The sequence below is a fragment of the Panicum virgatum genome, chromosome 3N, assembly GCF_016808335.1.
Source record: "Panicum virgatum strain AP13 chromosome 3N, P.virgatum_v5, whole genome shotgun sequence".
Taxonomy (NCBI): domain Eukaryota; kingdom Viridiplantae; phylum Streptophyta; class Magnoliopsida; order Poales; family Poaceae; genus Panicum; species Panicum virgatum.
Genome location: NC_053147.1, coordinates 2910813 through 2980461, shown reverse-complemented (window position 1 = coordinate 2980461; position 69649 = coordinate 2910813). Strand labels below are relative to the sequence as shown.

Genomic DNA, 69649 nt, shown 5'->3' with positions numbered 1-69649 from the left:
ATTTCTTGGGCAGCATCCCTGAACTCTCTCAGCTCTACAAGTTCTTGTTGCATCGAGCCTCGGGACTCTGACAAGGTCTTGAGCTGTTGAAGAACCGTCAAGGCCTCCTGGTCAGAGTCCTCCTTGATCTTCTTGAGCTTTTCTATTTCATTTGCGTTTCGGTACATAAGTATCTTTAGATCCAGTACCAAGCTTTCTTGAATTTTTAAAGATTTTGCACAAGCTGTGTACCCGATTGAAAGAAAATCTTATAAACACCAAGTAGACCAACTAGTCGAACGCATAATATATGCTAAAGACTAACCTTTTTTGAATTGGGAGAGCTTCTTAAGCTTTCCCTCGAGAGCAGTCTTCTCGGACGAGAACGTTTTCACACTCTCTCAGAGCATTCAGCTATGTATCATCTCGAGCTTGGCCAGCCTCCCGCCCAGTGCCTCCTACAAAAATAAAAAGATCAGTATACTACTCGATCTATACTAAAGTATTCGAAGTATTCGACTACTTACCTCCAGTAGCTTGAAAGCAAGCTCCACCTTCTCTCGCAGTAAGACACTTCCCGATGAGATCTGGGAAGCACTCACCTGCACCTCGGAGATGGCCTTCTCCGGCACATCTTGAACCATTTCCACAATATTCCCTGGATTTTGGGAATTTGATGGAAAAATATGCTACTTAATTAAGTTAAGAGCAAGGAAAGGTACTTCCTCAGTACAAAGTGATACAAGTTCACCTGCAAGAGCCCCTCAGACAGTTTTTTGTCGCGTCCCTCAGGAAGCTTCTCGCTATCGTCCTCCTCCGGTGTAACACCCCAGGTGTTAATTTCATGCATTTGTCGCTAATCGTCACTTAAGCATGGTCATTAGTGTTAATCGAGGTGCTAATCATGTGTTTAATTCGCTAATCATAGGCGTAAGCTTGTCTTTAGCGCTAATCAAGTTGCATAGTAAACATTGACCTAGCTGTGTTCGATCGCGTTTTTCTTCATGATCTAAGTCTCAAATCAATTTTCGCCCAAAATCAAAGTTGTAGACCTTATCTTCCTCTACAACTTCTATTTTGGTCAAATTTCAAGTTTCCATATGAAATTTTGAGTTTTGGCTGGTCAAATCGAGTCCAAAAATCGGTCAAAATCGATCACTGTTACTCCACGTGAGATCCCTGTGTTGCCTGCTCCTCACCCTTACCCTCTCCCAGCATTCAAGCCGTTCGGCCTTATCTGCTCTACTCCTTTCACTCTTCTCTCTATGCTCTTTCTTCATCGAGAAGCGAATCAGCACTTTCTCTTCTATTTTTTTCATCGCAAGCCAACAGCAGCCCGAGCTCCATCTCCTACACGACACCTCCTTTCTGATCTCTCTGCTCCAAATCCAAACAAGCCAGTGTTGGGTATTTTAGCATCACGAATAAATCCGCAAGCGCACGGATACCGTTGTAGCTTTCACATCAGAGTATTCCAAGGGTTATCGAATCCACAGGGAACGTGTGTGCACTCTCTTCTATTCTAATCGGTCCAAGGACACACCAAGATAGGCAGAAGGGTAGAGAGGATTCCTAAGATAGTGATACTGCTGAGTTAAGGGTCGATCTCTCGGGCACAATACTCGCTTCGGGCACCGTCGTACAACTCGTCTGCCAGTCAACTCCGGCCAACAGCTCTACGCTATATCCGAACGTGGATGATTACGAAGGACCAATAGGGCTATCACCACCTACGGCCTACCTCTACTAAACCGTGGGATATAAGGCAAACGAAGGATAATCCTTAGCCTAGACACCACGTCTACGCTATTGATTACTACTGCAGTCTAACTACGTATCTCGAGCCGTAGCAAACTACAGCACTCTGTACGAATACAGAGCGACGAACCCGCGAGTAAGAGAACTGATCTCACTCAACTACAAGCACTACTATCATCTACTATACCAAGTAAAATACTAGAGATAGGAACCACGAGTACTTACTAAATACCGAAGAATGTAGCAGCATCCGTAGAGGTACAAGCTGGGAGCAGAGAGCCGACACCCGGCACTTCTCCCGAACTACTCCCCCACTCTCGTAGAGGTACAACAATGGAGAAGAGCGCCGAAGACCAGCGCCCCTCCTAAGTACCTCTACCCTCTCCCTACTCTAAGACAACTCTAAACCAAAGAGAAAGCTTGAAATGGATGTGAACTCCAACTTGGTGGTGTGTCCTATTCTCACCCCTCCCCTTGTATTTATAGGAGGGAGCCACGGCCAGCAAGGTCGGTTTTAGCAGGTGATCCTCCCAGAACCAACTTCTAGGACCAATGAGGAGTTGCCATGTCGAAGCCTGAGGTCGGTTGGCGCCGGGGGCCGGTCGGCCGACCGGGCTGGTCGGCCAACCATCGGCCGGCCCCGAATCGGCCCATCTTTGGCTTGGTGACTGGTAGCTAGGCCCTCTTGCCTAATCCATGTGGAATGGCTCTTGCCTAAGTCGGTTGTGTCCGAAAGTGGGCCCTTTGATCCATGTGAGGCTGAATGACCTGCACTGATTGGTCGACGCCTTTTGCCTTGGATTGAGGAGTGTGTTTCCTTGCTCTTGAAGTGTGTTTTCTGCCTCATTTCACCTGCATACAAATAATTACCAACACTCGTGGAAATGGTCAGTAATAAACCCCTACCACTATGTTGATGTTTACATTTTATGTATTTATGCAGGAGTTGACGGCCTAAATTTGGTACTTAAGAGCCGTCAACAGCAAGCAAGCCAAGCGTCCCCTCCACTGATTTCCCTTCCACCGAAGCAGCACCTGCAGCTCTCTCTTTCTCTGCTCTCATTTTCTCCTCCTTCTGTGCAAGAACGAGCAGAGCCCGCCATGGCCATCGATGGAAGCTCACAGCCGCGCCCCCTTCTTCGGACCACCTCCGCTCGAGCCGAGCCTCGGAACGGGTCCCTCTCGGGCCACTGAAGGTTTCCAACCCGGCCCCGTTCGCCCAGCCCCACCAGAGCGCCGCTGCCATGGCCACCGGGCCATGTTAAATGTTTGTTTTTGTTTAGTTGCTAGTTATAACTCTCCCTTTGTTGTTGTTGCTTTTTTTTGGAAAGGGGAAGCTTTATTGATCTTAGACAATTACATCAAGATGATACAATCATACTAAGATCCAACACGGCCTCTGCATAGCTAGGATGCAAACAGCCTAAAGAGTAAAAGAAACAAAAGAGCAACATGACAAAAAATCACGCCGTAGCAAACTACAACATACAACTTCATCTTCAGCTCCTTGCCTCATTCATTACTATAGCAACACCTGGACTTCGAATAAGACTCACAAGACAACGCCCCCAATGAGGAAACGGTACGCGCACGCACCGCCATTGTAGTGACCCAACCAATTAAGGCCAGATCATAGGTTTTCACCCAAGAGAGCAATTCTTCGGAATCCAAACAATGCCTTCAGCAAGGCTATTGCCAGGTACAACCAGTTAATGTCAGACCTTGGAATTTCTTCCTGGCACTGAAGAATCAGTACCGAACAAGTACCACATAAACAAAGTCACCTGGTGCTGCCCCTCCCCTTCTTACCAAGCCAATGCTACCAAACAGACCAAACTTGGCCCACTTCAAACAGCCACGAACTCCAAGTCTAGCAAACCATCTGTAGACTCGTCTGCCGCGAATACCATGCTACCAAGTGGCCAATATATATACGTGCATAGTCCACCGGAACAAAGTACAGATGGAACCCGTCTTCGGAGTAAGAGAATCCGCAGATTGAAGCTAACATGATGCGAGCCTTTGGAACTGCATGGAAGACACAGGAGAAAATAGAATGAAGATGGCATCGCCAGAAGTAGTCGCGAAACTCGGAGCTAGCCTCTCCGTCGTCGAAGCCGGAGGCCCTCACGACGAGGAACTGCGGGAGCCCGACTGGGTCGAGATCCCGGCAACCCTGAGAGGCGGCGGCTAGACTGTGCAACTGCAGCCTGAAGGTCAGCGACGCCCAAGTCGCCACCGCGGCCACGCCGGATCGTCCCGGATTGGGCGCTCGAGGAGCCCTGCCGCCGCCGGACAAAGATATGTCGCGTCGTCATGGCCGCCGCCTAGCTCTCGATGCCCCCTGTACGTGCGGCCTGTCGCAGCTCAGCGCGGATCCAGCCGACGGCAAGCTAGCCGCCGCCGGAGAAGCGCCGCCGCCATCGTCGCCTCTCCCGACCACCAACCCGAGGCGCGGCGCTGCGTCAATAGAGATCCTTTCTGCATGTGTATGTTTCCAGCGGGGTGCTTATTTCAATTGTTTTTCATGCTCTAACACTAGAACTAGGACGTGGATGGTTTTTGCTAAGCTTGGTTCTAGTTGCTTATTAGTTAACTAATTCATTAGTTACTTAGTTTGCTTATTGCATCTGCTTGGTCTTTTCTAAACAACTTTAGTAATATTTTGTATAGGAAATACTTTAGGCTAAAATAAATTGAATGAACTCTCATATTGCAACACCAACTCATTTTGCCTTTTGAGCTTGTTTGCGGTGCTTACTCGATAAATGATTGCCCAGTCATGTCTTTCTTGTTAATCGTATCGCATTGCATTGCATCATGTTCGGGCCCATGCAATCGTGACATTGTGCCTACCTTGCTTATTCTTTTTGCTGTATCGTCTACTGCACTTTCATGCATTCAGACATCTGCATTGGTGCATCTCATTTAGGTATGCTAGAAGTACAACGCATGGACATGAAGCACATGATTTTGGAGCCGAGCTAGAAGACGGTGAATGGTGGATACATCTAGAAGATGGATGGATGGACCCCGATATGCATGACAAAAGGAAGATTGCTCGCCAAGCGAGTACCATCTAACTAACACTGATTTAGTGTTACACCAGGCAAGCCCCGGAGCATAACCCTTAATTTTAATATTCAATGTTTACTATATAATTATTGTGCATTTACGTTTCTAGGAGTTGATTGGAACCTTAGATGCATAATCCCTAGGTTTCCTCAGTTACTCTACTAGTGTGCAGGTCGTTAGTACCACAATGCTTAAATAGGTTTCGGTAGAAGTCGAGTGATTCCTATCACACGCGAGTTATAGGATCTTGTTACTTATGGAAAAGTTGTTTGAGAAGGAATCAATGAGGAAAAAAATGGAGACCGGACGGGGAATGATGTTGAGATGTAAGTGATGGCAACAGGACAGGGTCCTGGTGTCTTAGATGGCCCCGTCTGTGTCGATTGAGGACCGTACCGTTGTTGGCAGTGTTGATCGAGGATTGAACAGTACTAACCACATACCGGAAGTAGGAGGTAGTCGAAACCGGTAAGCTCGGTACCATATGCGCACCAGTAGGCGGACTTGATACTGTCTTCACCAGTGGAGCTAGTATAGAAACTCATGGCTGACCCTTCGTTGGTATCGGTGGGGCTAGCAGTCCCGGGTCGCAGGGCAGTTCAGCTATTCGGTGTGCATATGTGAAGGGTTGGTGTGTATAGCCCGACGGGGCATATACATGCCATGTTGGTTAGGTCCACCTTGCAAGGTTAAATTGGATCGATTCGCCATGACTTGCGGTTGTGAGAGCCTTGATCTCTTTGTCACATCATAGTAAAGAATTGGAATGAGAATGGAATGATGATGATATGATGATGATACTCTGAAAAGATTAATGTGATATATCATGCTTGCTCTAGATATGTATGCAAACCTAGTTGATACTGGTTATGTTAATCTTGAGCTAAAATATTGAAAGTAAGGATCCACTATTAGTCGCTTTCCAGCAAAATAAACCCCAGAGCCAAAAGCCTTGCATACTAGGAGTCGGCTAAGTATATACCATAGTCGGATAAGTCTTGCTGAGTATTAGTATACTCAGGGTTTGTTGTCACCCTATTTTCATGTAACTGCTGGTGGTGGGAGCTAACCAGAAATCACATCGGTGGGCTCGATGTGACGTCCTCATGTCATCGTAGTTGTCGTTGTTTTTATAAAATAAACTTCTATTTAAATTCTGCTGCATGTTGAACTCTGATAATTTGTTTAAAATTTATTTTGTAAAGCTCTATTTGTAAGTTAAACTCGAGAATTGTTGTCTGCTTGTAATCATCTGTGCTCGTCTTCGTGCGAGACTTCCAGTGTTTTTTATCTTTAACCCAACAGACGACCGGATTACACCGTTTTAAGTGCATGGTAATTTGATTAACCATTAAAATGATAGTTAGCGCACTTAAGCCGATTTAATTTGGGCAGTTCTATTACAGCTGGTATCAGAGCCGAAACGCACTGGGGATGATTACTTGCATGCTTAATTAAGTTTAAAACTAACTTTTAGTTTGCAAAATTGTCTGTTTTGAAAATTTGACGCTAGTTGCGCTAAGGAATAAGATATATAGCTCGTATGCCCTATCTAGATTTTATTAGTTATGGTGGCATCTAAGTATCTATTTTATTCCAGCACTTCCAGCACTTTATTTTCTGTTAAAACTTACTTTCTGGCACGACTGATATCTAATATTCCGTAACGACGCACCTACGCTAAGATAAGCAAGGTAAGCATTCTTGGTAGTCCTTTAGAATAGCCCACGTGTTTCATACGTGCGCGGGTCCCGTATGTTGAGCATACGAGGAGGTGATAAGGCTCCATTCAAACGAGCATGTCGCTATCTGCCGCCTGATATGGAGCGCGGATTTCCTACCGTGTGATTGTAACCACGGCCATCTCGTAAGGCAATGTTACGAGATGTAGACCTGTCATGCGGTTGGCCATGACCGTGACCCTTGGGACACGTCTACCCTTGGATGTCCCATAAGGCGAGTGTACGGGAAGTGAATACGTTATTATGACGTATGAAACGCTGCCCATTCAGCGTCGAACGTTTGGGTGCCATCTCTATAGCGGATGGTAATGTATGTGTGAATATGTGGGAAACTGCATATGCGTTACCCGTGTGGCGTAGGACACATGGGGGCCGTTCGTGAGTGCTAGCACGAAGGGTCCAGAAGTGGTTATATATATCTTGTGTTCTTCTGTAGGTACCCTAACCACGTTACATAAGTTATGAACGTAAGAACGACTAGTATATATAGGGAGAGTACGTATTGTGCTACCAATTGTCCCCGTATGCCTAGTTATTGGCAATTATTTGGGTGAGGAAAGATAGAACGTGCATGCATCATGTTGTCTTGGTTTGGTTGATCGCTTTGCTTGTTACATCATTTTACTAAAATGTGTTGCTTTTATCTGAATATCCGTCTAGTTTTGTGTTGTAGTAGTGGAGCCAATATAATCTGCTAGCCTAATCGTGGGTTAACAAGATCTTTCGAAAGTCAGAGCCTTTAGATCATGTGCGAACCTTACAGTTAATCTTATCTTGTCATTCGAATCAAACCCTCGCTGAATGCCTTGAACCTGTTCTGGCAAAAGCTTGATACTTTTTCCTTTAATGATTAAACCTTGATATTGTCAGCAAACCCTTCAATCCATCATTCAGGGATGTTGTACCTTATATTGCTGGCTATTCTGATTCCAACACCTGAAGCTTGTACCTTCATTCTTGCTCAGTTAATATTTGGTTAACTTAAAAGGTTCATGACAGTCATAATTTTTTTAATACATTCATTGCTACAATAGTTATGCACCACATCATTTCATGTCATTGATCAATGCATGTTGTCGCATCATCATCTGTAAAATGTGGGCTGACTAACGGTGTGCTCCGAGTAGAACTTCGGGTTGTCTTCGGTTTCCTAAATCTATCTTGTTGCTGCTAGCACTACTGGGTTGCTATTCCTCTTTTTCTTGTGGTGGTGTTTAATCACATGACCCTGATGCCATGTCGAAACCTAGGGCCTCATGTGCGCTGCAGCCACATGATTGAGCCACTAGGAGCGCGCTGGTGCCTAGGTATGTGTGACGTAAACTCACTGCAATCTCCTTTTATGCAACCTTACTAGTGTCCTAACTTCTAATCCCTCTCAAGGGCATAGGGTTAACAAGAGGGTAGTCTTGAGCGAGAAGAACGGTCATAAGACGCGTGTTGCATTGTGTGTATCGCAAACTCATATGTGTATGCATCACTTTATGCATCGTATACATGTGTAAAACATGAGCATCATCATCCTTGCATCATGCTGTATGCATCATTGGACCAGTATTTTGGCAAATGCATCGTGTCATATGTACCATTTCATTTGCGCCTGGAACATTCCATCCTCGTGTTGCACCATCATTGCAATCATATATCTCAACTGTGCATCATTGTCATGGTTATATATCGAGCATTTGCACTTTGAGTGGGAGCATTTTGTCATTATCCCTTGATTGCATTGGCATAAATAAATATGTTTTGCAACTAGCATCATGCAGCTCATTCTAATAATAAATCCTGAGCAAGGATGTTCCGAAATTTCCTTTCTAAATCCCTCTTCCATATTATCTTTATTTGCCATCCATAAGCCTTGTGATGAATCTCACCGACATCTTTTTTCTCCTGTTGTGATCTCAGCTCAGCGAGAACATGATCACTTCATCTCATCACCATACCTTGTTTGGTTAACCTTTTCCCTACTGGATCAAAAAGGCTTTACGGGATTTTCCCTGACCGTTCTAGTCGAAGAGCCGTGTAAGAATCGAGTTCGGGTGTTCACTTAAAAGCAATCGTCGTCATCGGGAGGCATCCCCATCTGCATGCAAAGAGGAAGTTCCTTTCGCCTTAGTAGTAAAATCCTAGTTCTGGAATGAGTTCGTAATCTTTTGAGTTCCATAAATGACCCTGATCAAGGTATGGAGCTAGCAAATCTTATATGCGGTGCTAGTTACGGTTGTTGTGCTGCAAAAATCCAGGATCTATGCATCCGGTAGACCTTTTCGTTGACCCGCTTACCCTAGCCAAGTTTCACCAAGTGCTTGTCTATGTCTGTGGTATGTTCATGTGCCTGTTGGTCAAAACCATACCTGGCATTCATTGTTGAACCTCTCTATTGCTTATCCTAAAGATGATCTGGTACAATGTTAATCTTTTTTCTGTCTTGGCCTCAGAATCTTTCCCTTGCAAATCATGTCATTGCTTTATCAGCCAGGTCTCTGGATGGTATATCGGTTTTGTTTCACATGTTCTGCCTATTTCATCTCTACTTTCCTCAGGCATCTGAATGGTTATTGGGCTTGATCTCGTATTGCTGGCCAACCGGACCGAATCTCATATTGATTGTCAATCTGGCGGTCTCTTGGTGGACACAGCTGTATGTGAAGCTAATGCAAGAGTTTTATGTCATGTAGCCTTTGGCATTTAAAATCTCTATTGCTATTATGTCATAATTGGATCACCTCCTTGATATCCCTGTTTTTCGTAATGCCGTCCATGCATGATCTATCGATGCTACATAGGAATTCTCATCGGTGGTATCTCTGTAATGGTGTTATGATGGACAAATGACGGTGTCATGACGAAACCAAGGGCCCCTATGGGTGATCGACATATGGTTGTGTTACTCGACACACACTAGTATCGAGGTTGCTAGTCATGATCCATTAGGCCACTACTCCGGTGTGTTAGCTCCTCGTGAGCCTTGTCCAAGTCTATCTCTTATTGCTCTGTCTGGAGCTTTCTATACCGGACCTAAATCTAGTGAGTCTTCCTTTCGAAGTTACCAAAGGGATGATCTTGAAAGAACTGCTAATTGACGAAAATGTTAGAAGACTGCAAGAGGTGGTAGACAAGGAACCTTACCACGATGATCAAGCAACCTATGCCATTATTGTTGGCATGCGAGGGCATAAAACATGTAAAGTTGGACAAGCTACCCGTTGGACAAAATCGTGGGAGATATCTTGTATCTTACACTTTGCTTCTTAAACTTTCTCTAAGCTCTTAATCTTTATCTGCAACGACTCCTGCAATCAACATTGGTCTTCTCTGACGTGACTGTTTCCTGCCGCTTTTGGCGGTTGATCTGCTCCTCACTCCTTAGAAGTTTTCCGTTCTGAATCTCGGGACGAGATTCTTTTAAGGGGGTATGATTGTAACACCCCAGGTGTTAATTTCATGCATTTGTCGCTAATCATCACTTAAGCATGATCATTAGTGTTAATCAAGATGCTAATCACATGTTTAACTCGCTAATCATAGGCGTAAGCTTGTCTTTAGCGCTAATCAAGTTGCATAGTAAACATCGATCTAGCTGTGTTCGACCGCATTTTTCTTCATGATCTGAGTCTCAAATCAATTTTCGCCCAAAATCAAAGTTGTAGACCTTATCTTCCTCTACAACTTCTATTTTGGCCAAATTTCAAGTTTCCATATGAAATTTTGAGTTTTGGCTGGTCAAATTGAGTCCAAAAATCGGTCAAAATCGGTCACTGTTACTCCACGTGAGATCCCTGTGCTGCCTGCTCCTCACCCTTACCCTCTCCCAGCATTCAAGCCGCTCGGCCTTATCTGCTCTGTTCCTTTCGCTCTTCTCTCTATGCTCTTTCTTAATCGAGAAGCAAATCAGCACTTGCTCTTCTATTTTTTTCATCGCAAGCCAACAACAGCCTGAGCTCCATCTCCTACACGACACCTCCTTTCTGATCTCTCTGCTCCAAATCCAAACAAGCCAGCAAGCCAAGCGTCCCCTCCTCTGATTTCCCTTCCACCGAAGCAGCACCTGCAGCTCTCTCTCTGCTCTCATTTTCTCCTCCTTCTATGCAAGAACGAGCAGAGCCCGCCATGGCCACCGACAGAAGCTCACAGCCGCGCCCCCTTCTCCGGACCACCTCCGCTCGAGCCGAGCCTCGGAACGGGTCCCTCTCGGGCCATTGAAGGTCTCCAACCCGGCCCCGTTCGCCCAGCCCCACCAGAGCGCTGCCGCCATGGCCGCCGGGCCATTGCCGCTGCGGACAACACGCCTCCGGCCGCTTTCCGCCGCGCCAAGACCATCCCACAGGTAGCTCTCGACCTCCTCGTGCTCATCCACCCCTCCATCGCCGCTGGTGAGCACCCCCGTCGCCGGAATCGCCGTTTCCCTAAGCCGTTCCCTGCTCTGTATGCGACCAAGGGCCTCGTGCTCGAATAGAAACAATTCTAGGGGGTTTTCTGTGAAGTCTGTGACTCAGATGAATAGTGTCGCGCTGGACCTTTTTGAAATTTTAGCTGCAAAATTTGGAAAATCGTAGTAAATCATAGAAAAATCAGAAAAATGCAAACTAAAATTTGTTGGATTCCTTGTTCTAAGATCTACAACTTTCCTTACAGGTTGATCTTCAGTTTATAAACAGTTTTTGCTCTAGTTTAAATATTATTTTAAGTGGTTGCAAGCTTTGAAATGCATAGTAAATAGTAGAAAATGGTAAAAATATAAAACCAGTTGGGTTAGTTTTGTTTTGGCATGTAGAACTTCAAAAAATATTTAACCTGCTGTTTGTTTAACGTTTCTATGTTGTATTGATTTAATCATGAGTAATGCTTGTTTTAGCTTGTTTATTTAATATCTGCAGTTCTGGAAGTCTAAAAACTATAAAATTTGTGCAGTAGCTTACTCTTGGAATGCTTAGTTCACTGTAAAAGTTTCATATCCAGAATCTATGTAAATGTTTGTATATCTTTAATGGTTCAAATTGTCTTGTTGAGGCCAATTTAAATGCTTTCTGTTATAAACAAGGGTTGGTAAGTTTTTGTTACACCCTTTACCAATCTCTTGTCATGCCAGTTAATTGGTGTGCTAAATTACAGTTGCAAGTTAAATGTTTATTTTTGTTTAGTTGCTAGTTATAGCTCTCCCTTTGTTGTTGTTGCTAAAGGAATTCCTTTCTGCATGTGTATGATTCCAGCGGGGTGCTTATTTCAATTGTTTTTCATGCTCTGACACTAGAACTAGGACGTGGATGGTTTTTGTTAAGCTTGGTTCTGGTTGCTTATTAGTTAGCTAATTCATTAGTTACTTAGTTTGCTTATTGCATCTGCTTGGTCTTTTCTAAACAAATTTAATAATATTTTGTATAGGAAATACTTCAGGCTAAAATAAATTGAATGAACTCTTGTATTGCAGCACCAACTCATTTTGCCTTTTGAGCTTGTTTGCGGTGCTTACTCGATAAATGATTGCCCAGTCATGTCTTTCTTGTTAATCGTATCGCATTGCATTGCATCATGTTCGGGCCCATGCAATCGTGACATTGTGCCTACCTTGCTTATTCTTTTTGCTGTATCGTCTACTGCACTTTCATGCATTCAGACATCTGCATTGGTGCATCTCATTTAGGTATGCTAGAAGTACAACGCATGGACGTGAAGCACATGATTTTGGAGCCGAGCTAGAAGACGGTGAATGGTGGATACATCTAGAAGATGGATGGATGGACCCCGATATGCATGACCAAAGGAAGATTGCTCGCCAAGTGAGTACCATCTAACTAACACTGATTTAGTGTTACACCAGGCAAGCCCCAGAGCATAACCCTTAATTTTAGTATTCAATGTTTACTATATAATTATTGTGCATTTACGTTTCTAGGAGTTGATTGGAACCTTAGATGCATAATCCCTAGGTTTCCTTAGTTACTCTACTAGTGTGCAGGTCGTTATTACTGCAATGCTTAAATAGGTTTCGGTAGAAGTCGAGTGATTCCTGTCACACGTGAGTTATAGGATCTTGTTACTTATGGCAAAGTTGTTTGAGATGGAATCAATGAGGAAAAAAAATGGAGACCGGACGGGGAATGATGTTGAGATGTAAGTGATGGCAACAGGACAGGGTCCTGGTGTCTTAGATGGCCCCGTCTGTGTCGATTGAGGACTGTACCATTGTTGGCAGTGTTGATCGAGGATTGAACAGTACTAACCACATGCCGGAAGTAGGAGGTAGTCGAAACCGATAAGCTCAGTACCATATGCGCACCGGTAGGCGGACTTGATACTGTCTTTACCTGTGGAGCTAGTATAGAAACTCATGGCTGACCCTTCGTTGGTATCGGTGGGGTTAGCAGTCCCGGGTCGCAGGGCAGTTCGGCTATTCGGTGTGCATATGTGAAGGGTTGGTGTGTATAGCCCGACGGGGCATATATGTGCCGTGTTGGTTTGGTCCACCTTGCAAGGTTAAATCGGATCGATTCGCCGTGACTCGCGGTTATGAGAGCCTTGATCTCTTTGTCACATCGTAGTAAAGAATTGGAATGAGAATGAAATGATGATGATATGATGATGATACTCTAGAAAGATTAATGTGATATATCATGCTTGCTCTAGATATGTATGCAAACCTAGTTGGTACTGGTTACGTTAAACTTGAGCTAAAATATTGAAAGTAAGGATCTACTATTAGTCGCTTTCCAGCAAAATAAACCCCAGAGCCAAAAGCCTTGCATACTAGGAGTCAGCTAAGTATATACCATAGTCGGGTAAGTCTTGCTGAGTATAAGTATACTCAGGGTTTGTTGTCACCCTGTTTTCAGGTAACTGCTGCTGGTTGGAGCTAACCAGGAATCACATCGGTGGGCTCGATGTGACGTCCTCACGTCATCGTAGTTGTCGTTGTTTTTCTAAACTAAACTTTTATTTAAATTCTGTTGCATGTTGAACTCTGATAATTTGTTTAAAATTTATTTTGAAAAGCTCTATTTGTAAGTTAAACTTGAGAATTGTTGTCTGCTTGTAATCATCTGTGCTCGTCTTCGTGCGAGACTTCCAGTGTTTTTCTATCCTTAACCCAACAGACGACCGGATTACACCGTTTTAAGTGCGTGGTAATTTGATTAACCATTAAGATAGTAGTTAGCGTACTTAAGCCGGTTTAATTTGGGCGGTTATGTTACATCCGGAAGCTTGTGGCTTCCACCATCCTCCGGGAGCTTTTCATCGCTCCTTTCAGTATCTGGCAATGGAGAATCCCGGAGCATGGAATCCACCATGGCTTCAGTCTCACGAGCGCTCATCTCAGGAATACTCGGGGGCTTCTCCAGCGCCGATTTGGGGACTGAGTCATCTTCAGTTTCCCCACTCACCCCCAGGAGCGTATCACCAAAAACACGGGTTAACTACTCGATATAAAGGCAAATTCTACCATTACAAGTTTAAAAAAACTTACGAAGGAGCTCTTTTCAAAGCAAGCGCCTTGACGCCAAATTTGCGGGCAGGCTTCACGATTACAGCCTGTTTACCTGCATCACCGGCTTTATCTACACTGGAACTACTTGCCGGATGAGTAGTTCCAGTCCCCTTTGACGAGTCCATTGTGATGGAAGGGACGGTTTGTCCCACCACAGCATCATCCCCAAATGCTGAGATCCGTATCATCTTAGCTGCCAGACTTAAAAAGAAAAATTCAAATAAAAACTAGCAAATCGAAGACGAAAGTACTCGGTTGCAATTAACTAGCCACTTACCTGTCGCTAGCAGTTTGGGAGGAGCTGCGACGCTTCCTCGCCACCGACCGAGCACCCTTTGAGTGCCCGATTGGGGTATCTGTACTTGGAGTAGGACTTAGTTCCCTGTCACTCCTCTCCTTAGACGCCTCCTCATCTGCACAACCAAGGATAGACATCAGCACTGTTCATATGCAACTCCATATAAGCATACTAGAACTTGGTTGACAGATTGAAAAGCGCATGAAAGGATAAAAGGGCGAACAAATGCCTGGCGGTGAAGGACTACTCTTAAAGCGCTCCACATCCTCCTACAGAAAGTAAATTCTATCAGAATCACACTAAGGTAAAGTACTCGATTACTATACATCGACTACTCTTATCTGGTACCTGCTTCGGAGGAGCAACTGAAAATGTTTCAGGAATAAAGGGACCTTTCTTTACATCCCTTAGCAATCGCTGAACTCGACTAAATACCTCCTCATCCGAGATCTCTTCCTCCGAGTATCTTGATGAGTCAGATGTTCCCTGATACTGGAAACCAAGCATTTCCCGAGCATGCAACGGCTGGATTCTTCTCTTCAACCAGTCGAACATGACTGCTTCTCCAGTCACATTCTTTTGTCTAAGGTTGGCAATGCGCGCGAGTAGCTCAGGAATTTGGCTCTCATCGACTGGTTTCTTATTCCATTCAGGCCACTGAATCGGAGGGCCCGGAGTAATCGATGGGACACTTTCCCACTGGTTTTGGACATAGAACCACTTGGGCTTCCATTCGATTACTTTATTGCTAAGACTATACAGAATATACATTCTATCCTTCCTATGCCTAAGTTTGAGACCTGCATCTCCTACTACATCTAAAATGAAGGAGTCTGGCTACGGTTAGAAGTGGAAAAGGAATCGGAAGAGTTCAAAATGGGGCTCGATGCCCAGAAAAGCTTCGCACAAATGCACGAAGATGGAAATGTGAACAAAAAAATTGGGGGTCAAATGATGAAGCTGGATCCTGTAGTATCGCAGGAGCCCAGAGAAGAAAGACGAACAAGGAAACCCCAATCCCTGTTCCACATAAGATGTGAAAGCAATAATTTCCCTCGTATTTTCATACGGAATCCTTACCCAAGGTAGGACGACATTGGATAACGAATCTGGGAATCAAAAGACCAGCTGAAACTAATGTTTCTAGGTCAGATTCGGAGCACTTACTCATGTTCTAGCCTTCTTCCTGGGTTAGTTCTGCGGTTGCACCCTTCCCCTTGCTTGATTTCTTGGGAGCCATCCGGAAATCTACAGAGCGCTTCACGTGCATACACTGATGGAAACCCTAAGGCGAAGTTGAGAAGCAAGGAGAAGCAAGAAATGTAGATCTTAGGGCTGGAAGGCAAGAACAGATCTAACAACGAAAGTGAATGGCGGCCAGTGGGGTAAAACCTAAGTTACCGCTTCATTTTATAATGACGGTGGCAATATGGTAAAACACCCTAAAAGGCCAACAGTCCGTTGCAAATCGCGAAAAACATGGGATTTTCTGAGATATTTCCTTTTTCTAAGATTACATTCTGGAAAAAGAAAACACTCACATCCCTAGTCAACTACTCGACTCTTCTTTCCTCGACTGGGATTACATTCTAGAACAAGGAAAAGTACTCGACACAGTACAACTACTCGATATTACAACTCGAGTACTTCTTCCTAAGTACCTTTACAGCGACTCGGGTCTGCACGCACACTTTTTGGCTTCCTGAGAAGCCTGCTACAGCTAGATCGACCCGAGGCCGTGCAAAGTACAAACTTGTTATTCCCATCAAGGGAATAATGATCTTCGTATTCTGGGAGAAAAGTTTCAAGAGTATGGAGGCAGATTACAGTAATCGCCTCGCAAGCCCTCTTGTAGCATATTGCGGAGAAATTTCTCCTTCTCCCTGAATACGTTGTGACAAGATTAAGCTTTCCTGCCAGAGATGTCAGTTCTTGGGCACCCAGAAATAGGCAACCCCAAAAGAACAACATACATACCTGCAACCAGTCCACAGAGAACTTGCCTCATTGAAAGATGCAAGGACATGATGTCCAGAATGGATCCAATGAGAGCATGGGAGTGGCAAGATGAGGTAGCAGGGACTTCTCTTGTCACTCGCAAGTTCTCTTCTAGCATCTTTTGCTGGAAAGGACTCCACAAACTTCAGGAGGGCGAGAGCAAGAACACCAAGGATAAGCCATGGCTTCTATACGTTGGTGCTTCTGGCAAAGGCTTCTCTCCCCGTTTATAGCCACAAGGGACATTACTGGAGGACAACCCGTGACGCTACAGTTGTAGCATTCACCAACGCATTAAAGTATGCAATAATGCAGATTCTTCACGCAGTAACGTCCCACGTGAGCACACAGTAAATAGCCGAACATCCCGGGTTTTATTTCCAAAGTTATTTCGGGTGCAATCAGTGTGGCGTATTCAATTGTATCATTTTTTTGGGATTTTACCCGAAAAAGAGGTCTTTTCGAATATCAGATCTGATGAATCCTGCAAATAGTCTGAAGAATAAAATCTGATGCAACGTCTTAAATCTTTAAGTCCAAATCTTAGCTCGGGGGCTACTCGCAGCGTAAGGGATTTTGATTTAAGGCTCGGGGGCTGCGGGATATACGCATCAGAGATTTATTTTTCAAATTTTTTGAAAAATAATGAAGGAAAAGGACTGAAGTGACCCTCAGCCTGATTCTGCGATTCAACCTAAGGCTCGGGGGCTACTCCATATGGAGCGCGAGTACTTCGCGCACCATATATGATCAAGATTTCGGAGCTTGAGCACCTCACAGCCTCGAAGCAAACCGGAAGTACTTGAAGGACTACTCGACGTATCTGAAGGAAGGCCCAGAAGCAACCAGAAGGACGTTCTGACTACTTGAAGTACTCGAAGACGCCCACCAAGTACTCGACGCCTGCAGGACTCGGCTACGAAGAGCTCGGGGGCTTGTCAGACCCGAGGCAGCGGGATTGCTTATAGGCATAGAATGTTCTAGAATAAGGGGTAGCTTATGGATGTACCTTATCTCTTTTGTAACTACCCGAATAGGCGTAGAACTAGCTGCAGTACAAAGGAAACTACCCGATTGTGTTGTAGTAGGACTCCAACTGTACTCGGTTAGGACTCTCCATGTAACTCTGTCCCCCCGGATATATAAGGGCGGGCAGGGACCCCCTCCAAACAATCATCAACACCTAAGGCAATACAAACAACCACACAGGACGTAGGGTATTACGCAACTCGCGGCCCGAACCTGTCTAAATCTTTGTGTTCCTTGTACCATCGAGTTCCAGAGCAGTCGATCCCTACCTACAAAACTTTACTGCTAAGGGTATCCCTGAGCAGGCTTGGCGGAAAACACCGACACCCTAGTAGGGGGCTAAATCACCTTCAAAACGCGAAACACGTGTTAAGCGATCGGGCCCACGAAGGCCTACAGTCTCCTTTCGATCCAAAAGAAAGGAAAGGACTCAAAAAGGCACTCTTCGCACTCGACCCACGGCCTGGCCCTACAGTGCAGCCCATCCGAACCCCCTCGAACCTGCGGAGCCACCTCCGCTTTGCTCGAGGCCTCCCCGCCGAGACCCTCGACAGCGCACCGCAGCTCCGCTTTGCTCGAGGGTAGCGGACCTACCCTCGGGAGAGCAGACTAACTCCGCCTCGCTCGAGGCTACCCCTCGGCAGATGGAGTTAGCGATCCGCTGGCCCACCGTCCGCCTGACAGTAGCAATAAATGCCAACCACTCCACCTCGGCAGAGCGGCTATGACCGGAATCCCATCCGCCAACTCCGGTTACTGCTCAGCCATCCCCGTCACTGTGGCGCCACTGTGGGAACCTGCGGCGCCCTGTGCGAGACGTGCTCGGCACTGCTCCCGCCGCTGTGCTTCCTACTCCGTGTCCTTTCCCCACTGCGGAACCCTCGATCGGCATGGGCGCGACCCTCGAACGCGGCCCGGGCCTTGACCGGGGCAAGACTCCCGACTGCAAGACCCTCGAGACGCCGCCACGTCAAGCACAGAGGACGGTACCCACAACAGGAGACGCCACGACGCCCACAGGAGCCACAGAGACACCGGCGCGATCTCCGCAAGCCCAGGACATCGCCAGGACGACCGCCACGCCCGGCGCCTCACTCTCCAGTACGGCACAATGTACTTTCTACAGTAGGGATCCACTATGCGCCTCTGATTCGGGGGGAAGACGATGACTTCTACCCCCTCCCGTACATGTACTCCGCCCCCTTTGCGTCTATAAAAGGGGGTGGCGGGCTCTATCTTCTCCATTCTGACTCTCTCATCCACGCTCACACACGACCAGCTCCTTAGCTTCGCTCGCTCGTTTTCCTGATATTGGCACTTGCCTCAATCATCTAGCAGAGACTTGGGAGCTTCTCTCCCTCTCTCGCCTCGCTTGTATCTCCTACTACAGGCACCCCGATGTAAGATAGTACAGTGCACTCGCTCACCTTTGCTGGACGTACGGCCCCGCGGCCAGAACCAGGGTAAAATCGTGTGTTCCTGTGTTGCCTCTTGCATCAACCATCCAGGGTGAGGGATCACGCAGCATCGTTGCTAGTTGGTGCCGGACCGCCGGGTCAGGACACCAACAGATTTCTACTGGAACATCCTAGAATACGTCTTCTAGGCTCCACATGAAGTACTAAATGAAGTCTATTTGCAAAATTTCTTTAGAGATGGGTGTAAATTTTCGCGACGAATCTAATGACGATAATTAATTGATGATTGGCCACAGTGATGCTACAGTAACCATCCTCTAATCACGTGATCAAAGGTCTCGTTAGATTCTTCATGGTTCCTAGCGCATGGGTTGTGGAGTTAGTTTTGTAAATTACATTTATTTTACACTCTTAATTAAGAGTCAAAGTATATTCTAGGCTCTTTTAGAAACAAACCAAACGGGATCTATTTTCTAGCAGTCCAACAAATCCCAGCGCCCTATAAACAAACAAATTGCTACTGATCGAAGCTGCACATCCTCAAATCCCTAAACCCATCGAGAATCTCTCTCGTTTCTGCACCGGCGTCCACCCAACGACACTACCTTGCCTGCGGGCACGCCGCCTCGCCGTACGTGAGGGACGACGGCGGCGGCGACAGGAGTCCGTCGCCGGCAGCCTACCTCCCGGATGAGCTCGTACTCGAGATCGTCGCCGGCTGCCGGCCAGGTCCCTCTGCCGCTTCAAGTCCGTCTCCCGGTCCTGGCGCGGCCTCATCTAAAATAGGCATAGGCATGATTTGCAGTATCCATTACCAGCCTCAGATTTGCAACTTCGCAGCGTATGCTAAGAGCACCCGCAATGTAGTCGAGGCTTGAAACATCATTTCACTGACGAGGCTTCAATACATATTCTCCTCCAACGTGCAGATATCGGTGCCTAAAAGATCGTGGGCCCAGTGATGAAATAAAAAAAGAACTCTGCACAGCCACCTCTACAGCCGCCGCTTCATTCGTGCTTGAAGCTGGCCAGTGTAATATTATTTTATTGATTGCATAGAGTAAGCATCGGTGACAGTACTATCCTCCGTGCTTGCATTTTGCAACTGAGCATCGGGTGCCGCGATGAGGAAAACGATGCTCCGAGCAAGAGAGAGGAAAACTAAGCATCATTTTGGCACCACACTGCGGATGCCCTAATAAGACCAATCCTAATGATGATTTTATTCTAGTGTTTTCAAAAGTGCCACATTAAGAAAATACAAATAAAACTAGAGATAAAACTCACTCCACAATAGTATATTGTTTCATATTCTTTATTTCACAGGTTTTCATCACATTTAATTCTAAATTTCATCCAGAGTTAGTAAATGTGCATATATAGCTTTGATCTCTTCTCATTAATTCTCAGTATCACTATCACACCATCTAAAACAATAATATGACTGACATCCTATTTAACGTGCGTGAAATTTTCATAAAACCTCCAACGGAAATGGTCTAATTTCTGGTTTGATTACAGCGCTGGCTGACGAAGTAAGCTTATTCCAACTGCGCATCGAAGGCGCTGCCTCGTTGCAATCGCCCATGTATTTTCCAAGAAAATGTCTTCAGCGTTAGGATTCAAGCTAGCTAAGCTTAGATATGGCAAGCAGCAGCAGCTCCACAGCAGCAGTGTCCAATGCAACCATTACGACAGATCACTGCAGTGTCCAAACATCAATTTACTGATGTACTGTACTACTCCCTCTTGTTTAAAAGAAACATGTCCATACTAAAAAACTTGCCGGTTAATATTTTTTTTACTATGGGCGTATACCCTAAATCCTATACCCTAAACTCTAAAACACTAAAGATGAAGTGAACTCACCCGTGTGTCCCATAGCAGACTTAAAAAAATAAGGATTTAGTATAGGAAATAAGTATAATATATAAACAAGAAAAAAAGAGAGGAATATATATAGAGTACACTTAAAAAATAAGGATTTAGTATAGGAAATAAGTACATAATATATAAACAAGAAAAAAAAGAGGAATATATATAGAGTACATAGGAAAGGTCACACGATTGTGTCAGGCTAGAACGGTGGTGTGGCCGTGTTCTAGGTGTCGTAGTAGGTTCAGTCAGTTGGCGCGTGTATGTGCTCGCATCTTGCGTCCGGAGTCGAAGTCCAGTATCATGGCGTGCGGCGCGTGCTGTTCGTTTGGTAGGAGATGCAGTTGCAGGGAGGGCCGAGTCTTTCGGGAGTATGGCGTCCGCGGAGAAATGCAGCATGCACAACGAGACGCAGTCAAGCTGGAGACCGATTCCCGTGGAGAGCAACAGCTCGGCAAGGAGTTCGTGTTCGTGCGCATGGCGATCAGCTTCATGGCTGCGTGGGTTGTGTGCTGCCATGGCTATAAAGCCGGATGTAACCCGTGTGCTCGGTTTGAGCCCGTTCGAGTCCTTTGTTCAGTAAAGCAGCTAACATACAGGCCGTGTGCGGCTGTGCGCGGCCGGGGCATTCGTCGCCATTTTTCTTGTGTGTACTGTTTATCTTAGCTTGTACTGTACATCTTCTACCTCGCGTTCGTGTGCATGAGTGAGTGATCCTAGGACTAGGTTCCAACATTTGGTATCAAAGCTTAGATATGGCAAGCAGCAGCTGCTCCACAGCAGCAGTGTCCAATGCAACCATTACGACAGGTCACTGCAGTGTCGAAACATCAATTTACTGATGTACTGTACTACTCCCTCTTGTTTAAAAGAAACATGTCCATACTAAAAAACTTGCCGGTTAATATTTTTAATTTTTTTACTATGGGCGTATCAAAGCTTAGATATGGCAAGCAGCAGGTGCTCCACAGCAGCAGTGTCCAATGCAACCATTACGAGCAGCAGTGTCCAATGCAACCATTACGACAGGTCACTGCAGTGTCCAAACATCAATTTACTGATGTATTGTACTACTCCGTCTTGTTTAAAAGAAACATGTCCATACTAAAAACTTGCCGGTTAATATTTTTAATTTTTTTTACTATGAGCGTATACCCTAAATCATAAACCATATACCCTAAACTCTAAACACTAAAGATGAAGTGAACTCACCCGTGTGTCCCATAGCAGACTTAAAAAAAATAAGAATTTAGTATAGGAAATAAGTATAATATATAAACAAGAGAAAAAGAGAGGAATACATATAGAGTACACTTAAAAAATAAGGATTTAGTATAGGAAATAAGTATATAATATATAAACAAGAAAAAAAAGATAGGAATATATATAGAGTACATAGGAAAAGGTCACACGATTGTGAAGGGCAAAAAAAATTAAAATTCACGCCTGGTGGGACTCGAACCCACAATCGTCTGATTAGAAGTCAGACGCCTTATCCATTAGGCCACAGGCGCCTTTTGTGTCTTGCGTCACCTTTTCGCCTAGATATCGGTGGACCGACTCAAGGCTCGTCGATCGTCGTCGTGCAACTCCAACGCACCAGAGATCCAGAGATCCAGCACGCACCCCCAACATGGAGGAACGTCTGACTTCTAATCAGCCGTCCCAACCCCAGCATCATCAGGAACGCGGGCCGAAGCAAGGCGAGCCACCGCGCCAGGTCGCCGGAGCCGAAGGAGATTGGTGTGGGCAGAGCACGATGGAAGCGGCCAAGAAGCTCAGCGCCGGAGCGGCGGGGAAGAGGAGGCACGGGTCCACGGCGCTGTTCGTGGCGGTGGACTACGCCTTCCTGCTCGCCTTCGCCGGCTTCCTCGCCTACCTCGTCGGGTCCCGGATCCTCCCCTCCGTCGCCTCCTCCTCCTAGATCGGCTCCCGCCCTCCGCGGATCTCTTCTTTCTCTGCCGCCCCCTGTATTTCGTTTGGATCCGATGTGAGACCGATCCCCGGATCTTCCCCCCGGGAGGTGGATCTTGTCTCGTTGTGATGCATGACGCTCCTGCGGTGTAATCGAATCTCCCATTTTGATTAGAAGAGAACTAGAGATGTTTCTTGGCAACTGGGATGGTAATGTGAGAAATCTTTGCTTGTTCAATTGCTGTATCTGTTCGTGTGCTGAGATTGCTTAGGATTGGATCCGGCTTCTGTGTTCCGATCTGTGTTGACGGCCATCTGTGTGTAATCTACCAGTGCTCATCGCCGATCTTGCCGCATATAGTTGAATAAAGACTGTATTGTTAAACTGGATGGAAAATGAGCGTTGAGATCAACGTCCTTTCAGCATTTCGGTTATGGCCGATTTCCCGTCACATCGAATTTTTGGAAACATGCATGGAACATTAAATATAATTTAAAAAATAATTAATTGCACAGTTTAGCTGTAAATGATGAGATGAATCTTTTGAGCCTAATTAGTCAAAAATTAGACGCTAATTATTAAATAAAAACGAAAATACTATAGTAGCCAGACCCAAAAATTTTCACCAGCTAAACACACCCTATCTTCAGTTATTCAGAACTTCATATTTTGCTTCAACCTACCTAGGAAATTTTTTCCGGAGGAATGGTGCGACGCCAGCTATCCTTATCTCTGTGTTCAGCCTAACTTTTCTATTCATGATGTCAAACTAGACTCTGATTTAGCCTCTTATATAACTCATAAACCAGTTATGCAATTTCGTCAACATTGCCCAACATCAGTGCGATTTTCAATCCTGAGCTGTTCGCTGAGAGAAACCTTTCGCACACAAGAGCTCTGCTGCCTGAGAAAAAGGGTTGAGACAACAATTGGTTCAATTCCACCAAAATACAGCAGTTCAATTCCGTTGCAAGAGGAAGAGATCAAGTCTTTTTAGCATCTCCACTATATGAAAACCCGTACCATACATACAGCATGTTGCATCAAAAGTGGCATTTATCTGCCTGACATGACTGCCAATATGAGGAACACTTGAGGAGGCTACTGACATCGATGATCAGTCAGCAAATTTACATCCTATTCCTTGATAGCTGCTGTAGTTGTGCTCGGTTAGGAGCTGTGGTATACAGATGTTCACAAGTTTACGACACTACACGGATGCCTGCGACTGATGGGATGTTCTCTCGGAGCTTCTGACTTAGCGCCACTCTAACAGTCTTCACACCTGCAGCGCGGCCTGTGAGCCGGACTTTCACAATGGGGCCAATGATATTGACGAGCTCGAGCTCGCCACCTCCTGTGCCAGAAAGGTATGGTCTGATTTCGGCTAGTACCTGAAATGTAGTTTTTAATGGAGACACCAATACTTTTAGCTATCCCTCTTTAACATTTTTTGTATCTGTATAAGAAGGTGAAAAAGGTAAATCATTTAATGGTGTGTATAGTCTAGAGTGTGGTACCAGAAGGAGACGTGGTATAAATTATAATGTTGCAAACTATTATTGGCACGGTGATAATAGAGAAATATCACTTAATCATAACGACAGGATGTTTCATCAATTCAGAGTTTCAGGCACACTCCTCTTTCCTACTCTACATAGTAGAACAGACAAATTTCAGTATTTCATATCTCATATTAATATAAACTGGGTCTGGAGTATTATTAGAGCAGGAAAAGTATTGCCCCATGTTATAAGACATTTTTCTCATAAGATAAAAAAAATCAACAAAAACAACATTGTTTCAGTGTAGAAGGAATGCAAATCCAAAACAATGCCAATACTTGAACGATGTTGCGATAATTGTTCCTAAACTGTTACTTCACACTACCTTGCACAAACTGATGGTTGCTCCGGTAACAATCATATATATTTATTCATACGAGTTTCTAGCTTCAGAACATATTTATATTTCAGTTTTTTCATGTGCGAGGTTGCTAGTGCTGCAATATTACCAACTATAGACTAAATTTGTAAGATGGATCCATATATTCATATTGTTTAGAAATAGTCTGAGTATAAAATTACAGTACAAACATCCCTTTGAGAAAAATATTCAGTGCCAAGCAGTTCTAGACCTATCGACCATATACAAATGCATCACCTGCAGGTTTAAGCGATCACTGCTGTCGCCCTAACTATGCCTATTCCTGCAAATCATCTAACTAGTGTACATCATTCAGGAATAAGAAACAATAAACAATAGAAGCCTACAAGTGGACAAATACCTTCTGCACATTTGCTTCGTTTAGCTTAAGCCCCATCTCCCTGTCCGAAACACGTTCAACTGCACTGATATCTGGTATGTTCTCCATCAAGCGTCGCTGAATGCCCATCTTCATTGTCGTCACTGAGCTTGGACACGATCCACATGCTCCCTGAAGCTTTAACCTCACCACATTCCCATCAATCTCATGCAAGGCGACGTCGCCTCTCCATCTGCTATTAGATAAGGGCGCACTTTATCCAGGACTGACTCGACATTTCCAACGGTTAATGGTAATTGAACCACTGTATGCAGGTCGGCGACAGCTCGAACAGCTGCTACAAACAAAACAGCAGTTGGTAAAGGTTGACCTCTTAACAGGCTGAGTTTCGAATTGTTCAGATCATTCAGGGGAACTGGCTCAATTAGATTCGGGCGCACTTTTTCAGCGAAATCGCTTGCTCGATATATATATATATATATATATATATATATATATATATATATATATATATATATATATATATATATATATATATATAGCACCCCGGGTGTTGAATATTATTCAACACTCATGGCGGAGCACTACCAGCACTCCGGCGAGAGAATTTTACGGTGCAACAATGTGGGGGGGGCAGTAAAAACCTTAGACTGTATGCTTTCAATGCATAATTGGGCGTGAGGATCCTGATTTGGCGTGGTTATTGATTGTATTAATGCACGACTGACTTTCTCGCACATCAATAAAGCATTGAATTAACAGTAAAAAGGGCGCCATGCAGGGGTCGTTCAGCTACGGTCATGTCAGCAATTTCAGGCATGCACGGTAATGGGCGGGTGGTGTATAAAGTGGCATGTGTGGAAGTAAAAATAAATGGTTCGTCCGTTTTATTATTCAACACCCACGGCGGAGCGCCGCCCCTCCTCCGGCGAGAGTTATTTACAGTGCTTTGTTAAGACGGGAGTAAAATGTTGTATTGAGTTTGCATTTAATGTAGATCGCGGTGGGTATGGTCAAATTCACATGGTTTGACGTGGGACTGGAGTATTTATTACAGTTTCAATTTTCTGCATGTTTTTTGAGCATTGGATGCCACTACTACTTTTTTTTATTATGTTAAGACGGCTAAAGAAGTATTTCGAATGTCAGGATGTTTTTTGAAATGTTAGGAGTATTTTCACTTGACTAGAGTAGTATTTTCAAATTATAGGAGTATTAGTTATTTTGAGTGTTTTTCAATCCATAAGAGTAATTTTTTCATGAAAGTAATTTACAGAACTTAGAGAAGTAATTTTGATTATCATTTTGAGATTGGCTAATTTTGAGTATTTATTATTGAAATTCCGAAGTAATTTTCCAAAAATTGAGAAGTATTTGTCTAATGGAAATTAAGCTCACAGTGGTATAGGTCAATGAAATAGAAAAAAATAGACTTGGACATATAATCTACTAGAGTAATTTTCAAGAATTGGAGGAGTAAAATTAACTCATGATATTAGCCCAATGATAGAAATGTTATTTCTCTATTACTCCTCTAATTCTATGACAATACGCTTTGAGATTGGCAATATTACTGCTCCTATCATTACTCAGTTACACTGCACAAACTTAAAAAGGCTCCCCTGCGACATGCACAAACTTCCAACCATTAACTAAAACCCAAGAATTACTCTTGTATATATAACCTTTATAGAAACAGAAAGTATTGGACTCAGATCCAGCTATTGATCTTGTTGTGAAACATCAGACCACGAGAATAATAATTCTTATCTTGGGGGACTCACAAACAAAGACAAGGTTACTACTATATCATTCTAACAATTACTACTAGGTTGATTTAACCAACGCTTTGACCGATGTCTAATAAGAAGTAATCGCACACTCTTTCGATGGGTGACTGCTTTACATCAATTTACAAAATATCTCCAAATATCCGCAAGTTCTTTGCTCTCTGCACATATTCAGAAAAAGTCATGTTCATGGAGATAATTGAGATTCCCCGAAGAAACAATGTCTCCTGTGAACAAGGAAGAAGATTTAGAACATAGAAGCATGAAACAACTCAAAAATTGGTGCACAATAAACAAGCAAGAACCATGTTGCTTTGTTTCTCAAGAATTACTACTCTGTATCATAAAGCATAAAAAATACTACTATATATCATAAAAATTACTACTCAAAATTATAAAAATACTTCTCTAAATTATAAAAATACTACTTGAATATGAACATAATACTACTATAAATTATAAAAAATACTACTATAGATGCGTCTGCCTTGCGATGTGGAAGCGCAAATAATAATTTTTCCTAACTTTTATGCTCTGAAAGACTGAAAATTACTACTACAATATTGTTTGTACTAAAATAATTGATATTGGCTCAATTGACGTAGCCATTAGAAAATGCAACTTTTTATCTTTATGAAGGCATCGCTTGTGCCCTCTTCCAAATCCCACAGGAAAGCTACTAGTAGTACTAGTTAATTACCTAAAAGTGGATAAATCAGAATGGAAAACATGGTCTAGTTAGTGCGTGATTTAATGGTGAATGGTGAATGCAGGAGGTCCTAGATCTCGGAGGTGGTGAGTACGAGGAGAGAGAAAGAGAGGATAAACATGAGAGTGTGTATCTTATTTTATGGTTTTATTCCAAATTTTTTGTGTAACGGAGGGGAGACGGGATTTTTGGCTAACCCAGTGCATTGAACGATATTAAATGCGTGTGACTTGATTTTGCTATTGGATTGGGAGGAAGAAAATTGAAAATTCAATAGCAATCAATGACGTGATTCTAGTATTTGTATTGATTACGCTTCTGCGGGTGGGGGAGTAATTTGGTCGATTTAATTTCTGCTCGCCGGAGTTGTAATAGGCGCCGCCGGTGTGTTAGAATAGTGTGTGTGTGTGTGTATATATATACACACACACACACACACACAACGGAAGCATCAAGCATGTAACTATGGATCTTATCGTTTTGAGTCTCCAAAACCACATTATGAGCCATCGGAAACAATGTAATTATATTCACCAAAAATCAAGCAAAAATTCATTTGTCCCCATTCCAGCTATGCGCCTATGCGAGCATGTTCAGGGAACATCTGCAAGAAAGCTTTACAAGTGGCAAATACAGCGCCATTGAGAGGGAGGTCCTCACCTTGGCGACGCCGGGCAGTGGACATGGTGGCAACCAATCTAGGCGGAGAGCTCCCACGCGACCACGACGCGATCCCCACCTTCAGAACGGAGGATCTCAGTTAGCGTCGTCACATTCCCAAAGAAATTATGGGAAATGAAAATACAAGGAAGAAGATGCGTTGGCCAACCATGAACGAGGAGGTGGATGACGAGGAGGAGGAGGTGGACGGCCCAAACTGCGCCGCGCCCGCAGCCGCCGCCGACGTCGCCATCTCCGGCGGCCCGACTGGAACCTGCCCCTCACGCCTGAGGGCGAGTATTCCAATCGGTCGGCGTGGAGGGTCGAGAGTCGAGACGCTCTCGCCCACCGGACGCCACCGATGTTCCTTGGTGGTGGCTGGCGGGGTGATTTGTATCATGCTGCATTTGTGTGCTCGCCGGCTTTCTCTCTCGGGCGCGGCCCGGCTCGCCCGGGCGTTCGTTTCGCTGGCTTCCTGCCAAATTTCGCGCGGTCCAACTGGTGTCGCCACGGGGCGTGGCTGTGATAATCCCACCGACCATCATGCGCAGAGATTATTCAGAGTGAATTAGATAGGCCGCTCCTGAACCCGTGTGCATGCATGTTAGCAGCTAAAGAGAAAAGAAATTCTGCGCGTGCATGCAGAAAATACAACGATAATCCACGTACATGCAAATTTAAAGCTAAAAACTATAACGATTAAACCGAGTATTTAGGTTAATTTTAGATTGCACTATTATCTCTTTTATAACAATATCTTCAAAATAAGACTACACTTATCTATGTTAGCGCAACATTTTTTTAAAAATTCTTTAGTGCTAAATAATTAATTTGGCTACCGGAACAAAAAATTGAACAACACGAACAAAAATTACTTTTTACAAACAAAAAGATAAACTTAACACATAAATAAGATGTACTACAAATAAAATATTAAATATGATAATTTGAATTTGATTGTATAGACATAAATTCATACCTGTAGTTCTGTCCGGTATGGAGCTAGCATCATCGTAGGTATAGCACATGGAAACAAATAGAGGGTTAGTCGCAACAAGCAGCCCGCTAGAACATGGCCTTTTTCGAGCCATTTAACTGAAATAATAAAAAATACATATCACAAACAAATGAGTCAACATCACTGATCAACTAGTGAACAAATAATTTAAATTGCAAATAAATTAGTTACAAACAGACAAATAAGTTTACATAAAAAACAAATGCATCTATATTATAGAAAAATATTCCTATAAGTATATATGCATGTGTTAAATAAATAAGGATATAAAGAAAATAAATAATTTCACACATCAACTAATGAAAACCTACAATACAAATAAACCAGTAAACATTGAATATGACTCGCTTTTCCTTGAACCTATAGTTTTATACTATAGTGATAGATAGGGTTGTGAACCTTCAATTTTATAAAAAAAACAAACATGGTTGATATGAATTATAAAAAGATAAATTACAAACTCAAATAAAGAAAGTTGGTGTGTAATTAATAAAAATAAAATTACCATATAGATAAGGGGAAACAGAAATATTAAAAAAAAGAGAGAAAAATAAACATAAACTATTAGTACCTTTCTAGAAAATATATTAAAGAAAGATATATGAATTAAAATTCAAAATATATGAATGCTATGTAGTAGAAAATTTCTAAAATGATTAAAAGGGAAAATATGAATTTGTGAGTTTTCTAGATATAAAAAAATATGAATTTTCCAAATATGAAAAATATAAATATTACATTAATCTAAATATAATTTCAAACTTTAATACAATTCTTTTCATCAGACCCATACTTTCATGCTTGGAATTGTTGAGTTTCATGAATTTTTGCTATGAAATGATTGGCACAATCTCATAACCAATAAGATCTTATAAAGGTATTGAGGTATTTTGTTGTGCAAAGAAAAGAAGAGACTTTGTACGAGCAAAGTGACAAACTATATATTATAGCGAAACACGAGACGCCAAGTATTTAGCACAAACAAAGTCATCAGAACTCAAAAGTGTGATGTTATTCAGAAACAAATGTGGCACATGTATTGATGGTCTACTGCTGATATGTCCGTGTCAACTAGGGCGTGTTTAGTTCGCGAATTTTTTTGGGTTCGACTACTGTAACACTTTCATTTTTATTTGGTAATTAGTGTCCAATCACAAATTGATTAGGCTCAAAAGATTCATCTCATCATTTACCGCTAAACTGTGCAATTGATTATTTTTTAAACTATACTTAATGCTTCATGCATGTGTCAAAAAATTCGATGTGACAGAGAATCTTGGAAATTTTTAGGAACTAAACATGGCCTAACTAAGGGGTGTTTAGTTGGTAAAAAAGTTTGGGTTTGGATACTGAAGCACATTTCTTTGTTATTTGGTAATTAATATCTAATTATGAATTAATTAGGTTTAAAAGATTGGTCTCGTCCTAATCAGTTAAACTGTGTAATTAGTTATTTTTTCAATTGCATTTAATATTCCATACATGTGTTCGAATATTCGATGTGACGGATAAACACCCCTAATACGAATAAGGGGGTGATTAGTTGGTGAAAAAGTTTGGGTTTGGATACCGTAGCACGTTTCGTTGTTACTTGACAATTAATGTCCAATCATAGATTAATTAACATTATTAGATTCATCTCGTAGGAATCAGTTAGACTGTATAATTAGTTATTTTTTCCAACTACATTTAATGCTTCATGCATGAATTCGAAAACTTGATATGATGGGTACTGTAGAGAAAAATTTGGGAACTAAACTAAACTCCCCCTAAGTTTGGCAGGCAAAGAAAGAAATTTACCAGCCACAGGACAGTATCTGAAAGTCAACGGTCCACGGATCCCATGGCAGGATCAGAGACCGTCGAAACCGCCGAGGCAAACAAAGCAACGATCTCCAGGAACCCACCGGCAGCAGCTGGGCTGGGCGAGTCTTGCCGTCTCGGGCCAACCCGAACCCCAAGGCTCGCGACCGCGACACTTTCCTGTCTCCTCCGCCTCCCTCCTCAGATCTCGCCGCCGGCGGACATGCTCCCCTCCTCCAGCGGCGCCCGCGCCCGCGGTCTCCTGCTCGGCCTCGCCCTCGCCCTCGCGTCCCTGCTCGCCCCCGCCTCCGCCTCCGAGTCCGACCACAAGGTACGCGCCCGTCTTCCACATGTTGCACCGGATCCAAGTCTCCGCCCCGCGCTTGGGTAGTTGGGTTGGATCGCCCGAGTTCCCCCGGATCTAGGCCGCCTCTCCGGTCGGATCTCTGCGCTGCTGGGTTGGCGGCGGTTCTCACCCGGGGTGGTTTTAGTGCGCGGTTTGGTTGTTCAGACTCTTCAGAGGGAGCGGATGCGGGGAGAGAGTTGTCAGTGTTCGACGCATGCGGCCCGTTTGGCACGGCACGGATTTCCGACTTAGGATTTAGGAGCTTTGCTTGAGAAAGTAAGGATCGATGTGGGAGTGCAGGCAAATGGGCGTGCTAGGACTTCGGCACGATAGCTTAGTGGCTCATGGGTTTTGGATTTTCAGTAGATGGTTGCTATGGTCACTTTTGGTCTGATTTCTGATGCTTAGAAACGTATATAACTTAGTCAGTACTCAGTAAGTAGTAATCTTTTACATTATGGTTTACTACAGCTGGTCTTTGATTACATATAGCAGCGTCGTTATGACTTGTGTGCCCTGTCACCGATAATTCACCAATATCGCGTTATGTGCTGTCCTGAAGCTATGAATTTGTTTGGCCAGAATTCCAGACTATTATTGTTCACTCTGCTTTTATCTATGTTCTACCAGAACGTCACAGACTACTATGTTCATCCAGGTTTAATTTTTGTTCGAATTAAGCTAATATTGAGGTATCTTGTACCTCATATCGCACACTGAAAAAAACCCTGGTAACCGTCCGTTTGGACTCAGTTTATAAAATTTATAAAATTTATGCTATATATCACACTGGTGGCATTGTGGCAACATCCAGCACATTTTTTTTATGTTTCAATGCAAATATTGCCAACATTAGTGCGTTTTATGCAGAAGGTGGAAAGAAACATTATCTATGTGCCACCAGCAAATTACTAAGTCTCTGAAACACGATAATGCTGTACCGCAGCACCGGTGTAACAGTTAATACTATGGCATTGTCGCTGATAGCTCAATACTGTCAGCAGTACGGTCCTTTTCCAACAGTGTCATTGAAAAATGATATACAATTTTATTTAATTATTTATCCCGCAAAAGTTGATACTTCCGGGTGTTTCTGTATGCATAACTGCATATGATAGGACATCATAAATTCACAATACTGTTTGTATCATCTAGCTTTTAATTTTGGTTTTTGAATGAATGCTATCTTTGTTTCTTTTGGGTTTCATCTCTAGCCTACCCCAACTTGCTCAGGGAAAAAAAGGCTATGTTGTTGTTGTTGCGTTTTGAATGAATGCTAGAATCAACTAACTTCGATGCAATATGAAGTTTGGACAATTTTATGCTTGCCCTTGATTTCTTTTATTTAAAAGAACTATCTAGTTGCATGCAATCTAGAATTTGGACATTTTAAACAGCTCAAAAGACCAAAATTTGTAAATACTAAAGATAATCTTCATTAGTGCTTCAAATGTTGCAGTTACTGCTGTCATGTTGAGTCCTTAGGATATGTGAAGAACTTTTTTCTGAAACCTAGCAAGTCTCAATGACAGCTATTATTAGGAACAGTTACTTAGGATCCCATGGCTTTTCTGTATAAATCTGGATAGAATTACATCGGACGATCCCTGAGAAATAAGTCACTACAGAAACTCAAAGTGGAAATCATCCATGGCATCTGACGGATTTGCATTATGTGGCTGCTGTACTGTATATAAGCTTGAATGTTGTTTTCCTTGAATAAATTATGCTTCCTGCATGCTGTACAAATATGGTCTAAACTCAAAAGTTCTCATCATTTTGTTATGTTTCTTTGATGCAGTACAAAGCGGAGGAGCCAGTTAAGCTCTGGGTGAATAAAGTTGGTCCTTATAATAATCCTCAAGAAACTTACAACTATTACAGCCTTCCATTTTGTCAACCATCTGAGAACCCCATACATAAATGGGGTGGTCTTGGAGAGGTCCTGGGTGGAAATGAGCTGATTGATAGCCAGCTTGAGATGAAGTTCTTAAGTATGCTGTTATTGTTCTCATTTCATCCTTGTCTTTGTTTACTATTTAGTACAACATCTATTATGTCCTTTAGGTATACCCTTTCTGTGTGTCTAATTGTATAAATGCTACTTTTGGTGTAGGAAATGAGGAGAAGGGCTTCATTTGTACACTTGAGCTGGATTCTAAAAAGGTTCAGCAGTTTGCTGATGCCATTGAGAACTCATATTGGTTTGAATTTTTCATAGGTATGTGGATCCACTTTTGATTGATTATGTTCTGTACTGTTGTGATGATTTGGGATTTGCTTCTTATTTCTGACACTGATGTTTCCATCTTTGTTGGTATCAATTATTTTTTGTTGCTTGCTGCCACTCTCTCCTAAGACGATCTGCCTCTTTGGGGTAGGTTCTTCTCATCTAGTATTTTTTTTGTGCATTTTTTTGTCTACTTCTTTTGTCTGACATGATAGTTGTCATCTGTTTTGAACAGGTTTTGTTGGGGAGACTGACAAGAACAGTGAAAACAAGCATTATCTATACACACACAAGAACATCCTTGTTAAGTACAATGAGAACAGGGTATGCTATATTCTTTGATCCAGAACATTAACACATTAATTTCATAATTTGAACAAAACTAAATAATTTGATCTGATCTGATCTGATTTTTATTTTAGATAATTCATGTAAATCTCACCCAAGAGTCTCCTAAACTTCTTGAAGTTGGTAAGAAATTGGATATGACATATTCAGTGAAGTGGGTAGCAACAGATGTGTCATTTGCACGTCGTTTTGAAGTGTACCTGGACTATCCTTTCTTTGAACACCAGGTAATACTTTATCTGTACACAACCAGCAATTTTCTATTCAATTTATCAATTCCAACCATAGGGAGCTTTATCTTCCCTCTTAACTAACTATAATGTTCTAAGTTCTGTTCACATTACTCTTTCAGATTCACTGGTTCTCCATTTTCAACTCTTTTATGATGGTTATTTTCCTAACTGGTTTGGTTTCGATGATATTGATGCGGACTTTGAGAAACGATTATGCCAAATATGCTCGTGAAGATGATGATCTGGAGTCCCTGGTGAGCATCTGAATTCTGGTGCACATGCTGTTTAACTGTATAGTTATCAGCTAGAGAAATTTCTTTCACTAGCTTTTGCCCTCTTCCCAACTCAAATTATTGCTTAAGTCATGACATTACCTTGGTAGGAGAGAGATGTTAACGAGGAATCAGGATGGAAGCTTGTCCATGGTGACGTATTTCGGCCTCCCCGAAGTTTGATGTTTCTTTCTGCACTTGTTGGAATTGGCACCCAGCTGGCAGCTCTTATCCTACTTGTGATTGTGTTGGCCATCGTTGGCATGTTATACATTGGGTATGCTCAACATACACCGCCCTTAACCTTCTCCTTGCATGCAGAACATATAACTTGAAATATCTGAGAGTAGCCACAATCCATCTCCATTGGAAGAACATGTCTCTCTAACTTCAATTGTATGGTGTTTGTCAGGCGAGGTGCTATCATCACAACATTTATTGTGTGCTATGCTCTTACATCGTTCATTTCTGGATATGTTAGTGGGGGTCTTTACTCGAGGAATGGTGGTATGGTTCTACCAATTTTCTACCAATTTTCTATTCGTTGTACTGTTTCTTTGCACACTTCTTTTCTTTGCAGTATCTGTTCACATCCTATTCCTTCATGTTGTTCTTCTCTCTATTAAAAATACTTTACTCACCTCAATCATGGCTTATCAAATGCACTTCTTGAATCCATGACAGGCAAAAACTGGATTAAAGCTATGGTCCTTACAGCATCCCTCTTTCCGTTGCTGTGTTTTTCAATTGGCTTCGCACTGAACACAATTGCTATCTTCTACCGCTCATTAGCAGCAATACCATTTGGGACGATGGTTGTCATGTTTGTACTTTGGGCTTTCATCTCCTTTCCCTTGGTGCTTTTGGGGACTGTTGTTGGTAGGAACTGGAGTGGTGCTCCTAACAACCCCTGCCGTGTAAAGACTATTCCACGGCCTATTCCTGAGAAGAAGTGGTACCTTACACCTTCTGTCATCTCGTTGATGGGTGGGCTGCTTCCCTTTGGCAGCATCTTCATTGAGATGTACTTTGTGTTCACATCATTCTGGAACTACAAGGTAAACAATGAAATGCTGATTAATATTTTTGTACTCGTTGATATTCTCCTTTACCATTATGATCTTAATACTGTAAGGGTGTGCATGGTTGTTTTTTTAAATGTTCGCTGCTGATTATAAATGATGTCCTTGCTTCGTACTGCATTTTGTGTATGATCTTGTCTGAATCCATATTTGCAAATTTTATTGGGCCGAGTGTGAAGCTGATGCAATTTTTGACAGGTGTATTATGTCTATGGTTTCATGTTGCTGGTCTTCATCATCCTTCTAATAGTCACCATCTGCGTCACTATCGTGGGTACCTATTTCTTGCTGAATGCTGAGAACTATCATTGGCAGTGGACTTCGTTTTTCTCTGCAGCATCAACTGCTTTGTACGTGTACCTATACTCCATCTACTACTACCATGTGAAGACAAAGATGTCAGGCTTCTTCCAGACAAGTTTCTACTTTGGCTACACATTGATGTTCTGCCTTGGTCTAGGCATTCTTTGCGGTAAGTTGCCTTGTTAACTGAAGATTGTGCCTCTGCAATATGTGGGACCGTTTTCAGTTTTTTGACATCTCTTGCTTTTTTTTTCTTTTGTGATTCAGGTGCTATTGGGTATTTAGGGTCAACCCTGTTTGTAAGGAGAATCTACAGAAATATCAAATGTGATTAAATTCCTGCTACTCACTAGCAGCAGAGAGATCATATGTATTCAGTGCGGAAGCAAGGCCTCAAGATAGATTGATGGTAGATCCTGAATAGGTTTTTGAAACTACAGAGGACATGCTCCCTTTGTTCACTATCATACGCATTTTTGCTTGCCTGCTTATTCCTGTGGAATCGTCATCATATTGTATACCTATGTAGTTGAGGATTAGTCTAAAGCAACGGTTTTTATTCTTTTCTCTTTTTTTTAGTATTTTTGTTTGGTAGGATGTAATCAGTGAATGTTCATGCGGCGCGAGCACAATTGTTGGGAATTTTCCCTCCTATGCATCATATCATCCCGTTCAAAGTTTCCAAGTTCAAGTTGAGGAGTGTTTAATTCCTGAGCACAGCGCCTTGAAGATTTATTCCAGTCGTTAGGTTTTGGGAAATGCCTTTGCAACCATCATCATACTCAAGTGGTTTGGTGTATGGCACCCATCTGGTCTTATTTTATTAACATTGTGAACGTTGTGATTATTTGCGGCCTGTTTGATTCAGTGTTGTCTGGCGGCAATCCAGGGAGAGGTCCTAAGCCTATTTACATGGTACATCCCAAGTTCGACTAGTTTGACTAGCTAGAAAGCTTTGCTTTATTACCACCTTTCTTTTTGTGGAGTGATTTGAAGAATCTGTGAGAAATGACATATGGCCTGCCTGGTTGGAGTTGGAGGTAGGCGGGCTGGGCGAATAGGCTTTGCGCTTGGTGGTATCAGGGTTGGGCTGGACAAGGTCGAGGAAGGCTTCACATAGGCCTGACTCTCCCCCAACGTTTGGAACCGCATGCAGCTAACTGATGTGAACGCAGAGATGCCTGTGAAAAAGAAACGATGAAACGTCGGTCCAAGCATCCACAATGCGTCTCGGCGTGTCATCCGGAACAGTACCAAGAAATTCGATCAGCCTTAGGCAAAATGTCTGGCTGTCAATTTATGCATGACAACAGTACGTTGACGTATCTATAGAAGCATCTTACAGATAAAAAATAGTGTCTCGACCAGATAAACAACACCATGACGCACACAAAGGCCGTGTTTAGATGTTTTGCAAAAAAAACTGCGATGGAATCTTGCTAATTTGAAGTATTAAATGAAGTCTATTTACAATTTTTTTTGCACAGATGGGTTGTAAATTGCGAGACGAATCTAATGATGCTAATTAATCTATGATTAATCAATAATTAGCGGATGGTTACTGGAGCATCACTGTTGCAAATCATGGATTAAGTAGGCTCATTAGATTCGTCTCGCGATTTACGGTCCATCAATGTAAAAAATTTTGTAAATAGACTTCATTTAGTACTCCATGCATGTGTCGAAACATTCGATGTGACTTTTTTTTTTGCGTTTACGGGTTTATGGGGTGGGAACTAAACAGGGCCAGAGGCTTTTTCATTACAGGTGCACGCCAGGGCCGTCTCCAGAAATTTGAGGTCCATGTTCAAAATATAAATGGGGATCCAATTTTTTTTAAATTTTTTTGAAATGCCAATAAAATTGATATATATTTTCACTCATTAATATATCAAATATATAAGTTAAATATGTCTTGTTTCATACAATATATAGAAATATGTCAAACATAAACTCAAAAATAGGAAAAGTATTACTGACCTCAGGTTCTACTGAAAACATCATTTGTCTAGATTTTTTTTAATAAATTCTTCAATAATATCTTCATAATTAATTTTCTCCAAGACATCATTTATTGATGTCGGGAGTCTCAACATCTTCTACGCCATCCCTAGGACTATCATGAGTATCATAAACATTGGCATCACGAGCAGCAGTCTCAACCTGTACTGCATCATCACTATTATTGTCATCAACATTAGCACCTGGAGCTTTTCTCAGAACAAATCTATCAAGAGCTCCCTTTTGAGATTGAGCTTCTGCTTCTAATTTCTATTTCTTTCTACGCTTCTCGGCACCAGAATCATATTTTCTACTCCCTCCGTTCTAAATTATAAGTCATTCCAAGAATTTTGGAGAGTCAATTTTTTTTTAAGTTTGATCAAATTTATATAATAACATAATAATGTTTATGATACCAATTAAGTATCATTAGATTCTTTATTTGTTATATTTTTATAGTATATACCTATTTTATGTCATAATTTTTTGTGTTTCTCTCTATAATTTTGGTCAAACTTTGAGATAGTTTGACTCTCTAAGATTCTTGGAATGACTTATAATTTGGAACGGAGGGAGTATTTCTTGAAGACATGATGTAGAAGAACTTCCTGTTGTATAAACGCATCAGCGGATAAGCTAATCTGAAAAATAAGAAACAGGGACAAAACACGGCCGGCCTGAACTCACCCTCGGCTCGTCGCCTCGTTGAATTGCCGTCGATGGCAAACTGGCAACGGCCGCCGATCCGCTGGCGGCGTCATGTGACTCGGGTCATCCTAGCTAATTACTCTTGCGCCGTCGCGCGATGCCACCATAACATTTTGCGTCACGGCGCAGGTGCAGGTTCGTTTTTCTCACGGCTGATGGCTTCCGTGTGATGGCCTCGTTAATCCTTAATCGTTGAGTACGGCATTAGGTGGGACCCATCAGAATTGGGGGCCCTTCGCACACCCCTATCGACGGCCCTGGTGCACATATCTTTGTCGATCTTGACGTGCCAATAATAATCTGTGCACGTAATGTGAACACAGCGATTCTGATAGGGGAAGCATTTTTCCTTTGAGTTTTTTAGAAGGAAAATGTATTGATCTTAGCGCATTACACCGGTTCTTTTACAAATAGGATCCAAAAAAAAGAAAATTATAAAGAAGTCCAAAGCTCATGTTCATCTTCCTCGAAGCCTTCAGAGATCCGTTCGTCACCGCCGCCGAAGCCGCTTCCCAATCGTCGTCGGGCACCAGAGCCAATCTCCACAAGGCGGAGGCCGCAGAGGAGGGTTTACTTCTAGGCGAATCAACCGAGTACACTGCCTCCCAGGCGCATCGGCCAACTCCCGTACCCACGACACATCTAGCTCGCTATAGCTCGAATGACGATGCATAGGATTGGTGAAAAAGGAACAAAAACAAGACAAGAGCCAAGGACGGATCATGGACGACTTGTATATATGGGCTATATATATGACCTTTTCTCCGTGAATTTCTCACATTTCTCAGTAAATATATCTTTTGCATGCACGATTTGGTCCCAAACAGGTATGACAACTGTCAATTTAATTTGTTCTTTATTATTACTTCAATTCTCGATAGATTTCAAACTTATTGGTCACTCTCAGTGCACAGTTTCATGACATAGTTACCTAGATTGAAAACTAGGTAAATGTGCCGGTTTAATTTTATGAGAATGAAACTCCTCTCTCTCGTCCCATGAAACTCTCTTTTTTTCTCTCCTCGCCATATCAACAAAATTGATGATGTGGCATAGAATTTAATGCCATAAAACTCTCCATGAGGCCAGTCTCAATGCGTAGTTTCATCACTCCCGAGCAGCCTGGTCGTAATGTCGGCCAAGGACTCGGTGCTCTTCATCGGCGCTCGCTCCTCCCCAAGACAGGGAAAATTGCCACGTAGGTGGCAATGCGTTTGTACTTCTCGACGGCTTCGAGCCGGTAACCCTTTGTAATCTTCATTTGCAGAGAGCAATGAAGTCTCCTTCTTCCTCGCGGAGAGGATGACTGAGGGTGTAAAGGTGAGCGTCGGCCCTGCAGAGGCTTAGCCCTTCTAGGGTGTGACTCGGGTACCTACCGTGGTAGCCTTGGCTTGCCCGGCGGGGGCACAACGGTGCTCCGGGGAGCATTATTGGAGGAGTCCGATCCAAGATCGGGGTTTGTTGCTGGAGAAGCAGTGAGGTGACCACTCCGAGTTGCCTATGCAGATCATGGTCGCTTCGTGCACTATGGCACCGCCGTTGGGTATGTCGCCATCGTGCTGCTGAGGGCGTTCGAGCTGGCCTACAGAGGGTTCTGATCCTCGAATGTGTGAAGTTTCCTCCATGGGGGCGCGTCAGCGCACCCGCGGGTGTAGCCCCCCGAGGCCTTGAAGGAGTGTTTGCACTCGTTCAAGGGCTATAAATGTCGCCCCGCTTGGTTGTTTTACTGGGGAGGCTGCTAAGCTTCCTTTTCAGCCGGCTTCGGCGTTCCTTTCAGCCGGCCTCGGCGTCTTTCGTGCTGGCACAACGACTTGGGGTCCTGTTGAACCATCTAGCGGGCGCGTGTTGAGAGTGAGGGTTTTGGCCAAACACATGAAGCTTCACAATCGACGGTTGTCGATCCATTCGAGGGTGCGGCCTGAGCCACAATGTGCGAGGAGCCCCCGAGCCCTGGCCCGTGTGAAGGCGTTCAGGGGACCCTCGACTTTTATTACGACCCTCGTCGCCCTTACGCAGGGAGGAGGGGTGAAGCGCACCATGCTATCATGCCCGGGCCGCGAGCTATGACTGCTTCAGTGAGCTGTTATCGGGTGGTTCAAGTGGACATCCGTGCCCCATTTGATAAAGGTCGGCTCGTGGTCCGTGGACACGTCACATAAAGCACTCGCAAAGGTTCGCTAGGCGGGGCTCGGACCCGTTCAATAGGGTTCGAGGGCTCGATGCTCTCCCTCGATGGGATCCCCCTACTAGGCACCCTCGATCGGCCTTGAACACTGCGTAGGATGTCTCAAACTCCGCGTTCGAGGGCAGCTTGTACGCCACATCCATGCAGTCCCTGACTCTGGTGATCTGGGGCGCCTGTCGAACCCTCGACGTGCCAGGTTTCGAACCCCTGATCAGTAAGGCCTCGGAATAAGGTTCCTTCGAGGGTGAAGAGCCCCCGAAGAGAATATTCCATCACGATTTGCAAACGGCGCAGAGTCGCATGTCGTGCGCGCGGGTCTTCCGTCGGTCGTGGGCGACGTGGCCCGGTACGTGCGGTGCTGTGCGGGCGCGCCTTTTCATATGTCTGCCTCGGGTAGGCGAAGAGACGTGGGTGGTGGCTGACCGATGGAACAGTGCTACAGTCGCGCCGCGCCCGTCGGTTACCGCGCCGTAATTATTGCCAAGTGTGCGCGTGGGGGACTCCGCGGTCGTGGGGCCCAGCCATCGGCGACAGCGGAATCTACCGCATTTAATGCGGGGGATTCGGGCCACAGCGGCGAATCCGCCCGTTTTGATGAATAAAAGCGAGGAAGGGGGATTGTTTGGGCTCACCTAGCCACTTTGCCTTCGCCTCCCCTGCTTTCTCCGCCTCCCCTGCATCCTGAGCCCAGAGCCGAGAGCGAGAGGAGGAAGAAGGAGAAAGCGAGAGTGCACCTTAGCCACCATAGAGCTTGCTTCCCCGCATTCCCCGGCGGTTCGAAGCGATGTCGGATGTCCAAGAGCCGTTGTCGTGGGGGAAGTCCACCGCCACCGCGGCGGTCTTGGAGCAGCCGGTCGGCGACAGGCTATTGTCAGTGAACATTAACTCGGAGCGGCCGGCATGGATTCCCCCGCGGCCGGAGGAGACCGAGCCGAATCCCCCCGAGGGCTACGTCGTAAGCCTCGTGCGGCTCCACGAGCGGGGATTCGGCGTCCCCGTCGGCAGATTCATGCGGGCGCTGTGCGAATAGTACGGAGTGGAGCTGCACAACTTCAGCCCGAACTCCATCTCGCAGGCGGTGGTCTTCGTCACCGTCTTCGAGGGGTATTTGGGGATCGAGGCGCACTGGGATCTATGGATCCATTTGTTCCGCGGCAAGCTCTACATCGAGAATTTGCGGGGCCAGCCGAAGAGGTTCGCCCGCGCCAGCGGTCTGATGCTCCACTTGCGCCCATCCCGGAAGAGTTTGTACATCCCCAACAGGATGACGACGAACAACACCTGGTGGACCCGAGGGTGGTTTTACCTGAGCAACTTCGGCAACCGGCTCCCGGTGTTCACCAACAAGGTGCTCCGGGAGAGGCCGGAGAAGTGAGACTGGGGGGTATCGCCTCCACCGCATCAGGCTAGGCTCGAGGTGCTCACCGACGTGTTATGGCATCTGGCGAGGAAGGGGTTGAAGGCGGCGGCCGTCATCGCAAACTTTCATCGGCAGAGGGTGATTCCTCTCACGGAGAGGAGCCTGCCAATTTTTGAGCTCGCTTCCGAGGCCCCGAGCTCGGGCTCGAGGACGTCGTATGTGCTGCTCCCCCGTGACGTTGCTGCCCAGAGGGCGAAGAACGCTGTGGCGGAGTGTCCCGACAACCCCGAGGATCTTTGGAAGATCAAGATGCACCCCAAGGCGGGGTACCTTTCTGTGGTGAGTCTAGGTTTCAATTCGTTGTCGACTTGTGCTACTCCTTTTCCCACTCCTCAATCCTGACTTGGTTGCATTTGCAGGGGGTGAGCCGCAAGGGTTACACCTCGAAGCCCCCGGTCCTGGAGGAACGCGAAGTCAACCGCCTACACGCAGAGGCGGTGAAGAAGCAGAAGGACGCGGCGGAGGCGGCCATCACCAGGAAGGGGAAGAGGAAGGAAAAGCACGAGAAGACATGCAAGATTGCACACGCGGAGGGAAAGCCGCGGCCCGCCACGCCCGAGTTTACCGAGGAGGAGGAGGAGGAATCCTCGGACGCCGAGCTCAACTTGTCGGACGACGACGAGGGGGCGACAGGCGTGGGTTCCCCACCGGTCTATCGAGGGGCTGGCGACGAGGATATGCCAGTGATGCTGGGTGAGGCGAGGCTCACATCAGTTTCATTGGTGGATCCGCCCCCCGTGGGGACAGAGCGGAGGTCGCCCGCGCCAGCGGTGGGACGAAGGTCGCCCCCGCCGGAAGCAGGCAGGAGATCGTCCACACCCGTGACGGGGCAGAGGTCACCCCCGCCGACGACGGGTAGGAGGACACCTGCGCCCACAGTGTCGACAGGTGGCGGCGGAGGGTCCGCGGCGAGTGCGGAGACACCCGCGCAGACGGCCTCGAGGCGCCAGGCCGACCCGAGGGTGGCGCCCCCGGGCCAGTCATCGGGAGGCGTCAGCGTGCCGCGGTCCCTGAGGAGCGGCTTGGGCAAGGGCAGCATGAGCGCCCGGTCGGGGTAAGTGATCTTAATTTTATCCTTCGCATTCATTTACTCGACCCCCTCAATCCTGCTGACTCCAGCATTTCTTCTCCAAATACCCAGCTCCGGGGCTATCGCCAGGGATGCGGCCCAGCTTGCGCCAACCAAGGCCCTCAAGACCGAGGCGCGCGCAACGCCGCACTCGGCACCACAGCCCCTGCCCGTGGTGGACATAATGGCGGAGGCCGCGAAGCTCCAAGAGGCGATGGCCCGAGGGGCTCAGAAGGCCCAACAGGCTCGAGCGCCGAAGAGTGGGGGCGACGCCGGCCAGAGTGGCATTGTAATAGCTGCTCAGGCTGACGCCCAGGGAGAGGTCGGCCGGGGCGGCGCAAATGACGCCACCCGGCCGGACATCGAAATCGAGGCCGGCCGGGGCGACGCGGATAGCGCCGCCCAGCCAGTCGCAGGAGGAGAAACTTGTGGGGGCGCGCAGGAGCGCCCCGCCAGCCAAAGAGAGGTGGAGACCCTCGTCCTCGAGCCCCCGAGGGCTGGGGTTGAGAGTATCACGGAGGAGGGGTCGGCGCCAAGGGCGCCGGTAGTGGATGAAACCCGCGCCCCGGGGCCTGCAAGGGCCGGGGGCGAGGGTGTTGTTGCAATGGCGACGGCTTAAACGGCGCCGAAGAACATGGTGCCGGTGGTGTGGCTGCCGGAGAGCAGCGACGAGTTTGGGGACTTGAGGGACATCGACGCTGCTGCTGCCGCTAGCGCCGCTGACCATTTTGTCGAGTTCGTGTCGGCCTCCGAAGAGGTGTTTAGCGCGGGGACGTCCGAGGGGCCCCATCACGGGGCGATCATCCAGTCCGGGGTCCCCTTGGAGTTTCTCCGCAATGAGCAGGAGGAGGAAGCGGTCTGGAAGGCGCAGATTGAGGTCGGCTCTCGGATTATGGACCACCTCGATCGCGCCTTGGAGCTCCATAGAACGACGGATTTCCAGATCAGCAACGTAAGTGCCTTTCCCTGGGAATCACTTGTGTTAGGTTTTGTTTTCGTGTGCTTTACTCACGCTCTTCCGCTTGCAGTGGTTGAGGGACATTTTGCGCAGAAAGAGCGCCGAGCTGACCCGGTTGTACTCCCAAATGAGCTGGCTTGGGCAGTACAACGTCGATTTGGTGCTCCGGAATATCGACGCCAACACCCAGTTGACTAGTCTGGGAGCGCGCCAGCGCATGCTGGAGGAGGAGCTGGCGTGGACCGCCGGCGAGCGCGACGTCCAGAGGGCCGCGACAGAGCAGAAGGCTCAGGAGGCCGAGGCGCAGACTGCCGAGTTGCAGCGCATTAGGATGACGCTTGAGCAGAAAGAGGCCGAGCTGCAGCGCAAGGAGGCCAAGCTTCAAGGCAAGGAGGCCGAGCTCTAGTGCGAGAAGACGACCATCACCACGCTCACCGGGACCCTCGAGGAGAAGGGCAGAGCCCTTGAGGAAAATGAGGTGGCCGTCCGGAACGCGGAGGCCGCCCTCAAGGAGAAGGAGGACTCCTTGTCCTCGCTCGAGGGGGTCACCCGAGTCCAGCAGGAAGAGGCGCAAAGGTTAATCGCGGGTAAGTACTCAATATTTCGCTGTTGTCTTGATTCTAATTTATCGCAACTTATCTTGGTTCCTCTGATCAGGGCTGAGACAGAAAGTGTCGGACGAAGCTGCGGCGAAGGAGGCTATCAACACCGCGCTCATGGCGGCGCAGGCCAAATACGCTGACCTGGAGCGGACCGCTGTGAGCGTGTGCCAGGAGTTCGAGGGGGACGGCACCGTGTCTGGTAGCTCGGTGATCAGCCGCCTGCGAGCGCTAGGTGGCTGGATCGCCGAGTACGCCAAGAGCACCTTCCGCCTCGGTGTCCTGCGAGCCCTCGCCATGGCCTCGACGCAATACATCATGGACCTCCAGAGAGTGTCGTCGGGGTACGTGGTCCCAAATGACGCCAGCCCAGACACTGCGTCGGCCATCATGAATGATGCCGACGCCACCGTCGAGGGGTTCGCCACCGTTCTGGCTGGGAAGCTTGAAGCCGACATCCCCCCATAGCCGAATTTGATGCTTTTGAAGACCCACAAGGGGGGAATGATAACCTGTAGGAAGTCTGGGCCTCGGAGCCCATGTAATAAGTTAGTACTTTATCGTAATAGTACTTTTGGATTAAGAAATCTATTATCGTAAATCGACAGTGTGGCCCTCGAGGCCTTGTGCGTTCGAGCCCTCGTTTTCTTTACTCTATTTCCATGTTCTCGTATGTGACCAAGATAAACTTCCGCGAGGAATTTCGTGTTCATAAGCGACTTAGGCGTAGGGTGGTGAGGGGGATGCCATATCCCAGAGGCGTAGGCAGTCCCGCGTCTCGGCCGGCCCCGTACCGTAGTTGCTTATGCCTCGCGTCCGTTTTTTCAAGTGTACGAGAAACTTAGAAACGGAAATTTTTCAAAAAAACAATGGCGATTTTTGGGGACGTTCGGGGGTTCCCCCCATAGTAGCCCTCGAGGAAGGCTTGGCTTTGCCGAGGGTAAAGCCAGGCGTACCTCAGTGTTCGTGTGCATCCGAGCCCCCGAGGGTCCGGAAGGTTCCCAAAAAATAACAAGTAAAGCATACTCCTTTATTATTTCGGGAAATCGTAAATACAAGTACAAACAATGTACAAAAAGCTTGGAACTCTAAGGATAGAAGCGACGTAGCTGCTGTATGTTCCAAGCATTGGTGAAGACTTTGCTGTTTTCGTTCGCCAGCTTGTACGTGCCGGGCTTGAGCACCTCGGCGATGATATATGGGCCTTCCCATGGTGGTGAAAGCTTGTGGCGGCCCCTATTGTCCTGTCGAAGCCTCAGCACCAGGTTGCCCTTGTTGAGGTCTCGGCGTCGAACCCTCTGCGCTTGGTATCTTCGCAGGGACTGTTGATAGCGCGCAGAGTGTAGGAGCGCCACGCCTCGAGCTTCATCCACTTGATCCAGCGAGTCCTCGCGGGCTTGCCGGTTCTGCAACTCTTGATATGCCTGGAGCCTCGGTGACCCGTACTCCAAGTCCGTGGGAAGCATGGCCTCGGCGCCATAGATGAGGAAGAATGGGGGTAAAGCCCATGGCTCTGCTTGGGGTCGTCCTCAGGCTCCAGATAACCGAGGGTAGCTCCGTGAGCCACCTCCGGCTAAACTTGTTCAGCTTGTTGAAGATCCTTGGCTTGAGGCCTTGGAGAATCATGCCATTGGCACGCTCCACTTGCCCATTCGTCTGTGGGTGCGCTACAGCCGACCAGTCCACGTGTATGTGGTAGCTGTCACAGAACGCCAAGAATTTCTTGCCCGTGAACTGGGTGCTGTTGTCGGTGATGATCGAATTCGGGACACCAAACCTGAAGACAATGTCAGTAAAGAACAGAACAGCTTGCTCAGACTTGATCTTGCCGATGGGTTGAGCCTCGATCCACTAGGAGAATTTGTCGATTGCCACCAACAAGTGGGTGAAGCCCCCAGGCGCCTTTTGCAGCGGGCCAACGAGGTCCAATCCCCACACTGCAAACGGCCACGTGATGGGGATGGTCTGCAGAGCGTGGGCCGAGAGGTGCGTCTTTCGAGCGTAGAACTGGCAACCCTCGCAGGTCCGCACAACGTCGGTGGCGTCAGCGACCGTGGTGGGCCAGTAAAAGCCTTGTCGAAACGCGTTACCCACGAGGGTGCGCGGCGCGGCGTGGTGACCGCAGGTGCCAGCATGGATGTCACGGATCAGCTCTTTGCCCTCGGGGATCGGGATGCAGCATTGCAAGACACCCGAGGGACTGCGTTTGTACAGCTCTCTGTCGATCATGAAGAAGGACTTGGCCCGCCTAGCGAGGCACCGTGCCTGAGCGCGGTCCAAGGGTAGGATCCCTCGAATCATCCAGTCGAGGTACTTGGTGCGCTAGTCTCGCAGAAGCGGGGCCTCGTCGATCTCCATTGCTTCGGCCTCGTCCATGGAGGAGGTTTCGAAGTCAGTGTCCATGGGCTCGGCCTCATCCGCCGAGGGGTTCCCCCCAGGGGGCTCGGCGTTCAAGGGACCCGGTTCCGCTGGATCCTTGAAATCGATGGAGGGCTTGGTGATGTCACGAGCAAAGATGTTCGGGGATCTTGGCTAATTCGTCTGCATCCTCGTTGTACTTGCGCGGAACGTGGTTGAGTTCTAGGCCGTCGAACTTGTCTTCGAGGTGGCATACTGCGTTGCAGTATGCCTCCATTTTCGGGTCATGACAGCTAGACTCCTTCATCACTTGGTCGATGACGAGCTGAGAGTCACCGCGTACGTCGAGGCGCTTGACAGCGAGCTCGATGGCGATGCGGAGGCCACTAAGGAGGGCCTCGTACTCCGTCATGTTGTTGGATGCAGGGAAGTGTTGGCGTATTACGTAGCGCATGTGTTCTCCGAGGGGTGAGAAGAAGAGGAGGTCGGCGCTGGTTTTCAACACCGACCCGTCGAAGTACATGGTCCAGCATTCAGCTTGGATTTGCGGTGGGGGCAGCTGAGTGTCCATCCACTCAGCGACAAAGTCGGCCAAGATTTGGGACTTGACCGCGTTGCGAGGGGCGTAGGTGAGAGTTTATCCCATTAGCTCCACGGACCACTTGGCAATTCTACCCTCGGGTTCCCTGTTGCGGACTATCTCTCCCAGAGGGAAAGACGAGACCATGGTGACGGGATGGGCCTCGAATTAGTGGCGCAGCTTGCGCCGAGCCAAGACCACCACGTATAGCAGCTTTTGGATCTGCGGATAGCGTGTCTTGGTTTCAGACAACACTTCGCTGATGTAATACACCGGCCGTTGGACAGGTAGAGCATGGCCCCCCCCTCTTGTCTTTCGACAACGATCACCGTGCTAACCACTTGGGTCGTCGCAGCTACATACAGATAGAGGGGCTCGCTGTCTATGGGTGGTGTGATAATAGGGGCATGAGTGAGTGATGCCTTCAGCCTATCGAGGGCTTCTTGAGCATCGGGGGTCCACGAGAAGTGTTCGGACTTCCTTAGGAGCCGATACAGAGGCAAGCCTTTCTCGCTGAGGCGCAAGATGAATTGGCTGAGGGACGCTAGGCATCCCATGACCCTCTGTACCCCCTTTAGGTCTCGGATCGGTCCCATCCGAGTGATGTCCGAGACTTTCTCAGGGTTGGGTTCAATGCCCCGCTGAGAGACAATGAAGCCCAGAAGCATGCCTCGAGGGACTCCAAACACGCACTTCTCGGGGTTGAGTTTTACCCACTTAGCCCTTAGGCAATCGAACGCGATCCTGAGATCGGCAACCAGGTCGTCCGCCTTCCTAGATTTTACGATGATGTCATCGACATTTGCCTCTACGTTCCACCCGAGATGGTCCCCGAATACGTGGAGCATACACCGCTGATATGTAGCTCCGGCGTTTCTGAGGCCAAAAGGCATCGTGACGTAGCAGTACATGCCGAAATATGTGATAAAAGAGGTCGCGAACTGGTCGGACTCTTTCATCTTGATTTGGTGGTAACCAGAATAAGCATCAAGAAAGGATAAAAGTTCACACCCCGCAGTTGAATGAACGATTTGATCAATACGCGGCAAAGGAAAGGGAACCTTCGGACATGCTTTATTTAAACTAGTGTAGTCTACGCACATCCTCCAATTTCCATTCTTTTTCTTTACTAATACAAGATTAGCTAGCCACTAGGGATGAAATACCTCCTTGATGAATCCGGCCGCCAGAAGTTTCTGCAGCTCCTCGCCGATCGCCCGGCGCTTGAGCTCATCGAAGCGTCGGAGGCGCTGCTTCATCGGCTTGGAGTTGGGTCGGATGTCAAGGGAGTGCTCGGCGATCTCCCTCGGTATGCCAGGCATGTCCGAGGGGCTCCACGCAAAGATGTCTGCATTGGCGCGGAGAAAGTCGATGAACACCACTTCTTATTTGCTGTCGAGGGTGGCGCTGACCTGCAACGCCTTGCCGCCGGGGTGATTCGGGTCGAGGGGCACCTTGTTAATACCCTCGGCGGGTTCGAAGCTGCTCGCGTGCCGGTGCGTGGAGTCCAAGGCCTCGCTTGCCATCTTGTCGAGGGTGGCTGCGAGGGCCTCGTCCTCTGCTTGAGCCTCCGCGTGCTCGGCGCACTCAATGTCGCACTCGCAGGCGTGCTCGAACGAGGAGCCGACGATGATGACACCCTTTGGACCTGGCATCTTCAGCTTGAGGTAGGTGTAGTTGGGGATGGCCATGAACTTGGTATAGCAGGGACGGCCAAGGATGGCGTGGTAGGCTCCCCGAAACCCCACCACATCAAAGGTGAGCACTTCCTTGTGGAAGTTGGCTGCCGTGCCGAAGTAGACGGGTAGGTCGATCTTGCCGAGGAGTTGGACTCGCTTTCCCGGAGCAACGCCATGGAATGGCGACTTGCTGGGGCGGAGCTTGTCCAATCCGATCACCATGAGCTCCAAGGTGTGGGCGTACATGATGTTGAGGCTGCTGCCTCCATCCATGAGCACCTTGGAGAAGCGGGTGTTGCCAATGATGGGGTTGACAACAAGTGGATACCGTCCCGGGTGCGGGACATAGTCGGGGTGGTCCTCGCGGCCGCAGGAAATGGTGTCCTCCAACCAGTCGAGGTAGGATGGCGTGGGCTTGGTGATGGAGAAGACTTCCCGGCGCTCACGCTTGCGCTGCCGAGAGGTCATGTTCGTCGTCGGCCCTCTGAAGATGAAGAAGGCGTTCTCAACCGGGGGGAACTCATCGTCTCCACCTTTGTCACCAGCATCCTTCTTCTTGTCCTCATCGTGATGCACGATGCGGTTATAGTACTTCTGGAGCATCTCGCACTGCTCGAGGGTGTGGTTGACCGAGCCCTTGTGGTAAGGGCACGACTTCTTGAGCATGTCGTCGAACAGGCCACCACCACCTCGACGGGGGCCTCGAGGTCCTTTGCGGTCTGGGGCAGCGACAAAGGCCTCGTCGGAGTCCTCCGCCTGTCCCGATTCGCGCTGGTTCGATGGGGCCGGCTTCTTTCCTTTCTTCCCCCGCTTTTGCTTCTTGGCGGGGGCGTTGGTCTTGGCATCGCTGCCCTCTGCGGGCGCATCTTCCTTGCGCTTGTTCACTTTGCCGTCAAAGATGGCACCAACTGCCTATTCGCCGGCGGCGTAGTTGGTGGCGGCATCGAACAGTTCGTTAGTATTGGCGGGACGGCTTCGCGTCAAGCTCGTGCACCGGGTTCCTGCGCGTCGTGCCCTCGAGAAAGACATTGATGACCTCGACGTGGGTGACGCTGGGAAGCTCGGTGCAATGCTTGGAGAAGCGCCGCACGTAGTCACGCAGGGACTCATTGGGATTCTGCCGACACCCTTTGCGGTCCCAGGAGTTCCCAGGGTGCACATAAGTGCCCTAAAAGTTGCCCACGAAGATCTTAACTAGGTCGGCCCAGTCGTGGATCTGGTCTGAGGGCAAGTGCTCGAGCCACGTTCGTGTGGCGTCAGCGAGGTGAAGGGGGAGGTTGCGGATATTGACCGCGTCGTCCATCGCACCGCCCAGCTGACATGCTAGGCGATAGTCGTTGAGCCAGACTGTGGGATTGGTCTCTCCCGAGTACTTGACGAGGGTGGTGGGCTGTTGGAATCGCGGGGGAAAGGGAGCGGTACGAATTCCCCGGCTGAACACACGGGTGCCCGGAGGCTCCGTTGATTCGCCCCTGTCGTGCTCGGGGTCGAAGCGGCCTCCCCGTCAAGGAGTGTACTTCCTGCCATTGATGATGTTGTGGGCGTCGCCGTCGCTGCCGCCGGCGTGTCCGAGCATGTCGTGGAGTCACTCGCTTGCGGGAGTCTTTCCGATGCGGTCATGCACCGAGGGTGCTTTCGCACCGTTTGCCGCGGCTGCCTTTCCCCTCCCTCCTGGTGGAGTGTGCACTGAGGCCTCGTGGCCCTAATGTGCTGTACCTCCGGGCTTCGGGGCTGTCGAGCGCATGCGAGATGCAGAGCTCTCGGCCTGCTGCACAGCAGCCTGCTCGATGAGCACCTGTGCCTCACGGCGCAGGTTGCTACCCGAATTCATCCATGGCTCGGGCATTGCTTGGAGTAGGTAGGCTGCAGCGACGAGTTTTTCGCTGGCCGTTTTCAGTTCTGGAGGTTTGTCGACGTTGTCGTCGGCTAGGATCCGCTCCTGGGCAGTGCGTCCCGCTGCCTGGGCACGCGTGCCATGCGCGGTGCGCTGCTGCTCAAGTGCGGTGCGCAGCTCCTGTGTCTGCCGACGCTGCTCGTCGAGCTTGGCTTGAAGCTCCTTGAGTTGCGCCAGCTGTGCCTGCCGCGCCGCCGAGCTTGACAAAAAAGAAGGGGTCGCGATAGGCACCACCTCTTGATTTGCCTGCGCGTCTGCCCCGCCATTCCCGTCACTGCCCGGGGCGTTGTCGTTCTGTCTGTCTGCGAGCTCGGCCATGAAGCACTCCCGAGTGGGATCGTAATCCCCCTCGCTGGAGTCCTCGGAGTAGGTGAGGCAGTAAGCCGTCGCGAGCTGGAACGAGCGGAAAGCATCGGGGTCACGGACCCTGGAGTAGTCCTCGGCCTCCTCTGCCGCGAAGTTGTTCATGAAGAATTTGATGTCGTCGGTGATCGAGCTCGCCGTCTCGGGGTTGGAGTTGTTAGGAGATGATGCGATGAGGTCGCGGATCGACAGGAGGTGATGACCCGACAGATCCTCGTAGTCGGTGAAGTTGGTGCTGGACGAAGAGGCATAGGTGGCAGCATTGTGCATCCCGAATGGAAAGGGCGACGGCGCAGTAGCGCCCCCCTGGGAGGCACTGGGGTTGTAGTCATTGATGGTGCCGGCGCAGATGACGGCGGGGCACGTGATGACGAAGCGGTGGCCCCGTCGGCCGCGACGCTGAGCTGTGACATGCCAACCTCAACCCACGTAGGGGAGCTGAGGCGTGTCGCCCTGCGCCGCTCCATGCGCGCTTGTCGTGAGCGCTGTCCCGAGCGCCTGTTGCGCCGGGCTGGTGAAGTCGGAGCATCGAGGTTGCATCTGGGCGAGAGGAGCTCCATGAGGTAACCGTTGCCGGTTGCCCTAATCTCAAGACTCCCGAACCAAATCACGTATCCCGCCGGGAGCGGATCCGAGGCGCCCATGGGAAATGGGTTGGATCTGCTCGCCATCCCTGGAGATCGAATGGGAACAAAAGAGAAAATGTCACGCAGCGGATACCCCTACCTGGCGCGCCAACTGTCGGTGTCCTGACCTGGTGGTCCGGACCCAACTAGTATTGATGCTGCGTGTTCCTCATCCCAGATGATTGATACAAGAGGCAACACAGTCATGCACGGGTTTATCATAGTTCTGGCCGTGGGGCCGTACGTCCAGCAAAGGGGTGTGCGGGAGCACTGTACTGTCTTGCACCGGGGGTGCCTGTAGTAGGGGGTACAGGCAAGGCGAGAGAGGGAGAGAAGCTCCCAGGTCTCTGCTAGAGGAGGAGATGATTGAGGCCGGTGCCAATATCGGGGCTCAAAAGAGCATACATGCTCTGTGAGTAGTGCTGGGTGTTGTGTTCTGCCGGATGAACTCATCCCTAAGGGAAAGCCCGCCTCCTCCTTTTATAGGCACAAGGAGGGGCAGTGCACATGCACAGGAGATCGTGGAAGTCGTCGTCTTCTCCCCGAATCGCGGGGGTGCAGTGGTCGAGCACTGTAGAAAGTATACTACGGGGTATGGCGTCTGGCGTGGCAGTCATCCTGGGCATCGTCCTTGGCCTTGCGGAGATCACGCCGGTGTCCCTGTAGCTCCAGCAGGCGGCGTGGTCATTGCTGTAGGAGGTACCGTCCTCCAGGCGTGGCATGGCGACATTCCGAGGGTCCTGTGGGCCAAGGTCTCGTCCTGGTCAAGGCCGGAGCCGCTTCCGAGGGTCATGCCCATGCCGCTCGAGGGCTCCGCGGAGGGGAAAGCTTGAAGGAGGTATGGGGAGTTGGTAGTACAGTGGCCGGAGCAGTGCCGAACACGCCTTGCACTGCGTCGCAGGTTCCCACAGTGTCGCCACAGCGTCCGGTATGGCGAAGCAGAGACCGGGGTTGGCGGACGGGACTCCAGTCACAGCCACTGTGAGGAATGGCGGCCTGACGCCGTCTGACCCGGGCGCTGTTGGAGGAGTGGTTGGCGTTTAATGCCTCCGTACGGCGGGCGGGTGAAAGGAAGGGCCGTTCGTCCTTTCCGTCGAGGGGTGGCCTCGAGCGAGGCGGAGATGATCCGCTCCCCCGAGGGTAGGCTCACTACCCTCGAGCGAGGCGGAGATCCGCTCCCCCGAGGGTGGGCTCGCTACCCTCGAGCGAGGCGGAGACACGGGGCGCGGTCGAGGGTCTCGGCGGGGAGCCCTCGAACGAGGCGGAGATCGCTACTCGGGTCCGAGGGGGGCTTGGATGAGCCGTACTGTGTATGTGGGCCGCGTATTGGGCATCTTTGAATCCTTTCCTTTCTTCCAGATTGGAAGGAGGTTGTAGGCCTTCGTGGGCCCGGTTGCCTAACACGTGTTTGTGTTTTTAGGGCAATTTTAGTCCCCCTATTAGGGTGCCCCTAATCGTGGTACCCGACACTTATGTTCTTCTTTGTGCCATCGCATCAATTTAGCATTCGTTTTGTTCATGAACAAATATTTCAGATGTGGTATTAGAGGGAAATACCACATCACCTTGGCAGGCACCCTCTTCTTGACACGCATCCCCTCAACGTCGTCTGGATCATCTCGAGGGATCTTATACCGGCATGCATTGCATACAGAGCATGAATCCAAATTTTCATACTCACCTCGATATAGGATGCAGTCATTAGGACAAGCATGTATCTTCTGTGCCTCTAATCCTAAAGGACAAACAATCTTTTTTGCCTCGTATGTTGTCTTCGGCAAGGTGTTACCCTCAGGGAGTAAGTTTTTTTATAAGTTTCAGCAACTCCTCGAATCCCTTGTCAGACAAACTATTTGATGCCTTCCATTGCAACAATTCCAATGTGGTACCCAACTTCTTTTGGCCTTGCTTGCAATCTGGGTACAATAATATTCTGTCGTCCTCCAACATACGCTTCAGATCTCTCGATTCCTTTTCTGTTTTGCAAAGTTCCTCAGCTTCGCGCAGCATCTGACCCAGATCATCTTCTACATCATTTCCTTCAGCATCTTCTTCAGGCTCACCCATTGCAGTGTCATAAAAAAAGGCACCATAATTTCCTGCAAAGTCAGGAATCCTGTCCTCTTCTTCTTCATTATTATCCAGCATTATTTCTCTTTCTCCATGCTTGTTCAGTAGTGGTTTCGGCATGAAACCACTACTGAACAAGTGACGATGGATGGTTCTTGATGATGAGTTGAAGCGTCCCATCATAAGAGAAGACTTAAATGTGATACAATATCAGTCCCAGGAGGCTGATAACACATTTATTACATCAGATGGTACATCACCGTACAACTCTACGCGGTAATGGGCAGTGAAGCGCCACTATCGCGAGAATAACAACTAAAACCCACACGACGACATTAACTACGAAGAGGTCATCAGAGTCTTGCGCCATACGGAGCTTCCTGCGGGTGACCCTATTCACAGGCAAGGTTGGGTGCAGGACGGAACCCCTACTCAACGTCTTCGGGAACAAAGTCTGGATCTTCCTCTGTAAAAATTAAGAATGGAGTGAGTACAAACTTACTCAGCAAGTCCAACCACACCCATGGAGGGGGGGGGGTATAAACAAAATATAATGCACAGGGTAAATCAAGGATAAGGCTAGGGTTTAATTTGCGAAAAGCTAATTTTTATGCAGGGTTCGTTTGAAAGAAAGGATTTTCAAAGCAAGTTTTCTTGTACCGAGTAACACGTAGTGTTGATCCACACAAGATCCAAGTTTTAAGTTGCTACCGGATTTCTCATCCGCCGTAGCACACGGCATAACTGCCAGACACTTTTCCAAAACAACTCACGCCATCCCATCCATTCCCAGAAGAAACACTAGTTATGTGACTACACCGTAACTCGCCCAATGCCGTGGCCATGGCTATTCGAATAGATTTTAACTCTGTAGAGGTGTGCAACTTTACCCACAAGCGGGGTACCACAGCACGATCACTTTATTGTTGGTGCAGATCCCAACAAAGCCATTACCCACCTAAGCTAGACCTGACTAGCCATCACGGGATCCACCAAGGGGTCATTGACCTATCACAGAGGTTTTAACCGGGGCATAAGTCACACAGAGCTAATCCCTTCTCCTTAATCGCCCGTTGCTCTCAGCTCTCCTGAAGGCTAATAGACTAACTAGTGGGGTTTATGCTAAGCCGTTGCCCATACAATGGTTGAGTGGTTTGCACGATATTGGAGTTAGGTGAGATGACACACCAACTTGGTCCTTAGTTGTGACAAGATGGATATCTCCCTTCCTTGCTCAACCACACAGGTACGAGCAAAAGAATTCTCGGGAGGATGAGAGAATCAAAGGTCACCGACCAAGAATTGAATTGGATGTATGCAGTATTGGTGAAGAAGCAAGTGATTGATCCCACCTACATCATGGTTGAAAGATGGATTTGTGAAGCATCATCCGGCACGGGAGAAGTTGGTTCGGGGTGTTATCTTACACTAATAGCCCGAGCCATGAATCCGGGGTTAGCGGTGATCCAAAAATATTATGTCCCATGAAGAGGTATAGGGATTGAACATTTGAGGCAAGGCCATTATATCGGAGGGGATGAAAAGAAGGGATTCACTATCTCCGAGATGAATATTTCCCTTCCCGATCAAATGCTTAAATTATTCGGAAGAGTAAGGACCGATTGGCGAGTTGAAAACATTGGAGCAAAAGTGAAGAAAACAAAAAGAGAAAGATTGATTGAAGGAACATCGGAGTCGGCACAACAAGAAAATTTAGAAGTAAAGCTTCCACCACCAAGTTCCGCTTATTGGAGGAATGAATTTCAAGACGCATCAAGTGGACAAGGACACCCGCAAGAATGGACGAGTCAATGGGAAGAAAACCAAGATCAAGCATGGGGGCACGGTATGGCGGCGCCTCCACCGGTGTACCCGGCGCCCCCACCATTTAGCAACTATGGCTACCCACCCCCATCATACCAAGGAGAGATGCCCGACCCGTCATTTGGAGCACAATTTTTTGACCTCCCTCAACCGGAACAAGGAATGAGAATCATGGGTGCCTATGCAAGAAGAAATATGGAAGACATAGACGCCATTCGGAGGCACACAAGCCAACTAGAAGATGAAACCGTGGGAATTGCATATCAAATGGGACTTCTAGGCCTAGCGCCACCGGAACAATTTAATGGAGGAGCATTTCAACAATATTATGACCAAGGATACAACGCAAGAGACAATCAAGGAGAGTGATAAATAAATGCATCACCCACGCTTTAATGTTATGGTTAGTAATGATGATAGAAAGTTTGTGCCATGTTAAAATATGATGATCGTTGCCGGCTTGTCTACTTTCTTGTGTTTGGTTTATGCATGTTTAAACTAATGCTCTCTCTAACATGATCTGAAAAATTAATTAAATGCCGGCTAATTCAATTGTGGAGGTTATGATAAATTAAGACCCACATCTTTCTATTCTTGCTCTCTTACTTAAGCTTGACAAGGAAAATTTAATTCGGATTTAATTTTGAGCTAACCTTGTCAATGATACCTTTTACAATTGCTCTACCCTTCTAAAAGCCTAAATGTTATATCAGGACAAACCATAGAGCAAGATTTATTTTTAGGTGAATTAATTCAAGAATTATCTTCTTTGGTACGGGACTAAGAAGCTGACCATTCCGTATTTTTGTGTACCTCTCTTTTGCTAGCCATTCTATCCATGCATTGTGAGTTTCTATATCGGGAACATCGCAAACCTCGCTGGATATCCACCCGTAACCAAAAACATCTCTTTGTGAAACACCTCCTTGACCACAACCTATATATTGAGTATATATTATTATTTCGACGGCAAAATAATGGAATCAAGAGCAAAATTCAGTAAAACATAAGTTTGGGAAGCATCAAAGAGTTCGCAACAGAAAAATCCGAAGAAGTGGCGGCCTACAGGCAGTAGGCCGGCGGCCCAACACCCCTAGGCTGGCCGGCCTAGGCCTTTTCCTCCTCTGTTAGCTTCAATCTTTTACGAGGAGATGCCCCATTGAATTCCAAAGTTGAGTCCAGAGAATTGATACGAGTTTTGTGCACTCACTCCATCAAATTATCATCACTTCATTGCTTGAGGACAAGCAAACGTTCAAGCATGGGGGGAGGTGGAGTAAGTGCATTGTGTTGCCAACGGTTCTGAGGAGCAAAAAGAAAGAAAAGAAAAAATAAAAAAAGAAAAAGAAAAAAAATGATGATGAAAAGCTTCTCAGTCTCGTTTGCTTCATTAAACTCCAAGTACTTTGAAGATTATTCTATACTCAATTATTCCAACCATGTGCAATCCGATAACAAGGACTTCAGTTGTGCCTTGGGATCAACCGTTGCCATTTGCACATGTCCACCATCTAAAGTGTGTGTTCCATTCTCTCCCTCTCCACAAAGATATTATTTTCCAATGGTCTTTTTGACGAGTCTTGGTAAATCCATAAGAAGGATTTCTTGTTTTGATAATATCTTGATTATAATATCTTTTGTTAGGACTAACCTTTCCAGAGCTCCAGATAAAGCCTCACACATATATATGAGAGAAAGAAAGGAGAATGTTCTAGCAAGTTTGAGAGACAAGATGAGCTGAGAGCAAATTGAAATGAGGTTTAAATTATTGATCTTGGTTTAAGCATTATTTATGGACTTACTTTATTAATTCTGAGACTTGTTTAATTTTGAGAGCATGTGCTTAATAATCGTCCACCTCGCCGCCTCACTGCGCCGCCGGCCTTGACGACGCTCGCGCCCTCTGCTCCGGCCGCCGCGGCATCTCCGCAACCCGCCACCTCGACCTCCGCGCGTGCCCTCGACGCCTCGACGCCCCCACGACCGCCGCGTACGAGAGGCGCCGCCGCCCACCGGCCTCGACGCCGCTCCGGTGCACCTCCACCCGAATAGAGCTCGTGGTGAGCTTCCCCACGCCCTCCTCATCCTCTCCGACCCCTTTCCCCTCTCTTTCCGGCGCCACATTGCCGGGGCGCAGCTGCACCGCCGCGGTTGGCGTCCCGCCGCCGCGCCCCCCGAAGCCACCTTGCCTCCCTGGCCGCAGGCGCGCGCCGCACTCCCGCCGCCCGGCCCTGCGCCGGCCGGAACACTGCCGCCGCCGTGCCATGGCGTGCGCGAGCTGGGGCTGGGCTGGGCCTCTCACTGACCAGTGGGGCCCAGCTGTCAGCCCCTGTTTAGGGTTTAGGGTTTTCCAAAATTGTTTAATTCGGCTGAGATTTTGTAAAATGCATAACAAATCACAGAAAAATGGTAAAAATACAAAATCAACCTTGTTAGTTTAGTTGCATCTAGATCTTTGAAGGAAAAAAATACTCGTGCATGTTAGATGTTAGTGTTATCTGTGTTAATTTAGTTGTAGATATAGTGTTGCCATAATTATATATTGACTAGAATTTAATTATAGAGATATTTTTGGAATTTAATTATAGATGTAGTATTTTTAGAATTTGATGTCCTTATTCAATGTCCTCCACCGCGCCACCCCTTCACCCTACATTATTTTTAAATAATTTTTGTATAATTAGTTTGTATTATATATGTATATATGTATATAGATGTGTAATTTATTACTTTTTCTTTACATGTGTAATTTATTACTTTAATCATGTATTTAATTGTTAGACGACGACAACATGTATTTCACTGTATAATGTAATGACGACGACGAGTAATGACGACGACAATGAGTAATGACGATGACGAGTAATGACGAGTAACGACGACGAGTAATGACGAGTAACGACGACGAGTAATAATTTTATGTACAATTCTTGATTACATGTATTGCATTTGTAATTTAGATTGATTTAAATTAATTCTCGAGCTCGAACCCGTTCGTATTCGCTCTCTAACTCACTCACGCATTCGCCGTCCCTCGACTCTCGACCTCGACCCCGACTCTCAACCCCGTCCCTCGACTCTCGACCTCGACCCTCAACCCTCAACCCTCGACCCGGTTCCTCGACCCCGTTCCACGACACACACACTCCCACTAACACACACACACTATCTAATACACTCTAACACACACACACACACACTCACACTCTAACACAATTGTATAAAGTATCGACCCTCGACACACACACACACACAAACACACCCTAACACACACTCTAACACACAAACAAACACACCCTAACACACTCTAACACATTTATATAAAGTATCGACCCTCGACCCTTGACACACACACACTCACACTCACACACACTCACACTAACTCTCTCTCTCTCATCAAGTTCACATCAACCTCTAAGACAATACAAGCAACCACACAGGACGTAGGGTATTACGCACCTCGGGCCTGAACCTGTCTAAATTCTTGTGTTCTTTGCACCATCGGGTTCCAGAGCTAGTCGATTCCTTGCCTACAATCCTACTGCTAAGGGTATCCCTGAGTTGGATTGGCGGCTAAACACCGACATATGGTGTGTGTTTTGTTTCACGAATCTAGAAGGGAGAGAGATGATTTAGGATGTTGTTACCTTAAATGATTGGTTTTATATATCTTTTGAAGAGGTTTTCCACTAAAAATCCTAAATTCATAATTAGAATAGTCTTTAAAGTGTATCTTAGAGATATGCTAACATCATAAAACAGGCTTTCCAATCTCATATTGACTCTTGGGCTCAAATGGCTTACTAACCCAGCCGCGACTCCAAACCGGCACCGACTCCTAGATCTCCACACTATCCATTCCGATTCCACTTCCTCTTTCCACGTGACTACGTCCTTTCCACTTTCGGCCGGTGGAAATGAACTCTAGCGGCACAACGGCAATTGTTGCTTGTGATGAGGCGCGAGCGGCCTGCAACTGAAGGAACTGTGAAGCACAGTTGCCGCCAAAACAAAATTTCATCCTTTGAAAATATTGAATTCCCAAATTTTAAATCCTGGACCCGTCCCTGCATGTGCATGTCGGGACTCTTGGGCTGGATCTTGTGCACCGTGGCTGGCAGCGAGGACCCCGCGCCCACCGGCTTGCAGTCCTCGAGAAGGAGGCCCGGCCCGAAGCACCGCCTGCCGGGTGCGCGTTGCAGTGGAATCTGCTGGATGCCGAGACCCTGCACGGGCGCGCGGAAGTGATCCCAATCCGGCGCTGCGGGGCGCACCTGGATGGCGGTGCGGGGCTGGCAGTGGGGCCAGCGTGGAGAGAGAAGAAAACAGGAGGGAGAGGACAGGACAGAAGTATTTTTTTCGCTCGCGAATCGGTACGGGAGATGTGTAATCGGTGATACAGTGGATAAATACTCAGCAACTCTATGAAAATGTTTATATAAGTTGTTTTTGGAGCACTCCTTAAGGAGCTTCAAAAAATATGGAATTAGCCCCCAACTCCATATTTTTTTCGGAGTTGGAGTTGCTGGAGCTTGACACGTTTTGCATGATATGATGGTGAAGTTGGTGGAGTTCTTGAAGTGTATTTCTTCCAATGCAAACAACCTCTTAGTTCGAGCAATGAAGGAGGGGACCGAGGTGGTAGGCGTCAGGATCACTAGCTACGTGCTCCAACATTGCACAAGGATCCAAGCGGCATTCGAGCTTCTAAAATCAAATGATGGATCGGAGGAGCGAGAGATAGCCGTAGCATGTCCGGTTATATTGTTTGTACGTGGTGGTGGTGCTCTCCGTCCTGTGGGATGAAGTGCCCATCGTAGAGGAACCCTAGCTAGACGCGAGTGTTTGCGACAAGGAGATGGACTACATTTGGCTATAGGAACACGAGAGGTAGGTGGGTAGCAATGACGAGTAATTTTCACAATCTTTCAAGGAAAAGTAAGAAAGTTGGTATGTATTCGGCACAAATAAATCTACCACGACTGTGATAACAAGGACTTTGAGCACTTATACGTGTGGGGTTACCATGAGTCGGGTTACTTGAGCTGGCAGGAATACATACCACGACTGTAAGTGTGGAATTTCATTGAATCCTGAACCACACGAGTCAGGGAATAGTATATAATAATCTCCTCATCTGTCTTTGGCGCTCCTGATCGAGGACAGTCATGCCTATTTATAAGCTGTAGGTACTTGAGAGTTGAGACAATGGAATCCAACAAGAAACACGTACCTGTCGCTTGAGAAAGCAAAGATGGGCATATAGGCCATTGCTGGAAATTCTGAGAAATTAATCTGAACAATGGACACCTCTTGAGCTGCTACTTGCTATGGTAAATACAAGTAGTTTATTTCCAAATTAACTGCATATTAAAGCGGAGGCATATTTATGGAAAAGGTTAAATAAATTGGACACATGATATATTACTAGAAAAGAGCCCATCAACACCGGTTGCTAAGTGCCTTAGGTACCGGTTCTTGAAACTGGTACTCTACGAAACCAAGACTAAAATTCTCGGTCTTTGTTACCGGATAAAACAATTGGTATATAAGGCTCTGTTTGGTACCGGGTGAAGGTTTTCCACCTAGTATCAATTACCCAGTATCAAACATTTTTGGTCAAAAAAAATATTAAACCCGGGAAGAGGCTCATAAGTCATGCAATTTTTCACACAAAATATGCATGCATGCGGTGGTTGGGATTCGAACCCACAACCACTTACCTGACAAGTAACTCCATCCCTTACCATCTCACCTACACAACAATTGTGATTGAGAGGGAGATATTCTTTCTGAAGTAATTATGGAGCACCTTAGGTACCGGGTGAAGATCAGACATATGTATCGGATAGAAAAACCACCCGGTACTAAAGGATTAGACTAGGTAATCACACTACCCGGTACTTATGTCTAGCCTTTGGTACCAAATGGTGGTACTAAAGAATCTTCTTAGGCTCCGGACCTTTGGCTTGTTTTCTACTAGTGTGTCCTTTTGCTACCCCTTTCTAACTAGTCAAAAAATTTGATACCAGAGTTTAGTTTTCAGTCTAGCTAGCAATCATTGCTTTGTTAGAATCTACCTAGCGCCTGATTGACTTATTTATGTAGATGCTGAGGAAAAGAAGAAGAAACTTATAACATATAGATAATCTTACAAGCTATATATATAGCAGAGTTATATATATAGCAGCAAAGCTGATTTTTTTATAACAACATATATAGTCATATGATAAGATGAACCATTTTAAACAATAAGGCTATGCTACGATAGATTTTGGAGTATAAGTGAATTGCCCACCTCTTCTCATGAGTTTAAGCTTTTAGGTAGAATTGGTTGGTGCATGCAATTAACTCAATATGGTATCAGGATCAGAGGTCTCGAGTTCGAATCCTGACGGGCATAATTAAATAAAATAATTACAACCAACCCTTATTTCACATTTGAGGTCTAGGAGAGCCTTCGCGTGAGGGGAGTGTTAAAGTATAAGTGAATTGTCCATCTTCCTCCTTTTCCCTATCAGTTTAAAGTTTTAGGTTGAATTGGCAGGACATGCAACTCAAATTATTATTATACATATATACAGTCTTTTCTAGTAAAAAATGGGCCACGTGGATTGGACCGGGTTCTTCTTCGGCTAATGCGAGAATAAATCCTCCCGCCCAGTATATGAGTGTGCTTGATCAGTAAACAGAATTTTGATGGCGATTGCAATGGTTTGCTTCCATTTGGCGGTGGTAGTTGGTGTTTAGTAGCACAATGACACACACCACTCTAGGCACCTATATATGAACAACCACAGAACCACTAGCTATAGCTCCTTTGCATGAGCTCCCCTATATTATTCCTCTTTGTAAAAAATCTCTACTGTCCTTTCATTAGTAGGTTGGTGCAAAAAACTTGCCCACTATTGAGAATGTGCTCGATGTGTGTGGGCCTTCATCTTCTAGAAGCCAAGATGACCTCACCAAGGGATACTTCCCTACCAATGGTAAATTGGATTTACGATCTGTCTTTATCCTACTGGTACATCAGATGCTGATTGATAGTGTCAGCCTTGTGTCAGCCTTTTGCTGATCAAACAAAAAGAGATTCTGCTGATAATGCTCCATGAGGATTATTGAGGGATTATATATATATATATATATATATATATATATATATATATATATATATATATATATATATATATATATATATATATATATATATATATATATCAAGGAGCTTCAGAGAGGATCTGAGTAGCAGAGAGCTAATTGTGAGGTCACTTGGTAAACTTGATCAACAAACAGAGGTGGCGTAACATCGATTGTATTGATGACAAAAGGCATACGTTACACGTACAACCTCTCACTGTTTCTTAAGGTTTGAGATCATACGGGCAGTATATATGTTTAGTTGATCAACTGCACAATAAAAAGATGAAGAATCTACCTGGCATGTTACATCAAAGATGGAGGGTGCACTAAGCTGCCACTAACCCTTAGCTTCTAGAAGCTAGGTAGGGTTGGTTGATGAAGTGCGTATGTGTACAAGAAAAAGCTCTGGCAGATATTAATTTCACATGGCATCAAAAGTACACCTAACTAAAAAATGGACTGTACCTGTTTATTAGCCGTTATTTTAACCAATAATTAATTAGCCACCAAGCCACTTCACTATGTGCTTGAGCACTTCCATATATATAGTTCAATTTCCACATATGATACGATAGGTGATCAACTATATGTATTTGGAAGATTCTATTAGTTTTTTTCACTGCACCACAATGCATGGATATTGGATTTGATCACTCACAAGATGAACAGCAATGTCATATGTTAGGTTGCGTTTTGGGGATATTAATCAAAGCAAAGGGAATATATTAGACGAACATAATCAAATTTGTTGCATTTTCGTTTATTCTTCTTGAAGCACCGACAGTGCGTGTCGTCTATAGTGGCATGTGACATTCCCTTGATTATATGACGATACTTCATCAAATGAAAAAAGTAATGGGGGGAAGATCTAATTTCTAACAAACAAATGTGAACTCATCCTGTTGGCTCGCTGCTGGCTTTGGAAGCACATTCCAATGACAGATCGGTCCACTCCACGTCACGACCAAACGAGAAAATGAGCAAACCAAACGTGTAGTCTTTCATAGTTTCCTGTGAAGTCTCAATACGTGAATTAATTTATTTATCTATTTATTTATAATCATTCTATATACATCTAACTATGAATATGTGTGGAACTGAATTGATATGAGCTATATATTCTTCTTTTGTGTTTTCCGATGGGCATTCCACTAATTAATATGCTATAATTGACTTGTTATAGGTCCATATACCACCGATCTGAACGAGATCGACTATAAGTTAATATCCTCTGCAAAATTTTGGATTTGTTCTACAACATGTTATATTACCAAATTTACATGTCTCGGCATGCAAGTTTTGCATGTATATAGTATTTCTCAAACTTGTGCCATGGTAAACAAATATATATACCAATAATGTAATTTATAAAGACTTCCAATAAGATACCATTTGGAAAATTTTCTACAATGATGCCACATTTTTAATAAACAAAAGCTATACGCAATGATATTGTCTCATACTCTTTCTCGCAATTGGATGAAGAATCTTGCAAATTTGCATAGGGTGATAATTTTAGGATCGAAACCCAAATCTCTTGAGCAATCCTCCTATCATTTTCCAAATTAAGAGTGTGATTGGCATAGCTCCCAGAGCTGATTCTATGCTGAATCCAGTAGGAGCGCTACCAAATAGCTTTCCAGAGAGAAGTGATTCTCTGCTGATTAAGTGAAATGGACTAAGAAGCTAGAATCTAAAAAAATAGCTTTTTTAGATTCTGTAAAGTGATTCTCCATCCTGATTTTAAAAGATTATGCTAGGGAATCAAAGAGAATCACTTCCGGACACAGAATCACTTCTCTCAGAATTAGCTCCCATAGAGAATCCGAATCAGATGTAGTACATGTACATGCTCATTGTGGTTTTGATTCTTCAAGAATATTTTTCTCTTTTGAAGGTGACGCTTTAAGTTACTTCTAAAAGCACCATGGAGTTGACTTGCTTGCTTCGTCTTGACATAATTCTCATATGTTAGTTGTTCTTTTTTTTCGAAATATGTTAGTTGTTCTTAACTAGTAGCAACATATATGCTTGTAGTCACTGCTAATTTATAGCGCATCTATATATAGCATATTAATAATATGCCAAGAAGTTCTGCTTCTAAACGAAGAAGATAGCTAGCCTTTCTCGCTCTCTCTTTGATCTCAGTTAGGAAACTAGTGATGTGGTGGGTAAGAGACAGCTGCAGAAGCATCGGGTCAAGTAATGGAAGAAAAAGGATGCAGGGTCAACTGCAGCAAAAGTTAGGAAAGAACATCAAAGTATAGCATAGAATTTAGTTAAGAACAAAAGCACAAAAGATTAGCCAGCAACGATGCTTAACTACAAAAATTAATGGAACAGGGAGCAGACCGTTCGACTTCCTCAAAATCAAATCACAATGCTCCAGCAAACACAGATTTCAACATCTTTTTCTCTTTCTCTTTGAGCCCAGTCGTAACCACGTGAGTACTAACTGTTGATCTCCCGCCCTGCAGGATGGAATGTTGGATGAAGAAGAGAAGCTAAACATGGCTGCAGGTGCACCCGTCACCTCGTTGCAAGCCCAGGCGATTCAAGCACAAACATATGTTCTTCCCATCTGAGTAGCTTGTACTCACTGTAGCCCTGGATACAACCACTGCCATCGCGCTGTTTGTTGCTTCTGCATCTTGCTTCACCGGCAGCGGCGACGAAGATGGTAAGGACGGCTGACTCGGCTGGCTTATGGACAGGTTGAGGTCGATACAGCAGCCAAGGCGCGGCGCGGACACGCCGCTGTCGTGGTCGCTGCTGCGACCGGCGCAGCTGGTCTCCGGGGAGCAGCTCGACCTCGCCGCCAGGTGGTCCTGGTGGCTGTTGGTGCCTGGTCGTTCTGGTCCTGCAGCGGCGGCGACGCTAAGCGGGCGGTGCGTTTGCGGGTCGATACCCCGGGCAAGGAGCTTGCGCTTGATGTGCGTGTTCCAGTAGTTCTTGATCTCGTTGTCAGTACGGCCCGGCAGCCGCCCGGCTATCTGAGACCACCTGTTTGTTTCGCAGCAAGAATAACTGAATCAAAACAAGTATAAATAAACAAGACAATTGTTTTAATTCTATATCCTTTCTCATAATCAGTTAATCAGGCCGGTTCTCTCCCAAAACGAGCTAGAAGCTGCATGCTGTATAGTATGCGTGCAATCAGTAGTAACACGTACTTGTTTCCGAGGAGGCCGTGGAGCTTGATGATGATGTCGTCTTCCTCCTCTGTGAAGTTGCCGCGCTTGAGGTCAGGCCGCAGGTAGTTGATCCACCGCAGCCGGCAGCTCTTGCCGCAGCGCAACAGCCCCGCCGCCTTGGGAAGCGACCTCCAGCTGCCCTCGCCGTGGGCCTTGATGTAGGCGACGAGGCGTTGGTCCTCCTCCTTGGTCCAGGCGCCCTTGTTCGTGTGAGCCTTCTCGCAGCACGGTGACCTCCCCATGTCCGATCCGATGCTTCTCGATCGCAACACTTAGTGTTGCAGATGTCTGGTGGTGAGTGTTGAGAGAGAGATGCCTATATGAGCTAGGATGAGCGAGAAAGAGGGCCCAATTGACAACCCTTGCGAAGCCCTAGGGATGGATCTGCTCATTTGCTGGTTAGGTAATCTTTTTTGCCTTTTATTTTGCAGGGTTATATATGTTTGTTTCTGGTAGTAGGTATCATTCTACCGTCACGGCAGGACGCAATTCTGTCTTGGTTTCCTAATGGTATCTATGGTTGTTAGTCATACTAGCCTATCAACCCATGCTGGGCTAATTAGAATTAATATAAAAATAAAACTTATAGCTAATAATAGTAATTATAATTATCTATCTTACGTCTTTTTATTTATTATATATTCTAATATATATTTTAAAATACATAATTAAAATATATATTTATCATATCTAATTATAATAGATTTTATTTTGCACCACACATCCATATGTATTTGATATATATTTAACTGAACCATGTGTTTGTGCACTGGTATTCTTATTTCTTTAATCATACATGAATATGTGGTTAGTATTTTTATATAAATAATAACAAAAATAATATATTAATAATGATAAATAGTAATTTGGAATTTTATATTGGTGCTTTAATATTTTGTTATAATTATATAATTTAGATTTAGATTAATTAGGGAATATTTTAACTTTTAATAATTATATAATTGGATAATTTATATGCAAATTTATGGAATTGTTTGCATTATTTTTATAATGACATAGATTGGTAATTTACACGAAGATTAGGACGTTACTTTAGATTTTTTTATAGCAGGGGTGGGTAATTCAGAGACATATTTAGGGGGTTAGTTTAGTCTATTTTTGTAATGGTAAAGGTGGATAATTTATTAGGAAAGATAACAAATCCAATGACTATTATAATTAGTTATCGGATCGATTACAGATGTTTCAAATTTTTATGAGAATTTCTACTATTTCTTTTTTTTAGAGTGTCCACTTAGGATCCTTGGTGGTTTCATGTGGAGTTTCAAAAGGAGATTTCAATTAGTAATAGTAAGATTAACAACCACACGCACGTTTTGGTTGATACTATTTTTGAAGTTTCAAAATTTTGACTATTAATATATTGTCGTATATATAACATCATAATATGTCATGTGCCATAAATATTTTGCATTGAAAAGTAGTGTTGGATAATTTATTTTTCTTATCTTTTGTCAGATTTAGGAGTATTTCCAGCTAGACAGTGTTGGATCATCTTGTTTATTTCTAAAGATGTTATCTTGATTTCAAACCAAGCATTTCAATAATGTTTGAAGCTACGATGTTTTTGGTAAAAAAAAAGGAGGACCAGCTAATAAAGCCATTCAATTAGACAAATACAATAACCACTCTCCCGGATCCAAAACATAGGTCATTTTAGTTTTGTCGTATGTCAACTCATCCAACAAGACATATATATTTGATGGTGATTGGTGTTGGATTTATTGAATATGATTCGATCTTGTAGATGTTAGTGCATTTTTTATTAGTCAAACTTAGAGAAGGTGATTTAGATCGAAACTAAAACAACTTACAATTTGAAAGGGGAAATAGTAAAGAATCAAACCAACAATCATGGGCGAACTATGATTTTCTTTTTGGTGAGCAACCCTTCCTTACAATAATCGAAATTGCGGGTGTTGTTTCCCTTTTGTTTTGTAGTAGTGGTGATCGACTACTTTTCTCGGCATATGGTTCACGTACCTAGCTATGTCGTCGTCAGCTTATAATCTTCTTTTGAATTGGAATTATTCTCCCTCCCCGGATGTATTTGTTATATTAGCGACCTTTTAAGATTAGTTGACGAGGGTAATCGGTAGGTAGCCCTACCTGCCGTAGCTTCTTCCACCTTTTATGAAGAGTCGGAGCAGCAGTCTTGTGTAGGGACGAAAACCCGTAAAACAATGCAAGAAACAATGTGCACTAGTTGCTGAGGTGAGCATTAGGCTATCCGCACATGGTGTGGTAAATGCATCTGAACGCTAAAGATGCAGATGGAAGTCCCGCACCAATGGTCCTCCAAGATTTCGTGTGCTACGGTATGCTCTCTCTCTGCCGCCGCCACATCCTGCCTTATTGGTATTGTTCGCCTAAACAGTCATTTAGTCCGTTTAAACGCTACACAGTGGCACATCGTTTCCGTTTAATCGATTGTTTTCACCGTTTAAATAGCCGTTTTTCCCGTTTAAACACCCGTTTTGCCCGAATAATGGTGACCGACTGTTTACTGTTTAGCGTTTAGGATAACATTGTTTATTGGTGATGCGGTGCGGATAGCTTTATACGCTATTTGTCAATTGACCTTTTTAATTCTACAAAAAGTATGTCCAACTTTTTAGTTCTGTAGTTGGCTTTTATTTTATATATATATGTATATAATCTTTTTCTTAATCACTATTTCTTCAAGTGTAACAACGATATATCAGTAATCTAGGTTGTGAAATCACTGCACCTGTGTCGCAAATGGTACGTCTTCTTATTGGAGACGTTATATATTATATATATATAGACCAGAATTGAAGCATCTGTATATATATGCATGGCAAGTTTGCTCATAACAAATGCATGGCAATATGGCATGTTGTACATATACGTACGATCAATGTAATACAAATGTCAAATAAAAGATTACTCTTGTATATGTGTGCGACCCATTATCGATCAGTATGATGAAGATGGTTGCATCGGCAACGCTAGCTTGCAGTCTGCTATGAAACACATGCATGCGTACGTTGTAAAATGCGGAAATATATATGTAATTTAAGTCAGCAACAGACACACAAACACACGTGTTTGCAATATAATATTTGGTTGGCGGCTACTGCAAATGAAATATAATAAAGCACACAACGTCATCATCAAGAACGATCGTGGTAATAAATAAATAAATAAATTAATTAATTGCATAAAAGAATTAATTAGAGACGATCGAGGATTAGACAGGATCTCGGATCGGTACGGTTAGCTACCAGGATGCCTGCCCCTGCGGCCCCGTATGTAGGAGTGGTAGGTAAAGGAGGAGCACGGTACGGTGCCCATGACAACGAT

General features: G+C 46.0%; 3 protein-coding genes, 1 non-coding gene and 1 pseudogene across 4 annotated transcripts; 2 read left to right on the top strand and 3 right to left on the bottom strand.

Annotated features, from left to right (window-relative positions):
• Positions 1-22099: 22099 nt before the first annotated feature.
• Positions 22100-22172, bottom strand: TRNAR-UCU. Its single transcript has one exon. It is a non-coding gene; the product is annotated as a tRNA-Arg (tRNA).
• Positions 22173-22257: 85 nt separating this feature from the next.
• LOC120663727 lies at positions 22258-22868 on the top strand. The gene has a single exon (XM_039942623.1). It carries the CDS (start codon positions 22292-22294, stop codon positions 22580-22582), a length of 291 nt encoding a protein of 96 aa, XP_039798557.1. The 5' UTR covers positions 22258-22291; the 3' UTR covers positions 22583-22868.
• Positions 22869-23766: 898 nt separating this feature from the next.
• LOC120667442 lies at positions 23767-28538 on the bottom strand (annotated as a pseudogene).
• A 2396-nt stretch (positions 28539-30934) lies between these two features.
• Positions 30935-36324, top strand: LOC120663725 (transmembrane 9 superfamily member 1-like). The gene is made up of 12 exons (XM_039942622.1): positions 30935-31150; positions 32967-33159; positions 33282-33386; positions 33525-33542; positions 33631-33719; positions 33818-33970; positions 34096-34230; positions 34359-34525; positions 34661-34755; positions 34933-35306; positions 35529-35802; positions 35901-36324. The coding sequence occupies exons 1-12, from the start codon at positions 31043-31045 to the stop codon at positions 35966-35968; spliced, it is 1779 nt and encodes a 592-aa protein (XP_039798556.1). The 5' UTR covers positions 30935-31042; the 3' UTR covers positions 35969-36324.
• Positions 36325-65410: 29086 nt separating this feature from the next.
• On the bottom strand, positions 65411-66706 carry LOC120663722 (myb-related protein 308-like). The gene is made up of 2 exons (XM_039942619.1): positions 66281-66706; positions 65411-66110 (listed from the first exon to the last, which is right to left on the bottom strand). Exons 1-2 carry the CDS (start codon positions 66541-66543, stop codon positions 65612-65614), a joined length of 762 nt encoding a protein of 253 aa, XP_039798553.1. The 5' UTR covers positions 66544-66706; the 3' UTR covers positions 65411-65611.
• Between the last annotated feature and the right edge of the window lie 2943 nt (positions 66707-69649).

Bases quoted from the DNA above. Each gene is read 5' to 3' on its own strand.
- LOC120663722 (XM_039942619.1), bottom strand. From the start codon at position 66,543: ATGGGGAGGTCACCGTGCTGCGAGAAGGCTCACACGAACAAGGGCGCC. The intron at 66,111-66,280 runs GTACGTGTTACT...CGAAACAAACAG, and splicing joins CACGGCCTCCTCGGAAACAA to GTGGTCTCAGATAGCCGGGC.
- LOC120663725 (XM_039942622.1), top strand. From the start codon at position 31,043: ATGCTCCCCTCCTCCAGCGGCGCCCGCGCCCGCGGTCTCCTGCTCGGC. The intron at 34,526-34,660 runs GTATGCTCAACA...GGTGTTTGTCAG, and splicing joins GTTGGCATGTTATACATTGG to GCGAGGTGCTATCATCACAA. The intron at 35,803-35,900 runs GTAAGTTGCCTT...TTTGTGATTCAG, and splicing joins TGGTCTAGGCATTCTTTGCG to GTGCTATTGGGTATTTAGGG.
- LOC120663727 (XM_039942623.1), top strand. From the start codon at position 22,292: ATGGAGGAACGTCTGACTTCTAATCAGCCGTCCCAACCCCAGCATCAT.